Here is a 72089-nt window from a genome sequence, read left to right as displayed (position 1 = left end):
AAGTGAAGACTTGAGCACACACGGATCCTATTTAACATATAATGACACATAAATGTATCTAATTAGTGTTTAGACAACTAATTAAGCAAGTAAGGACACCATAGGCCATGGAAAACACCTTGCTTCAAGTGTTAGAAGCACATAGGGTTGCACCTAAGGGTTGTTGGGCCTCTTATTGGAGTTTACGGCCCATGGGTTTACGGCCCATGGTGTTTACGGCCCATGGGTTTACGGCCCATGGTGTTTACGGCTGTAAACTCATGTCTTCATGCTTCATTTTTGTGTGTTTAAGGTCCTACAATTTTCCAGGAAGGATTCTAGACTAAATACCAAGCCTTAGGGAGGAGTTACGGACCATATGCACACAACATTAGGGTTTACGGCCAAGCGAGATTGCCTTGGCCGTAAACTCTCTTCTGGGCACGATTTCTTGGTGTTCAAAGAGTGTTTCTAGTATATAACAAGCTAGGGGTAGTGTACTTACGTAGTAGAAGCTTGAATGAGTTGTTAGCCCAAAAACACTAGTGTGTGTTCTTGGTGTTCTTGGTGAAATGAAGAACACTTGAAGATCTACCCAACAGAAGAGATTTCATGGATGAAATCAATGGTGAATCAAGAAGAAAAGATGTATTAACTCGTTTATGGAAGGATTCACTTACCGGTTTGAAGATTTGGAGCAAAAACTTCAAGATCCTTGAGAGAGAATTCGAGTTCTAGGCTTGGAGAAGTGAAGAATGGCTGAAAATGACTAAGGGTCGAATATATATGAGGGAGTTTACGGCCAGCCTGAGTTTACGGCCGTAAACCCATGACCTTGGCCGTAAACTCCTCTTTTGAGGGTTTATGGCAAGGTTGATGTTTTACAACCCCTATTGGCACTTCCATTCACTTATTCCCTTAATGTACTAAGCTTGGAATGCTCAAACAGACTCTAATTAGTGCTAAAAGTTGGTAGAAACGAGTCTAACTTTTGATGGATTGAATGGTGTGTACAAGATTGAAATTTCGGGTTGTCACATAATCCACTAAGTTAAGCCACTAAGAGGGAATTTCGTCCCGAAATTAGAGTTTAAGCCACTAAGTTATTACAAATAACTAAGTAAAAAGATGAGGATATTTCAGCTTAAACTGATCCTCGCGCTCCCAAGTGAATTCCGGTCCTCGCTTGGCGTTCCAGGGAACCTTCACTATCGGGATACGGCTTTGCTTGGTTCGTTTGACCTCTCGGTCCATGATCTCGACTGGTTCTTCCACGAAGTTGAGGCTCTCGTTGATCTCAATCTTGTCGAGTGGGATTACAAGAGTCTCGTCGGATAGGCACTTTTTCAAGTTAGAGACGTGGAAGGTAGGATGTACGTTACTTAGCTCGTGGGGAAGGTTGAGTTTGTAAGCTACAGGGGCCGATTCTGGCGAGAATCTCGAAAGGCCCTATGTATCTTGGGTTTAGCTTTCCACGCTTACCGAAGCGTATCAAGCCCTTCCAGGGTGAGACTTTCAAAAGGACTCGGTCTCCTACCTGGAAGTCCAAAGGTTTCCTTCGTTTGTCAGCGTAGCTTTTCTGTCGGTCTCTAGAGGCTTTCAATCGTTCACGAATCTGAACGATCTTCTCTGTCGTTTCCCGAATGATCTCCGGACATGTGAGAGTGCTGTCAGGAACTTGTCCTTTAGCTAACTGTGTGTCATCCACCTCAGCCCAGCACAGAGGGGATCTGCACTTTCGGCCATAGAGGGCTTCAAATGGAGCAGCCTTTATGCTCGTGTGATAACTGTTGTTGTAGGAAAATTCGACAAGGGGTAAATGAGTATCCCATGCCTTTCCAAAGTCGATCACACAGGCTCGCAACATATCTTCTAAGGTTTGGATAGTTCTCTCACTTTGTCCGTCGGTCTGTGGATTGTAGGTTGTACTCATGTCCAGCCTCGTTCCTAAGGAGCTTTGTAGTGACTGCCAGAACCTCGAAGTGAATCTACTATCTCTGTCAGAGATAATGGATATAGGAACACCATGCAGTCGTACTATCTCCCAAATGTATGTTCTTGTGAGTTTTTCCATCTTGTCAGTTTCCTTGATGGGCAGGAAGTGTGCGGATTTGGTCAATCTGTCGATGATGACCCAAATGGTATCAAGTCCACCCGTTGTCTTGGGGAACTTGGTTATGAAGTCCATAGTGATCCGCTCCCACTTCCATTCAGGTATCTCCGGTTGCTGGAGTAGACCTGATGGTTTCTGGTATTCGACCTTGACCTTGGCACAAGTAAGGCATTTACTTACGAAAGTAGCGATCTCTGCTTTCATGTTAGGCCACCAGTATAACTTTTTAAGATCCAGATACATCTTATATAAACCTGGGTGGACGGAATATCGAGTGTTGTGCGCTTCCTTCATGACCAAGTCTCTGAAGCCACCGTGTCTCGGTGTCCAGATCTGGTCCATGAGATATAAGGCTCCGTCACCCTTGACTTCCAAGTTCTTATCCATTCCACGCAGGGATTCTCCCACCACATTTTCAGGTTTTAAGGCTTCGAACTGAGCCTCCTTAATCTGTGCGGATAGATGCGAATGGATAGTCATTGTCAATGACTTGAGCCTTCGACCAGAATATTCTTTCCGACTTAGGGCGTCTGCTACCACGTTGGCTTTACCCGGGTGATAACGAATTTCGCATTCGTAGTCATTGAGTAGCTCTACCCACCGTCGTTGTCTCATATTGAGCTCCTTCTGGTTGAATATGTGTTGTAGGCTTTTGTGGTCTATGAAGATAGTGCTCTTTGTACCATACAGGTAGTGCCTCCAGATCTTCAGAGCAAATACAACTGCTCCTAATTAGAGGTCGTGAGTGGTGTAGTTGACCTCGTGTGTCTTCAGCTGTCTTGAGGCATAGGCGATGACCTTTCCCCGTTGCATCAGAACACAACCGATCCCTTGATTTGACGCATCGCAATAGACCACGAAGTCTTCTGTTCCTTCGGGGAGGGACAGTATCGGTGCGGTGCACAAGGCTCGTTTTAGCGTTTGGAACGCTTTCTCCTGCTTCTCTTCCCAGTCAAAGGCCACGCCTTTCTGGGTCAATGTTGTAAGGGGTTTCCAAATTCGAGAGAAGTTCTGTATGAATCTGCGATAGTAGCCAGCGAGGCCTAGAAATTGACGATTTTCTGTAGGTGTCTTTGGTGCTGACCAGTTCTCAATAGCCTTAATTTTGGACGGGTCCATGTGGATTCCTTCTTCGCTAACCACGTGTCCTAAGAATTCGACTCTTCAGATCCAAAATTCGCATTTAGAGAACTTCGGATAGAGCTTCTCCGATCATAGGGTTCCTAGGACTTGTCGCAGATGATCACTATGCTCCTCCTCACTTCGAGAGTAGATAAGTATATCATCGATGAAGACGATGACAAACTGATCCAGGTAAGGACGGCATACCCTATTCATCAAGTCCATGAATACTACGGGGGCATTGGTTAACCCGAATGGCATCACCACAAACTCGTAGTGTCCGTAACGAGTTCTGAAGGCTGTCTCCGGAACATCCTCCTCAAGCACTCGTAACTAGTGATACCCAGATCTCAGGTCAATCTTGGAGAAGTAGCTCGCCCCTTGCAGCTGGTCGAATAAATCGTCTATGCGAGGTAGAGGGTAACGATTCTTGACTGTAAGCTTGTTGAGTTCCCTATAGTCGATGCACATACGGAACGATCTGTCTTTCTTCTTGACGAACAAGACCGGAGCTTCCCAGGGTGAGAAACTTGGTCTTATGAAGCCCTTGTTGAGCAATTCGTTAAGTTGACCGGATAGCTCCTGCATCTCGGCTAGTGCTAGACAATAGGGCGCCTTGGCTACGGGGGTAGCTCTTGGCACTAGGTCGATTCGGAACTCGACTTGACGTTGCAGGGGTAATCCTGGGAGTTCTTCTGGAAAGATGTCAGGAAAATCGCGTACTACAGGGAGGTCTGTTAGGTCTTTGGTTTTCTGGTTCGCATCGACTACGTGTGCAAGGAATGCACGATATTCCTTACACAAGTACTTCTGGGCTTGAACACTGGAGATGATACGAAGGCTCATGCTAGGTTTGTCTCCGTAGATCAACTAGGTTTCGTTACCCGGTAGGTTTAGGCGGACTGCCTTCTCGTAACATAGAATATCGGCACAATGGAAACTCAACCAGTCCATGCCCACAATGACATCGAAACTCTTGATTGATACTGGTATGAGGTCGATTGGGAATGAATGACTATCTAGCGTGAGGGTACAACCTATGTAAGTCTCGTTAGAACTCTTAGTCTTTCCGTTGGCCATTTCTACGACGAAGGTTTCTTTTAGTGCTCGCGGTGCTTGATTAAGTAAGTGTTTAAATTTTTGATTTACGAAGCTCCTCTCTGCCCCACTATCAAATAGGATACAAGCATATGAGTTATCGAGAAGGAACGTACCTGTGACTACTGTGGGGTCTGCCACGGCTTCATTGTGGCCCATAGCAAGTAGTCTTCCTGCTCCTCCCACATTCCCAGCTTTCAGACAGTTTCTTTTGAAGTGCCCTGTCTCGCCACACCCGTAACAGGCCTGGCTCGCTCCTGCACCAGGAGCCTGGGTGTTAGATTTGGGTGGTGCTCTGCAAAACCAGGCGGTATGGCCCTTCCGGTCGCAGTTGGTGTAGTGCATTTCCCGGCAGGGGCCGTTATGATGGAAAGTGCACTTAGTGTACTTGGGTAGGGTCCCTGCATATTGTTTGGCTGGTACAGGGGCAACGGGGGTGGTGGCAGCATGGACAGCCACCGTCTGTTGTTTCTTGGAAGAGGGTTGATTTGATTTGCCCTTCTTTCGGTCCCAACGCTTCCTTTTGTTGTCGGCCGCATTGGTTGGTGCTGGGGCAACAGTTGTGGTTGTTGTTGGAGGAGAAGGAACCTCATGATCGTTGAGCCTTTGGGCCAATTCCTTGGCACTATCAAAGGTCGTAGGTTTCGATGCTAGGACGTTCCCACGATACGGGGGCACCAAACCCCAGATGTATCTGTCGACTTTCTTGCTTTCCGTGGGGACCAGGTTAGGACATAGCGTCACCAGGTCGCAGAACCTGGCTGTATAAGCCACTATATCGGAACCTTTCATTTTGAGGTTCCACAGTTCCTCCTCGAGCTTCTGAATTTTGCCCCTCGGGCAATACTCCATTGTCATCAGGTCTTTCAGTGTATCCCAGCCCATGGCGTTAGCTGCTACCAGTGAGAGTAGTTTGACATGGCCATTCCACAACGTCAGGGCCCTTTCGGTGAAGGTGCAAGCAGCGAACTTTATCTTGCTTCCCTCAGGGCATGAGCACATCTCGAAGATTGCTTCTGTTCTTTCGATCCATTGGGAAAGCGCAATGATCCCTCCGGTTCCGTTAAACTACGTCGGTTTGCAGCTGATGAAATCTTTATAGGTACACTCCCGTGTACGCGGTTGGATTTCACCATGGCTAGAGTTTGTGCATGTTCCAGCTCCATTCGCACCACCAGAGGTTACTTGGGCCATGGCTGTGGTCACAGCTGCGGTCACCGCTGCCTGGAACATCACTGCATCGAACTGCGGAGGGGGTGGTGGTGGTGGAGTTTGATTTGCAGGTCTGCCCTTGGTCGGACGCGGACGAGGCGGCATCTTTCACTAAAAGTTGATAGGGATGGTAACAACAGTGAGAATCAATTGTAAGTATCATGGGAGTGTTTCATGGACTAAATCGTCATAGTCCAACTATCAGATAGAGATATAACAACAGAGTAGGGAAACATAAGGTAAGCACTTTCCCATAGATTAGATAACTGCCGATAGTACTGGTACTAATGATGTAAATGAGTCTGAGAGAATGACCTAACAGTAGGTCTTACATCAAACCATAAGGGAAAACGTTGGCAGCTTAGAAGTCTTGTTAGAGTACTTTAAAAGCTGGAAATGTTTTACAGACAAGTGTTCCATAGAGCACAGAAAAGAAAGGCTATTCCTTAACCAAAAGAGAAAGGTGATTCGACATCTTCTAACGGCGGCGAGTATCCCTCGGGCGAACCCTCAGATCTGCCAGCTGACGTAGAACTTCTTGAAGATGTCGCTCATGTGCCCTCTGGCATACTCGGAGTTCCATGACTTCGGTTCGGGATGCAGCTACCTGTGGCTGCAGAGTGTCGTTGGTCCTCCTAGTCCTTTCCATAGCCTCTTCAAGTTGGCGAATGCGGACCGTATTAACGCCAGAGTTGGCGTCCACTTCCATCACTCGGTCGATGGCTGCACAACCTTGCTCGTCATTCCGGGCGATCCTTCGGACCATAATGGGTAGGACTCGGTCAGCTGATCCTCCCTCGCTTAGATTGTAAAAGCTTCGGTCCCCATTGTAAGGCATGGGTTGACCATGTTCCTGACTCGATCGGTTCAAGTTTGTTGCCCACAGAGGTGTGAGTCCTTGAAATACTGGCCGTGGGTTGAGGTTTGGGATTGGAGCCTCTTGAGGTAGGTTGTTGACTTCTGGTTCGGAGTCAGAGCCATCCGAAAAGCCTTCTATGCGGTGATCATCCAAAGGAATTGGGTGATCCTCTTCTGGCTCATCATCGAGCCACCCACCATTGCCTTGGTTGGGATAGTACGGATCGCCGGGGAGATGGAAGCCAGCCATGTTATCTACGCGAGAATAGGGGAAAAGAATAGTTACTAGACGTACTAATACGGACCCTTCTTAGATTGCACATAAGAAATTATAGTAACACAAAATACTCCTATAGTATTTTAGGTTTATGTTCTGTTCTAACGATCTCATTGTAGTAGTGTTGGTAAGTTTTTAGACTTGTTGCAACGCCACAATCATTCTTAGGCACATGCTAGTCACTCCTCGGAAAATATAGTTGATCAGGCTATATCCCCCTAGATTTGACTATATGTCGCTAAGCCTAATTGCGTTGTTCAACAATCATAATACTTTTGTTCTGATCTAGTATGATTCTGACCTTGGTATGGATAGGTGTATATATACTTAGCTAAATATTTTATTATTTAAAAGTATACATTCTTGGTCAGAGTGTTTTAATCCCGATACGTTTATAGTTTGTATATCTATTATGGGTTGATATACTTAATTCACTATAAACAATGCTCTGATACCAATCTGTCACACCCCAAAACCGGAACGGCAGAACGTTCTGGGGTGGAGGACGTCATGTACAGTATCATAACAAAGCATAATAGTAAACAAGCAACAACATCCATTGCATTAATAGAATAATTTTAATACAAACGTGTTATGTATATTATGTAAGACTCCAAAAATGTATAATCAAAATAAAGATGAGTCTTGTATGTGCCCCATCTTCTCAAAAGCTTCATATGTACCTGCCTACTAATGACCTGAGAATACAAGTTATTTTGAAAGAGTTTATCAGCATAACGCTGGTGAGTTCATAAGTATTTAGTGTCATTGCTTGTATGAAAAATGTTTGTATCAGCGTAGTGTAAATGTTTGTAACTGTTTGAAATGTTTGTAAATAGTTGAACTCTCTATAAAATCCTATATTTTCTACTAAAATGTAGTCTTCTACCAAGACCCGGCTGTTCGTATGTTTTGTTCTTTTGTAATGTAAGAGTTTTCCCCAGTGAAACTATCATTGCGAAAATATAGTTTACTTTAATGCGTATGTGACAAGGTCACAAGTAAATGTAATAGGAAAATAGTGTTTTACCTCAGTAGTGACACTGCTGGTTATAAAGTAATGTAACACGGACTCCAGGTAGTACTAAATGTACAGTACACCTCGGGGAGTCTAAAGTAATAAAAATGTAGACTCCAGGTGGTATCAAATGAACGATACGCCTCGAAAAGTCTAGAGAAATGAAATGCAGACTCCAGGTGGTATTTAATGAACAATACGCCTCGGAGAGTCTGTTTTGCCTTTAATTCTTACTTGGTTAATTAAAGGTTTGAATGTGAACTTGTATGTAACCATGCTGATCGAAGGCTGAATAACTGATGACCTTCCGGTGTCATATGTAGTATGGTAACATTCTGTCACCCCTTGGCGTTATCGGCTGGGACTGTAGCTAGCAGTCGGGGTGTGGGAGTGTCTGTCCCGTATAGATCTATACACACAATGCCCGCTCTCCCTCCAGGAGACTCTGGTTACAAGGTGATACCACAATGAAGTGTCGTATCGAGAAGTAGTATGTCACATTCTATTTATAGTATTCAAATGTTTGTGTAGTATGTCATAGTGTAGTGATGTTTTCTCTGTACTAGTATGTAGTATATTCTCTTGTATAGTGTATAGTGTGTTCTCTTGTATAGTGTATAGTGTGTTCTCTTGTATAGTGTATAGCGTGTTCTCTTATATAGTGTATACTGTGTTCTCTTGTATAGTGTATAGTGTGAAATGACTCATAACTGTACTGACCCTTGTATGTGTCGTTGAAATAGTAGTAGTAAGTAGTAAACCCTTAACTATACCTCTTATAGTCAAATAGTAATGTTGGTTGTATGCTCTGCTACTCAAAGGTACTGAAATGAAGTGAAAGCTTTTATATACATGCATATATACGATATATAACTAAGGTTTCAATGACATTCGGACAAATAACAGGATACCCTAAGTCCACAACCAAACAAGGAACAGGAAATAAGGTGAGCTATTAGTCCTAAGTCCTTCAAATCTTACTTATATAAATATATTAGTATAGATATGAGTTTGAGAATAATGTAAGTTTCAAAGAGTTTGAAAACAGTTTTAGCTTCTAAAAGAGTTTAGTAAAAGGTTTTGAAGTGCTTGAAATCCATAAGTTTGATAGCAATCTTGAAAGTAATAGTAAATCTTTCTGTTTGTTCTAGTCATTAATCACATGTGATTAAAACTATGACTAGAATGTTTCAACTTGTATTCCCCCCCCCCCCCCCATAAAAGCATTTAAAATCGTTTCAAAGGTTGATTAAGGGGTATGAACTCACCTGCAGTGAGTGGTTTGAATCGAAGTGTTGGATGGGATGCTGAGTGTCAAGTGAAGACTTGAGCACACACGGGTCCTATTTAACATATAATGACACATATATGTATCTATTTATTGTTTAGACAACTAATTAAGCAAGTAAGGACACCCTAGGACATGGAAAACACCTTGCTTCAAGTGTTAGAAGCACATAGGTTGCACCTAAGGGTTGTTGGACCTCTTATTGGAGTTTACGGCCCAAATGGTAAAGCCCATGAGTTTACGACCCATGGGTTTACGGCCCATGGTGTTTACGGCTGTAAACTCATGTCTTCATGCTTCATTTTTGTGTGTTTAAGGTCCTACAAGTTTCCAGGAAGGGTTCTAGACTAAAGACCAAGCCTTAGGAAGGAGTTAGGGACCATATGCACACAACATTAGGGTTTACGGCCAAGGGAGATTTCCTTGGCCGTAAACTCTCTTCTGCGCACGATTTCTTGGTGTTCAAAGAGTTTTTCTAGTATATAACAAGCTAGGGGTAGTGTACTTACGTAGTAGAAGCTTGAATGAGTGGTTAGCCCAAAAACACTAGTGTCTGTTCTTGGTGTTCTTGGTGAAATGAAGAACACCTGAAGATCTACCCAAAAGAAGAGATTTCATGGATGAAATCAAGGGTGAATCAAGAAGAAAAGATGTATTAACTCGTTTATGGAAGGATTCACTTACCGGTTTGAAGATTTGGAGCAAAAACTTCAAGATCCTTGAGAGAGAATTCGAGTTCTAGGCTTGGAGAAGTGAAGAATGGCTGAAAATGACTAAGGGTCGAATATATATGAGGGAGTTTACGGCCAGCCTGAGTTTACGGCCGTAAACCCACGCCTTGGCCGTAAACTCCTCTTTTGAGGGTTTATGGCAAGGTTGATGGTTTACAACCCCTATTGGCACTTCCATTCACTTATTCCCTTAATGTACTAAGCCCGGAATGCTCAAACAGACTCTAATTAGTGCTAAAAGTTGGTAGAAACGAGTCTAACTTTTGATTGGATTGAATGGTGTGTACAAGATTGAAATTTCGGGTTGTCACATAGTGAGTCGTTATAACCATACTAATATGACGGAAGCCTGTTTTGGCGTTTCTCAGGCGCCCTCGTTTTGGAAAAAGACATTTGTCACCCCAGACTGGCCTGTCTAGCTGTAGCGAACAACGAAGGTGCGGGGTGTCAACCCCGTATAGATCTATACACAAATTCCCGCTCTTCCTCCAGGAGACTCTGGCTATAACTCCTTACAGGACTTTAGACGTACACAAATATTTTTATATTTAGGTACTTTTGAGATTTGTCTGACTAGAATATTAACAACCTTTTGAGCAATCGATTGAGATCCATTATTTGTTAGATAAATAATGAAGTTCGTACTCATTGAATAGAAATATCGTTCTCGTTCCATATCGTTTATTGTGCTTGTTAACTGGGTGCTCATGTTCGTTCCGTTTCGTTTATTGAGAAATAAGCCACTTTAAACGTTTATCAAAATGACCGAAGATTATCGGAATTGGCAAAAACGGTCTTTCCTTTCTATAAATTGTCGGCTCGGGCCCATATTAGTCAAGAGAAAAAGTGTCAAGTTATAATTTGTGTAAATTTATAACTGCAGGTTATGACACGCATTTTATGTTTTATGACATGTAGAACATTACTTATGTTCCTGAAGGTTTTACGACAGCAGTTTATGACATGGAAATTATTTTGTCGTGAAAACTCTATTTTCGTATACTTTTCTTGATAAAATTATTTATATTAAATATTTATAAATAATCACAAACATTTTGGTTGATCTGGTAAAAAGTCATGAGTATGACGTATTGTTCCAAGATAATCCTTGTATTTATGCTTAGCTAAAAGTGATCCAAAATATTATTATTTCCATAATTTAATCACTTTCAAAATATTTTGTCCCACAACTTGTTTAAGCAAATCTTGAAGCAAATCCTTATAGTTGTTGTTATAAAAATTCGTGACTTATACTTGGTAACATACTAGTTCTTGATTCCAAACGTGATTTGTGAGATATAATCCAAACTCTTGAGATATAACCAAAATCTCGAGTTTTTGGACTATTTATAAGGGTTTTCATACCTAAGCACATGTAAGATCGCATGCATACACAAAAAGCAAATAGATCATGATTTACACAAGACTTTGACTTATATTCTCCCCCAAAAACAATAGAAATCTCGAAAAAGTAAGGGTATGAAGCTCACCTTGAGTTGGTTGATGAGTTGTTTGGAGTGATGGAGTGAAGATTTCAAGCTTAAACTTTTGGGCTGAGATGAGGAACTTCCCTGGGAGGAAATGTTGTCCTAAAGGTGATCATCACATATTATAATGAATAAAATAATATGGATTCATTTTGAAAATTACATAAAATGTTAGATGAGTGGAGAAACTTACTTAAAAACTCTAGAGAGGAGTTGAGAAATTTAACTTTCAACCAGCTCTGGTTCTTGCTTTTGAGATGAGTTTTTGAGAGAATATGAGAGAGAGATAGAAGTGGGGAAATCTAAAACTCCTCCATAGACGTTGCTTTAAGAGGATAAAAGAAAACGTGGGAGACTTAGGTGCATGGAAATCTGATGGTTCATGCTTTGTTATCTGGTGGGTAATGCCTTGGTTACTGTGATTTGCATGGGGAATAGGAATTATATCAAATCACAAAGTCAAACCTCCTTGTCCTTATCCTATTCTTATCTTGATGGAAAATAATCCATTTATAAATCTGAAATATTATTTTATGTAAATATGATTTAAATAATCAAATTTGGCATAAAATAAAGGTTTAAGGTGTTTAAGATATGAAAAATACGAGTTTGGAGGAATTCCCAACGTCAAATTGCCTCAAAATGAAGAAATGGCCCGAAATAGTCCAAAATCCGGAGCCAAAAGGTGAATTCCGGAGTCATATTTTGAATTCCGAAGATATATCTCAAATTCCGAAAGGGAGGGTTAATTCTGTGAGGGTCCGAAGTGGGTACAAGGGAGTTCCGGAGGTGTTGGGCGAGTTCCGAAGCTCTTTTCCTACATCCGGAGTCAATTCACAAGTTACGGAGCAAGGGAAGACCGGAACAAGGAGGATCCGAAGCGAGATTGTCCGGAGCATGCTGAAATCCGAAGTGAGAACCTTCTTTGTTCCCTAAAGGTATTCGGACCAAGAGAGTTCCGGACCAAGAGGGTCCTTTTGGGTTTTCTCCTTCGGTTTTGAGCTGTTTTCGACTGAGGAAAGTACATAGAGAGATTTGGGAGATATTTCACATACTTGGAGAGAATTGGGAGAGATTTCACATGCTTGGAGAGATTTGGGAGAGATTTTACATACTTGGAGAGATTTGAGAGAGATTTGAGATACATTGAGAGATTTGCACTCTATCTTTCCATCGTTCATTAGGAACCATAAAGTACACTTTTAATGTGTTAGCACAAGTCTCAGAATAGTTATTGCTTTCATGAGGACGGAATTTCCTAGCCAAAATGCTAGTTGTGACAGACGTTCTCTATATTTTTGGAATCGTATGGACGTATACTTCAATTTATACTTTAAAGTATGTATGAAAGTTCATATTTGTATTAGAATTTATCATGAACTACATAGTAAGTTTATCACATTACTTGTTTTAACAAAATCACATTACATGATTGGTATAATCACATATGATTGTTATTGACCTAATTTTGACGGGTGTTACATAATCATTCTATTACATATGGACCAATTTAGTAGCCTAATCAAATCCAATCATATTTATGATAAATATATAGTTTCAATGTTCAATAACCGTTTTTAATAGCTATATTTGGGTAAAATGAGGTAATATGTATTTCTCTTAAATAGGATCAGTATAATGTTCTATATAGAATAATATGTATTAAATCATGTATCTTAGAAAAAGAAATGTATTAGTTTTGTAATTTTAACAATCTTATATGTAAACTTATATTTATTATAATTGTTATATATAAATTTAATATATTATTATTTAAAAATAGTTCAAATATCATATTGTTTGAGTTTTGTGGTTGGTTGTAATGATTCTATGTAGAACATATTAAATTTTAATGTTATCATTACTTAATAAGTAATGAATGAATATTATAAAATAAGAATCTAATATTTTTTAATTATTTAACCTTTTTCATTTATTCAATTTTATTTTTAATTATATATTGAAGTAGATATCTTAAAATTAAACTTAAATATAGTTCCGAACTTTAGAACATAATATCAAACTCCAAAAAAAAGTCATAACGATAAGGTAGATATAATATTTTAAGAAACCAACCATAACATGAAAATATGAAATATGGCCACTGAATACGTTTATTTTCCTCTCAACCCTTATTATTCTCTGGTTTCTCATATTGTCCAAAAATATTCAGCATCTATAAAGAATTCATGTTTCTCCCATTGAAGTCTAACACCAACAGTTTTGTAAGAAACTTATGACTTAATCCATTGATCAAAACATTTTGTTGTCTCACATTTCCATCTAAGTCACATGACCATCCTTTTGTATTATCACCCATGTAAGCTTCCATGAATCTCACTAGCATTACCCTAAAATTTTGTGTGTACTCCTTTGATTGGCAATTTAGTGATACAACTTCTGTTTTTTTTTTCTGAATATGTGTCTTCTTGTGATTAATATCATCAATATATTGAAAGAAGAAATCATGCTGCAATGTAATGTTATAATATAAACATAAGTCTCACAACAATTTTTTATTAAAGTATGAAAGTTAACATTAATTATATTGGTCAAATTATTTAACTATATTACCATTATGGATGGGATTTTCCCATATAATAATATTCCAACTTCTTGAGCAACTTTTGTATCAAAGATAAGGAATGAACACATTCTCAAATTGAAATATATCAAATAACTTTTGTTATCATCATAAACTATAAATAATACTATTATTAAGTATTACAATATTATTATACAAATTTGTATGTTGCATACTAAAAACCTTTTTAAAATATTGTTTATAATACACTTACCATATCTATTTTTGATAGATTATTTCCTTCCATGACTCATGCCACACATGATTCCATTGATTCGGCAAAATCATTGTAGTGGAATAGTCGATTTGTTTTGCGTACGAACTGCGAATCTTCCTATTTGATCAATGATAAAAAAATATATCATATCAAATTATAATATATTATTAAAAAAATTATATAATTAAAATTATCAAAAATCACTTACCGACATGTACATAGAGAAGAACATTCTTGAGTAGGATAATTTTTCCTTTTTGACCTCTAGCTTGTTCAATAGCATCGACCAAACATCAACAAATCCGTGATGAACACTCACACATGCTGCAAACATTTGTGCACTTTTTAAGGTCAAGTATGCGTACCCTCCTTCATTTTCCCATATGATTGTACTATTATGCAACACATTATGTTATTAATAATATCAATAAATAATAATATAAAAAATATAAATATTTGTGTGAAATTTACCTGTCATTAGTTTATGTTCCCAAAAAAATATCCCACAATATTATATCTTCCATACTAATTTTCTCTTCACAATATAAACACGATTCACATATGGCGAGCATAACTGTTCTCCAATTTTCAACATCCTCTTATCATCCATATTTACATAACTCTAATATATTGATTCGTAACTTTTGCTATCTCCTTTCCTTTGTCATTTTTTTGGAATTTCAACATTCTTAAAAGAATCACATCCTAGTCGAGTAGATCGATTTTTTTTAAAGTAGTCTCCTCTACAGTGACAATTTTTTATATGAAGGTTGGTGTCCATGGAGACACTCCATCAAGTCTAGCATTTATCAAATTAGTTTTCACTAGATGATTTGGTATTAAATACACATTAGACAATGTATTATCAAGAACTTTTTTTATCATTCAAAACTGATTTTTTTTCATGATACACTAGGCTTTCCTTCTACAACAACCTTTTTATTTTGAGCCATTACTTACAATTTGTTTCTTAGAAGAACAATCTTCATTATTCAACACATAAATCTTTACTTTTGTAGTATTAGTCCCATATTCATCACACACTACTTTGAATTAACATACATTATCAATTCCATCTTCTCCACAATTCAACAAACCTTCATCAAAAAGTCCATCATGTTTTTCTTCTATTTACCTTCTTGCTTTTTTAATCTCAAAACAATGCTCATTTTGCAGATCTCTCAAAATAGATTTAATAATAAAATATTCCATTTCTGTATACTCATATGTATTGGTATCAATTCTCAGGAAACCAATATCAACTTCATTCATAAATCATATATATGTATTTAGGCTAATGTTGGTTCAACATAGAAACAAATTTATCCAAACAATCGTAGAATCACCTTCTTGCCAATTAGATCAATTTAGGACCAAAAGGGTCTCATGATTAAATAATAATTTTATTGAAAAGGAAATAATAATTTGTTAATGATATTCATAAATCATAACATTTATTTGAATCAATCACAATACAATAGAAGAAAAAAAATTCAAACATTAATCATACAAATTTTATAAATAAATGAATTAACAAGAAATCAAGATTTGAAATCAAAGAATTATGTCTGTGATTAATGTTTGTATGTGAACTTGATAATTAATTTTCATAGATGAAAATTGAGAAATATACTAATATTCATTAATGTTTATAACTAAAAATGTATAACCCTTGTGATGTTGTGATCAGATATGAATAAACATTCATAAATTGGCAATGTTGACAAATGATTATTTTTTCTAAAAGCTCATGTTCATACATCTTCATAATTGAACATGTATAAAATTGTGATTATATATGAATAAAAAGACATAAATTTTCAATGGTCATATATGAATAAATGTTCATAAGTGAATATGTATGAAATTTTAATCATATATGAATAAATTTTATTAAATTGGCAAGGTTAATAAATACTTATCTTTTCCAAAAGCTCAAAAATTGGTCATGTTCATATATGTTCATAAGCGAACATGTATGAAATTATTATTAGATATGTATAAAAGGAAATAAATTTGTAATGGTTATATATATATATATATATATATATATATATATATATATATATATATATATATATATATATATATATATATATATATATATATATATATATATATATATTCTGCAAAAATTTGTCTTAGTCATAATTGAAAATATATAAATATCAACCATATGCATTTTATCATGTTATATTCACTCATAAATGTATAGTCATAGATGAACATATGTTAATGGATGAACAGTACATGTTCATAAATGAACATGTATGAATGTAGACCATTGAAACAAAGAAGCAAAACGTAAAACTTGAAAGTACCTATTTTATTAGTGGATACATTAAAACTCTACATATAATTATTGGTGGATACAATTAGTGAAGGATTACACAGACAACATATGTTCATAAATGAAAAACTATTTATAAATGAACATATGTTTGTGACCAACGTAATCAAGTAGAAATCTATATATGGCATTGCAAATGACTAAGAATTCTAATATAATTTACAAAACAATAAGAAATTAAATAAATTAATAATGTACCCTTCTTTTTAGTTTGTTTCTATAGCAAAAGCAACCAACAACTAATTTTTATTCATCATGGTGCGTACACTAACTGTGACAGATCTGACTAGCGTAGACATCCCTAAGTCGGATACATAAATATTATGTTAATGTTCATGATTGAACTATTGATTTAGGAGATTTGAGAAGACATCATCGACTATTCGACTAGTCATACCAATTAAGTCTCTCTCATAAGAAAAATTAAAAGAATAGATATAGGAAAGATATCATGTTGGAAGATAACCTAGGAACCTATGATTAAGGATATTGAGTTTGAATTAATTAATTAGGAAATGGAGAAAAATGGACTAATATCCATTCAAAGGAAGTCATCCTTAGAATAGGGAATGACTAAATACAAATTTAACTACCTTTAGATTATGTTATCTATATAGTTAGCCTATGCATGTTAATTTGATTATTTATTTGTTAGTTTATTTGAGTGATACTTATTAAACTCCATTTATATGTTTTCTGTTAAGATTGATTAATAATTAGATTTACAATGGTAGTACATCTACGTTCCTCATGTGCTCGACACCCCTACATACGTAAGCTATGCATTACACATCAACTTTTTGGTGTCCCTGATGGAGAATAGATTTCAACTACAATTGGTTTATCTAGTTATCGATCAATTGATCCTTTCGGAAAAGAAAGTATTTTTTGAGTAATTTTTAGTTATTGTTTTCCATTGATAACTTGCCACTTGTAGGAAAGGTATTTTTTGTTGTGGTGGGTGCAAGAATTAAAAAAATGAATAAATAAAGTGTGGGGTCATTATCGAATAAATCCAATAGAAAATGTGAAGCAATATTTTTTAGACACAAGTCGCACCACAACTATCATCATCACACTGTGAAGAACCCTTTTCGATTCGCTGATCACGACTCGATTTCACCACCACACCGCAAATTTACAGAAGCAAAGGATTTACCGATTTCAAGAGATTAAGAAATTCTTGGGCTGATTAGTTTACTAATTTGGTGAATCATCCAACTCAATCCATGAAGTGTAGCACAACAAGGCGTGTCACAGTGATTAAGTGGAAGTCCAAACTCCTGCTACTTTTGACTAGTTTAGTTACTCTTGTTCTACTTATCGGTGAATGGAGTCAAGAAATCGGACGAAATACCCTAATTGGTAATAACTATTTTGTTCTCACAAACCACTTCTTGCATGCAAGATATTTATTAACACATCCATCTCCTCCAGAAATAATACCTCAGGAGAACTACAACAATTTAATTTTTTCCCCAAGAATGTTTACCTTTTAAATACTTTTTATTTCCAATTTAGATGACTCTTTTGGTCTTTTATATTTTTACAGAATATGTTGAGCTTTGGAGGAAAGATGACACTAATTCAACAACTTCAACGCATTGAGAAAATTCTTAAAGGCGTAGAGCTTATGGAAAAAAAATGGTGAGGAGTTTTGATCATATAAGTGAGTGGTTATCTCACTAGGAGCATAAAAGAAACCTTAAGAAGAAAGGGATGTAACTAGATGTTTGGTTTCATTTTGTTTTTAATTTTAATTTTAAATTTATTTACATTTTAATTTAGTCCATGCAACTTTAATCTGCTATTTGAAAATTTATCACTAATGATTTCTGAAGTTTTTAAGGGTACTTTTGTTTGGTTTCTATGCATCAATAAACTTTATCTAGGTAGCGGAAACAATCAATGATTTACCTTAGTGTACAAGTACCCTTGGATCTAAGTTTCATACTAATAATGCTACCCTATGAAAACCTTAAAACATAAAGAATGAAGAGTAACCTATCTCTTATGTAGCAATTCATCTCCATGCTTGAGATCATGTCCCCCCTTGAAGTTGCCATGATTAGAGGACCCAAACCAGAATCCCTCTAATGGTGTCACACCTAATGACAACAAAGAGTGGGATAAAAATAACAAGGAGGAGGTTCAATTTCACAAACCCTAAGAGGGTTAGAAATCTTCGCATAGAGGGAGGAAGAAGGGTGGCAAAAAAGCCAAGCAAAATAAGAAAGGAAGAATGAAATCCCTAATGCCATATTTATATCCTTGAATCTCTTCCTAGGTTTTGTAGTCAATCCCATGTGGGATGGGATGCAAATATCAAAATCCTCTCTTATCCAAGAGAGATTTCGTCCAACCCTTACTCCTATTAAGGTTGTGGAACATTCTTGATTAACCAATTATTGATTAATGAATATTCAACCCTTTAATTAATTAAAAATTTTAATTAATTCCCAAAATATTTTCCAACTAGTTTCTAATTAATTATTAAACCATAATAATTAATAAACTAATTTATCCTTTATTTATACTACTCAGTTTGGGTCTTTCGGGCAATCCAAAAGGACCCGGTTATTATTAGAAATATTATCAATAGTTAATGACCTTGGACATTGTTTCCAAAAATTTTAAAAGATAACATTAACAAAGTGAATTAGGAAATCATAAAAAGAAGGATATGCAAGCAAATAACACGACGACAGAGGTGTATCGCGCCAAGATTTAGGGCATACACAGTTTATATATTCTAAAACTTTTCTATTATTTATTCTTTCATCCTCACAAATTTTTTGTCAAAATTCAAAAAAGGTATGATTATAGAAGAATCTCCTTTTAGAATTTTACTTAACTTTATGATTATACAATCTGTCTTGTACATTATTGATCATTGAAAGAAGATACCATAATTTCCTCAAATATTTGGCAAAAATAATATTTTTATGTGTATTTGTTATCATAAAAGTAGATAAAATCTATATAATATATGTTTGAAGTTTAATAGATAAAATCTATACCAGATGTCTGATCGTGATTTTCTAAAGTTTTATAAAGACATTCCATGGCATATGATATATGTTTACAATGTGAATTATAGTAATCTTTGAAGAAGAGAAATTTTAGTTCCAGGGGCTTCGGATTGGGGTACATTGGCTTCACTAGGATGATATAATATATTTTTCGATTGCATGGTTAAATATTTTTAACCTATAGGAAATTAATTACAAGGAGGTGGATGTGTATTTTTAATGCACTAGTTTTTTTATTTATATATCTTAGTCTATAACATCTAAACCACACCTTATAGACAGTGAACCCGATCGAGCATAGTATAGTTTTGCTAAGTAAATGTGTCGAAATCAAGGGGAATGATAGTGAAATAATATTATATTTTTTTAGTATAGGTTATACAAAATAAAACAAAGAAGAAAAAAGGGTTTTTATTATTAAATCTCAAACAAATAAATAACTAACGATCTAGATAAATTGATTGGAAACAGATAAATTTAAGTACTTTGGTTTAGTATGGATTTCTTCTTAAAATCGTGGTTAATTCATTCACAGTGCAATGAATTTATTAGTTGGTTACCGAATTCTAATGTGACTAGTTATCTTAATCATATTTCCTACTACAAGTAATTAATGAACAACTAACACAATGATTATGTAATTTGTGAAACATATAATTTGATCTATATTCGGAATATGAAAGATATGACCTAATGATTTCTCATCAACGGTTCTGATAATCAATAAAACAATAACATGGATATGTAATGTCACTAACACAATCAAAGTCACCAATTAATATTACCTAACCATAGGATTTGTTTAATCTCTAGTCCTAACTGTTTATAGTCATATAACTGATAAGATTAAGTTCAATGTAATCAGATTGTTCATCTAAATCACACATAACTCAACAATAGGCAATAAAAATCATAACTTTAACATGATGTGGTGTGATCAGTCAAACATAATTATTAACCAAACTAATAAAACCCAAATTATTGAATTCAATGCATAATATCAAGGTTCATCTAGTCTAAATGAAAGCGAAAGGTTTAGCACCCTAATTCAAAAAGTATCGAATCCTTTAGATAGTTACTCCATATCAACTGAACGGCCTTTCAGCCGCCTTGTAAACTCCTAAAATCGTAGCTTAGGGGGTTTGTTTTCGAAGAAATCAAAATAGTTTTTAAGATACATCATTGGGGTTAGTTTTCGGCTTAATTTATACATTTCAGTACTGCCACGGCATGGTAAAAGACTTTCCACGTCATGGAAACTGGAATTTTTAACGTACACAATCTTCTTAACCGACTTGGGATTTTTCATGATTTTTTGATCCATCATGTCGTCGAAATGCCTCTACCATGGCGTGGGAACAGGAATCTGAATTTAGCACCAACATAAAACTTGTTTGAAAATTTTCTATTTTTCATAACATCTTGAATCCCCTCAATCAAAGTTATGAGTCATTATATATGGCCAGATTACTGAAGGAGGTCAATCTGTCAAACAACTTCCTTTTGGCGTGTTTTTTAGCTCTGTTCTCCTCCTTTTCCATCATAGCTTCCATTTTAACTATAATTGAACATTTCAAAGCATATTAAGCATCACATATCTTAACATATAGTATTTTTACTTAAATATATTAGGATAATGGCCTAAATTACATAGTTAAATAAGGCCATATTTGATCTAATTTTAGGATTCTACTTAACTATTCAATTTGACTATGAATTTTCTAACAACCATAAATAAGATCCAATTCATTTTAGGATAAGAAAAAAATTACTTAAGGAGCTTTGAAGATCATAATGATGATTATAACATTAGGAAAGATGAAGAAAATCCAATAATGGAAAGAATAAAAAAATATTCTAAAGTTAGTATAAATGTTGAAAAAGCCAAAGGAAATATAGAGAAAATTAAGGTGATTGAGACTATTAAAGCTATGAATCAAAACTAAATGTTGAAAGGAATTATCATAAAGATGGAATATATGAATGGGTAAATAAAAGGATTATCTAAGATGATGAGTTGCATCATATGGTAATCGTTGATGTGAATTACAAAGATGACAAACTATTACCTAAACTCAATGGTGAAGAAAATGCTATCGTGGAAGATTCTAAGAAATCTATGACATATATGATGTTGAAGTTTGAAAGAAAGAGATTGCATGGAAAAAGTTAGTTTAAATTGTTTAGGATTTTGATTTTTGTGTTAATTTCAGTGTGTATACTTTTTTGTATTCCCTTATTAATTAAATTTGGTTTTTAATGTTGCCTATTAATATGTGCATATATATATATATATATATATATATATATATATATATATGGAAAAGGGAATATACATTACAGCCCCACCTAAGCTTAGGTACTAAACCTCTTGAAAATACATTGTTTTACTATATAAAGATTACCGTTAATGGATTCACGATTAATACTTCAAGATGTAAATTCAAGATCGACACAATAGGGTTTAGGGTTTAGGGTTTAGGTTTAGGGTTTAGGGTTTAGGGTTTAGGGTTTAGGTTTAGGGTTTAGGGTTTAGGGTTTAGGTTTAGGGTTTAGTAATGTTCACCTGGGTGAAGTAATAAACGATAATGGAGGAAAGAAAATAGAGATGGTAAAACGATAATGAAAGAAAGAAATGTTATTGAGGATGATATATTTACCAAGTGAAACCAAACCGGGTATATTTAGCAAGTTAAAACGACATATTTTAAAGGTTTAGTACCTAAGCTTAGGTTGGGCTGTAATGTATATTCCCTATCCCCATATATATATATATATATATATATATATATATATATATATATATATATATATATATATATATATATATATATATATATATACTAGTTTATAATACATATATAAAAGGAGTCCAAAAGCTTTTAAGACCAAAGTATTAAAAACGAGGAGGGAAGATATCAACCTTATATTTAATTTGGAGGGTGAGGATGGTAATCCTTGTAAATAAGTTTAAGCCAATCAAAACAAAACAATTACCCTATAAAATACAATTGATCCCTGGATCTTTTATTCAAAATAACACTTTATATTTGTGAACTATTTTCTCTCAAAACCCTAGAAAAGCTTAGCTTCAAACTACAGTCGTCGCCTCGCCTTCACCTCCGTCTCCGACGCCACCTACGCCACCACTTCCGACCACTATAACAACCTCTACCACCGGAAGCATCCTCGCTCCACTGTCGTAGAATCATCACCGCCACGACCACCCACAAATAAGTTGTTCTTTACACAGATAGGTTTCAGGGATAGATCTTTGTATATTTGCGATTGTTTTTTTAAATCTTGCAACCAATATTTATGTAAGCGTGCATATTTAAAGTTTAAGGTTGTGTGATATATCTAAGTGTGTATTTTCTTAATTGTTTTGTGTTTGTTTGGTATGTTGTGCATGTGTGTTTTCGTTTACTTCAATAAACGCATAAAGGTGTTGCTAATGATGTTTGAATGTATGTGTTTCTGATGATTTTTTAATGTTGTAATGTGTTGTTGGTGATGTTTCAATTTTTTTTTTGTTTTTTTTTTTGATAATATGTATAGGAAAAACAGAAGATGAACATATTACTAGGGATGAGATTTAGAACCAGAAGATGAAAAATCGGACCGGAACCGGAACCGTTAGAACTGGAATATATAGAAGCGGTTCCGGTTCCGGGTTTAAAAATTGGCTTTATCAGGGTTTCGGGTAATCCGGGTTTGAGTCCATCGGGTCTGGGTAAACCGGGTCTAAAAACCGGAACCAGTGTTAGGAACCGGAACCACTTTTAGGGCTGGAACCGGTTTTTGTGAAAAGTTTAAAAGATGCATATCTCATTCGTTTCAACTCCGATTGACATGCGGTTTTTTCTAACATGTATTTTAGAGTTTGTACATGATTTTAGACTATAAATTTGACATTTTTAGTTTTATATTCATGGAGTTATAGTCCCCCAAAGTCGAGATATCAAAGCTAAAAGTTTTTAGTTTTTTAGTTTTTTTGTATTCTATGAAAGTTTTAAAACATGCATATCTAATTCGTTTGAAATCGGATTGACATGTTGTTTTTTCCAACTTGTAGTTTAGAGTTTGTACATGAGTTTAGACTATAATTTTGTCATTTTCGGTTTAATATTCAATGATTTACAGTCCCCCGAAGTCGGGATATCAAAACTAAAAATTTTCAACTTTTCAGCTATTTGTTTTTGTACTTTATATTCTGTGAAAATGTTAACACATGCATATCTCATTTGTTTAAAGTCGGATTGACATGAGGTTTTTTTCCAGAGTGTAGATTAGAGTTTGTACATGATTTTAGACTATAATTTTGTCAATTTAGGTTTCATATTCAATGAGTTACATTCCCCCAAAGTCGGGATATCAATATGAAAAATTTTAAAGTTCAACCCACTAAGTAGTAAGTAATTATCAAAAAATTCTGGTTTTCCGGTTTTAAACCCACTTTATCCGGTTCCAACCTACCCACTTTGATGTTTCTGGTTTTTCCGGTTCTAGACCCACTTTACCCGGTACCGTACCCGGAACCGAACCGGAACCGGTTCCTATATACCGGTCTGGTTTTCAGTTCTATAAAATCCCGTTAACCGGTTCCGGGTTTTACGGGTCCGGGTCCATCCGGTTCGGGTTTGGACCCACTTTCATCCCTACATCTTACTTGCTTTTAAATAGAAGAAAAAAAGGATTATTCTAAATAGAAAAAAAAAAGTCGAGACTTATTTTAGAAAATTTAAAAGAAATATTAAAGCACATAAAGTACATCAGACATACGGTATTTGTTTTTTCTTAGTATCTTTAAATGAAATTCATTCTCTTTTAAATTAATTTCATATTAAGTTCATATTTGATTAAACCGAGCCGATATTTTATTCTCCATTTCTTCCTCAGTTAATGCAATCAAAATACCTTTTTAGTATATTATGATTTAATTGAACAATTTTACTTTTATAATTTTTTATAGATATAGTTTGGAAAAAATAACAAAGTTGACAAGACATTAAAATAACGTTAAATATATTTTGGAAGATAACACTAAAAATGATATCGGTTATAGATTTAGTTATAGTTTTGGACCATTAACGAACTCAAAATCATGAAGTTTTCCATAAAATATCAAATGAAATAGGGAACGTCAAATCCCCATTCAACTATTTAACCTAAATAAGTAACGTACATTCAGTAAAAAAACCTATTATTTCATAACTCAAAATTCCATAAAATTTGAAAACCTCATTCCATCCATCTAAATTGTGAATTAAAATAACTGATAGGAAGCTTCACGGTTGTCTATATAAATATTAATAATAAAATATTATGTAATTATGGCCAAAGTAGCTAATAAATATTTAACAAATTCGAAAATAGTGGTATTTTTCTTGAAAGTTGGAGCTAACCGGTCATAAAAACTATTATATGATGCAGTCCTATTTTTTTGAAAGTTGAAATGTTTAGAGATAAGGTATCAATATTAAATTATGAAAAGAAAAAAAACTATTATATGATGCAGTCCTATTTTTTTTCTAATAAAAATATATTGCTAAGATTAACAATATATTATCGAATTTTTATTTTTCTTCCTTCACAAAGAAAACTTTAATTTAACATTTTTAAAATTTTAAAATATAGTTACATGTTAATGTTGTTCTAGATAAAGCAAAAATATTTTGAAAATAGATTTTCCGTTTAGTATGAATCTTTTATTTAAACAAGGTTAATATTTATAAATTGTTACTTACATATGAAATTATATAACTAACAAAGAAACAAGATTTTAAAAAAGGATTGTATATATTGTAATATATAATATTGACACAATTTAATTTAATTTAAAACTAATATGATATTTATTTTAGATTATTAAACAAGCTAAAAAAGAAGATAAGGAGGATGTCAACTAAATTGTTATTTGTCTCTATTAAAATACAAGATGTTTGAACCATCTGTATGTAAATATCTAAAAAAAATATGTTAACTGTTTAATTTATTTTGATTTTATTTATTATTGTTCTTAATTTCTATTTTAGAAGACCGATTACTTAAAAAAGCTCGGATTAGTTTTTATTTAAAAATGAATTATGAAAAAAAAAGGTTTATATAATGACACGAGATTAATATGCAAAGGTTGTGAAACGAACTTCATCGATACAGAAATGCCTATTGAAAAACAGAACTATAGACCGAAAGGAAACAATTTGGACAACACCAAAATGAAAGTAATTTTTGGACGGAAAATAATCGTCTGAATAAAACAAATTGGCGTCGCTGCATCGCGCGTGTATCCCACTAGTATATATATATATATATATATATATATATATATATATATATATTATCATATCTTAATATTTTAGCCTTAATTGTGCTCATTATCAGGACAAAAAGATACTTAATTTGCTATGTTTTGTGTATGAGTAGGAAAAGACATGCTTGGATCGAAAAGGAAGCTAATTGGAAGTTGGAAGCTAGGAACTTAGACTAAGGCACAAAGAAGATGAAAAATTAAAGGAATACGACGTGTTGAACCTCTCCATGCCGTGCTGAAGTGAAGATTCTCGATAATTCTATGATTTGTCGTGTATACAATTTTTGCACCAACCACGGCGTGGTGGCCATTAACCGTGCCATGTTGTACCTATTTTTGGAAAATTATAAATAGATTTACTTATCTCGCAAACCTATCTTACGCTGGAAGCTATTATTGACTTCTAGACCTCAGAGACGAACCTGGAAGGCTTTAAAGTTCAGAATTTGATTGCTATCTTGATTTTGAGATATCTAGGGCAACATTACTCCCTTTTACTTGATTACTTTTATTTGATCATGTGTCACTACAAGAAAAACACCCTTTTACGACCCGCAAACCACGACACTCATTGATTTATGTTACGCAAAAGAGAGTGACATTAAAAAAGTGTCATCTCTTCAAAAAAATTGAAGGATTTAGGTCACGCATTATTGCGTGCCCTTAAATTAGTGTCTCACGTAAAAAAAATAAAAAAACACGGATGGAACTTTATCTAAAATGTGCGTCCTCTGTGAATGTCGTTTTATATATATATATATATATATATATATATATATATATATATATATATATATATATATATATATATATATATATATATATATATATATATATATATATATATATATATAAAACGACATTCACAGAGGACGCACATTTTAGATAAAGTTTCATCCGTGTTTTTTTATTTTTTTTACGTGAGGGGTGGAGACGAGAGAAGAAGGCGGGGGTTTAAAAAATTTGGGGATTTCATTTTCCCTCTAAGGAGACGTGCGTTTCTTAATATATATATATATATATATATATATATATATATATATATATATATATATATATATATATATTAAGAAACGCACGTCTCCTTAGAGGGAAAATGAAATCCCCAAATTTTTTAAACCCCCGCCTTCTTCTCTCTCGTCTCCACCCCTCATCCACATCCACCGCCTCCGATCCTCGTTGCCTCTTCTAGCCTCAGACTGCGGCGATGCACCTTCCTTCTCGAAGAACGCTTCATTTACCACCATCGTTCAATTATGTGAGCCCAAGGAATTGACAGAGACGAAGAAGATTATGGATCAATCGCTTCACATCATGTTTAAGCTTAAGGGTTTGAGATTACTTCCAAATCGATACTCACACTAAATGGTTCCGCGACTGCAATTCCTTTTGATTGTAGCGCTGATTAACAACTACAACTCATCAACCGTCAATCGAAGCTACCAGTTGAACAACCTCTAATAGACACATCCATCTTCCCGTCTCTCCTTCTCCACCAGGTTTTCTCTCATGTCTATCATCCACCATATGAAGATTTACGAAGATGTGAAGGGGGTAACTGAAGGAAACCCTAAATCCCTCTCGCAGTCAACCACTACAACCCTAAATCTCTCTTCTTTACAGTAGAAAATCTTTTTGATGGATTGTCCAGATGATTGGCAATAACTTAGTCGCTCTCTTTATGATAATAACTTTTTAGAATTGGCAAATGATTTTTTTTCATGCTTCCACTTGTTTATGGCAATAACTTTAGGATTCGATGTCCTGAATAACAGTGGTAAAACTCTTTCTTTGAACAGGTGGTTTAGATCAACGGACGACCATTTGTTTTGCGCGAGGTTGAGATACCCTTCTCCAATCTTGAATACACGGTGTGTGGTTATTTTTTCTGCTCAAATCCCAACTTCCACTTCAGATTTACAGTATTTTGATATATTTTTTTTGTTGATAAACATGCTGATTTATACCATTTTATATCTAAAATTTGATGTTATGAACAGGGTATCAATAGGGCTAGGGTGGAGCAAATGGAAGACCTGTTGAAGGAAGACATATTGCTAGAAGCTGCAAGGTATTCTTTTTAACATGTTTCTGTTTTGATACCCATTTTTCTTATCATCTCAATACCCATCTCGATAATAGATATGGAAATAAGATCCTAGTAACTGATGAACTACCAGATGGTCAAATGGCGGATCAATGGAGCCCGTCACACCCGACTCTGTCAAAACACCACTACAGGTTCACCATACTATGAAATTAAATGTTCATTTTGAATATCTATTTCATAATTCCTTTCACTATTGTAGGTCTATTTAGAACTCCAAACAAGAAAATTCCTTGTTGACGCATTCCAGTAACAGATGAAAAATCACTAAGGAACATGATTTTGATACGTTGGTGAGTGCTATTTTCATTTAACAAAATGAAAATATTTAACCTAGATTATAGTTTATATATAATTTGTGTTTTATGATCTTTATAGGTTGATATAATTTCAAGAGCTGATCTCAAGACATAAATAATCTTTAATTGCCAAATGGGGCGTGGGCGTACGACCACAGGGATGGTCATTGCCACATTGATCTATTTCAACCGAATATGAGCTTCTGGTACTTTTTTTTCTCTGTGAAGTTTATGTTATATGATTGCATGCTTTTACAATATCTTATTATTAGGTATCTCAAGAACAAATTCAATTGGAACAATTTCTGTCTGTGGCTCAAATGCTACTGACAACATGCTAAACACAAAAGAGGCTCTTCTTAGAGGGGAATATACTGTCATAAGAAGCTTAATCAGTGTCTTAGAGGTATGCATATGAACCTTTTTTCTTACAAATTTCCCATTACAACAACATTCTTGAGTAACTTCTTTTTGATTGACATGGTTTTAGGGCGGTGTTGAAGGCAAACGACAGGTGGACAAAGTGATTGACAAGTGTGCCTCCATGCAGAATTTACATGAGGCAATTGCAACATATACAAATAGTATTTTGAGACAACCTGATGAGATGAAGCGGGAGGTGTTGCTTTCATTTTTTGTTGAGTACCTTGAAAGATATTACTACCTTATATGCTTTGTTGTATATCTCCATAGAAAAAGAGCAGTTCATATTTCTAAATCCCCTCCCAATCACAATCTCAATTTCTATGATTGGATGAAAGCAAGACCTGAACTCTATAACATTATTCGCAGGTATACATAACAGTAACACACTTTCATGAAGTTTCATGTTCTAAAATCGTGCTATTATAGGTTGTTGAGAAAGGATCCAGTGGGTGCACTTGGTTATGCAAATATAAAACCATTAAACAAAATAAGCAAACCTAATAATGATGGTCACCCTTGTGAGATGGGAATAGTTGCAGTGTCAAGAACTGGCGAGGTCTTAGGAAGTCAAACTGTTTTAAAAAGTGATCATTGTCCAGGCTGTCAACAACCGAATTTGCCCGAGAGAGTAGAGGGTGCGCCTAATTTTATAGAAATCCCTGGGTTCCCAGTCTATGGTGTTGCAAATCCAAATGTGGAAGGAATTAAATCTGTTATGCAAAGAATAGGTAGCTCTAAAGGTGGCGTGGGTAGACCCGTCTTTTGGCACAACATGAGACAAGAATCTGTTATTTACATTAATGGAAAGCCCTTTGTGCTTCGTGAGGTTGAAAGACCCTAAAAAACATGCTCGAGTATACGGTATATATGGTAATTCATGAAACTGAAGATGGAAAGATAATTGATGCTTAGGAGCATGTAAGTTGTGACGTGCTTCAGAACCCACTGGAGGTATTCAAAACTTTAGAGGCAGATGGGTTTCCTGTAAAGTATGCTCGTGTACCCATTACGGATGGAAAAGCTCCAAAAAGTTCAGATTTTGACACATTGGCTCTCAATATCTCATCAGAATCAAAATATACATTCTTTGTATTCAACTGTCAAATGGGCAGAGGGAGGACAACTACCAGGACTGTAATCGCATGTCTGGTCAACTCTGAATTGACCACGGACGGCCCATTAGGATTCTACTCGATGACATGGCATGTGGCGACTCAGACAACTGTACGTCAAGTGATGATGAATGGAAACCGAGCGTGCATTCGAATCATTCTTTTGGTATAAATGACATCCTTCTGCTGTGGAAAATAACAAGGTTTTTTGATAATGGGGTGGAATGTTGAGAAGCTTTAGATGCGGTGATTGATAGATGTTTAGCATTGCAAAATATACGCAAGGCTGTACAGCAGTATAGAAAATTATTTTAGTCATAAATTGGAACGTTATTTTCGGTAAATTGCTTTTGCAGCATAAATTGGAAGTGAAGCATTTGATGAACAAGGGCAAGGGCAGAAATGTAAAATCACCTTTAAAAGTTGGTTGCATCAAAGAACGGAAGTCCAAGCTATGAGATGGTCGATAAGATTGAGACCCGTACGCTTCTTTAGTGTTCCTGTAAGTAAGGCTGTAAATATTTCATTTTCATAAAATATTTATTTTTCTCACTCTCACATGTATGTGTTTTGTTTTGTAGGAAGAGTTGAGAGCTCCACAAGAATCTCAACATGGTGATGCGGTAATGGAGGCGATTGTTAAAAAACGTAACGGCTCTATGTTAAGGAAGGGTCAATTCAACACTGCAGTTGTGTGTATGTAAATTGTAATTAATGTCTGTATATAAAAGGGTATTTTAGTCATTTACTAAAAAAGGTATGTTATGTTTTGTTTTAAAACAAACAGCTGAGGCGTTGGCGGAACAGGCTACACAGTAGCATTTTGACAATGGACTGATATACCCTCCGTTCACCAACATCCGTAAGATTTCCGCTCATATTGCTTCCAGGGTGGCAGCAAAAGCATATGAACTTGGGGAGAGACCTTTTATTGTTTGTGATATATATATATATATATATATATATATATATATATATATATATATACATTGTTAAAGTTAAACAAAGCACATGAAAGTAAGTAAACTAACTGGGAATCGTGAGTGGGTTTTGTTTTTACGTCTGGCTAGTCGTCTTCCTCAACCAGAAGATCTTGTGGCATATGCATGCAGTAGTCATGGGATGCCTAATTTCTTTTAAAATGGAAACAGAGGTAACAGGTTAAATCCGTTGGGTTTTGAGCACTATAAGACTCCTATGGTGCACATGCAACCCTAAATGTTTTGGATATATGTTTTTCTCTAATTATACATGCATTTTGTTTTTCCAAAGCATAAACCCTAGCTAGCATACAATTGAAGCTATATAATAAAAACTTAGTTTGGATGCTTACCTTTTGAGTAGGGTAGAGTTCTTGACCTTTGAAAGCTTGAGCACCTCAATTGTGATGCCTCTAATGGTTCACAAACACCAATATGCAAGAGGAAGCTTAAGAGAATAAGTTACTTGTCTCAAAGAGATGGTGTAACTGATTTTGGCTCATGAGGGTTCTATTTATAGTGTGGCAAATGCTAGGGTTACACTTTGTAAACCCTAATTCTCCATGACTTTCCACATTCTTATGCTCCATGGGTTTAATCTCCATGGACTATCCATGGTTTAACTTATTGGTTTAGCCCATAACCATGGATCATTGGCCCATACTACAAGAATCGTTGATTTACATAATCAATCCCCATATATTTAGTTAGTCTCTTTTGATCACAAAATTAATTCCAAATTAATTGTTGATCAATACTAATTAAATAATATGATTCCATATATTAATATATTATACTTGTAATATATTAATAAATCATAAATAACCTTATTCTCAAAAGTCCATCCTATCAAATTGCACTGGCGAAGGAAACCCAAAAGGACCATGCTACTATTGGGTCAAGTACATTCCAGTTATAGTTATGGACTTAGATACAAAATCCAACAGTCTCCCACTTGGATAAGTCTAATAACTATAGTTGCCAATGTAACTTCAGGATTGACTTAACAATCGTAAGCTTTCAAAAGCCGATGTCAACTCTGACCCAATCAGTGATGCATCCTTTAGATAAGTGATCATATAATCCTCTGTTCTCAAGATATTAGCTGGAAAAATACATGGAACAATGTCATACTTATTGTCCAGCAATTTGTTTCCCGATTTCCAGTTCGTCTGACATACAACATAACTGAGCACATCAATTTAGTTCTGACCGGGCCCGACACATAAGTCAAAACAGAATCATCGAGGGGCCTAAGATATCACTTTTAATCCTCTTAGGATAAAAGGAACAGATAAACTTCGACATTATATGCTTGTACTAACTACTCATTCAATCATGCACAACGACACGTTTTATAACATCAAGTTACTCATGTGTTTTCGTGCCATCAATGCATAACCAACTTGTAGTCAACAACTCATATATCTTGGTTTGAAGACTTATATGATATTATCGTCTCACAATCACTCTTGATAAATTCCATGAAGTGATTCAAGTGAGCGCAGGTTGATCCAATACTCAAATCGTATTCAGAAGTACTCATGAATGGTGTAGCAAACTGTTGCTATGCCTAACGCCTTAGACAATCTACAAGCCAACTCGTGATAGTCTTCTTTCATACTTACTTCCAACGTATGATCGACTGTGGATAGTTTGAATAACCTAGTTATTCGGGAAGTCAAAACATGAAAAGTGAAACACAAGGATAACAGTAATCCTATATGGCCCCAAAACTTTAACTTTTATTTAATCACCATATTGATTACACATTATTCATTGTATATTGTTTCGATTTATCAACTAATACTTGAATTAAAACAATAGCATTTCAATGTTGAAGCTATAATATTTCCATACATAGAATTAACATATATAGAATTAAAACACCAGTATTTTGCTATAATATTTCCATATATATAATTTACAATGTTGAAGCAGTTCAACATGGTATTCATATAAATCCTTGACTAAATTTGATTAAAATTTCAATCTAAACTTTTAGAACTGAAATGAAGTATAAGTTCCTCTCCCTTAATTATAGCAAAACAACTTACCAACCCTAAACTTTGCGAATTAAAAACTTTGTTTTCTATAATTAACATTGCTAACTTGCAACACTTACCATAATAATTATGCTCCCACTAGCATAACAATTATTTTGTTATTTGCATAACATTTATGCTCCCACTAGCTGTGACATAAATCCAGAAATCAGTTGGACTTCTAGAAATCAATACTTTATTGACTTTCTTACCAAAGTTCAGATTTCTGACACGAGATGCTTCGATAAGCCTTTATCTAAGCTCACACACCTTTTATTAGAAAACTCATATGTGTGTCTAAACAATTTTAGAACTTACAGCAATAATTCTCAAATGTTTAGACCTTTTGCCATTTCTCACAATTCGAACTACGAAGAGGGATGTCGTAGTCACAATCGAATTTGAGAATGCAAATATCACAATTGCTAACTCTTTAAAATCTACTTAGGGAAAGCGTTTCCTCACAATCATTTTCATGAATTGGAGAGAAACCTTATGAAACTTAGATTTTTATATGGTGTATATGTTCTTATCCATGTGAATTTGTCATAACCAAAATCTTGAGACAAGGTTAGTGACAAATCCAAACTCATATGGACTGAACCTATCTAATCTTAATTCCTTGCCACTTGGTAGCACAAGGGCCTATCATGTCTTCCAAGTTGTTATGTAAACAATTTAGAACTCATAAAACTCACATGCATAGTCAACTTTAACCGGAATGGCCACAGAAACACGAATATGTCAACACGATAAGTTACAAACCTCAAGTCGTGTGCTAGTGATTAACAATAAGTTTACTCTTGATTAGTTCTTGAAACTTTTCAAGATCTTTTAAGACTCCCACTAACCTCTTGACATATAGGATTCTCTTTGTCAAGAAACATTACTTGAAAAACAAACATTCAAGAGTTAGTGCGGTTTCTTATCAATACAAACACTTCTCACAATTGGTCTTAGTTGGTCTTTGTTTTATCCGAAACATTACAACTTACCAATTTCAAATGTACAAGAATAGAAAACATTTTACTCTACATTTGCTGATATGTCACTCAATATACAATCTTGGAGCATGACACTCAGATTTGATTTTGGAACGAATTATGATTCATCGTAATTGATTTAACCATTTCAACAATTCTTGATTCCTCTTATTAGCCAAACAAATGCACTAAGGCGTCCTTAGAGGATCAAATTCCGATATGGTTTTCATAATCATTAAGATGATCATAAAACTCGATACTCAAGTACTCTCCCATCTTTTCAGATTGGAGAAAGTTTTATCTTTCTGCCGACTTTGATTCGTCTTATTCGTTCTACTATACAGTGAGACTTTTCAATGACTCAGAATTATACTTAATCTTGTAAGCATAACCATATATACTAACTTTAGCAAACCATAACGAATAGTATTATCGTTCTTTGTGGTGGACCTGATCAGCGCACAATCAAGTGTACCCGATCCCCTTGTCCTTCACTTGACTCATATATAAATGTGAACAATGAATTAGTCTTAATTTCCTAAAGTGAAGGTTCTCATTCATCGTACAATACAAGTTGCATGATCACAAGTTTCTGTCCAATTGAAACTTGGGTGATGAGAATATTTCCTTATTTGGTAAATTTAGACACTACCACAAACGAAAGAATCAAATCCATATTGCCAAAACATACAAACATCAATATTCACAAATTCCATTACAAGGAAATATAAGGTAAGATAAAATCAAAAATTTTATTTATTTATAAAATGCGGAAAACTTTTCCTTACAATGCAATTACATAAGAAAACTATGTTATTACAAATTTCTAAGCAATCTATCATAACTCTTAAGTAGCTCAAAAATCCGATCATCGAACCATGTGATCGAAATCCATCTCTTCGCGACCATATTTTGTCACACCCACAAACCGGAACAGCGGAAACGTTCGGGGCGGAGGACGTCATGTACAATATCATAACAATTGCATAATAGTAAAACAAGAAACAACATCCATTGCATTAAAATAGTTAATACATGTGTGTTATGTGTATTGTTTACAAGACACCAAAAATGTATAGCAAAATAAAAGCAGAGTCTTGAATATGCTCCGTCTTCTGAAAAACCTGGGTGAGTTTACCTGTCTACTGGTTCCCTGAGAATACAAGGTATTTTGAAAAGAGAGTATCAACATTTAAGTTGGTGAGTTCATAAGTATTTAGTAATTGAGTTTGTATTTGTTTCTTGAAAAATGATAGTATGTTCACCAGAAAATCCCATATTTTCTCTATTAAATGAAAAGTAGTCTTATTACTTAACGTAAAACCACTGAAGAAATGTTTGTTTTGTAAACCTAAAATGTTTAGTTAATGCTTAATGTGAATGAGATTATAACCATGCTAAATTGACTATTTTTCTACACGACGTTCTTCAGACGTCGTAAAAGTTATGACATTTGTCACCTGTAGACCTGCCGGTCCCAACTGTAGCTATCAGCCAAGGTGCGAGATTGTCAGTCCCGTATAGATCTATACACAAACTCACGCTCTCCCTCCAGGAGACTCTGGTTACAAAACAAGACTTTAGCAAGAACGTTACTAAGTATTCTGAAGTAGTATCTGTGACAACCTGAAATTTTTTTCTTTATAAGTCAAGCCAGTCAACCTTAAGTCAAACTCACTCCTACTATCATTTAGCACTGTTTGGAGTCTGTTTGAGTGTTTTAAGCCCAATACATTCAAGGAATGAGTGTTAGGAAGTATCTGCTAGATTCACTGTACAAAGGTCAAGCCATAAACTCATTCAAGAGGAGTTTACGGCCAAGACACCAAGAGTTTAGGACCGTAAACTCAAGGTGGCCGTAAACTCACCCCTATATAAGAAACACTTAGCCATTTTTCTCATTCTTTCCTTTCCTTGGCCGAAATCTCTTCAAACTCTCTCAAGTATCATCGATTTCTTCATCTAGATCTTCACATATGTAAATGATTCCTTCCATCTATGTGTTATTGCATCTCTTATTCTTGAATCTCCTTTGAATTCACGCATGAATTCCATCTTTTAAGTCTAGATCTTCAAGATCCTCAAGAACACCAAGAACACTTAGGTGTTTTTGGCCGAAAACACCCTCCTTTGCCTTCTAAATCGTAAGTACCCTTTCCTATACTTACTATCTAGTTAAGACTCTTAATTCTAGCCTTGAAATCAAGCCTTTCCCAAGAACATGAGGTGTTTACGGCCAAGACCATCTCCCTTGGCCGTAAACCCTAGTTTGTAGTGCATTTGGACCTTAAACACTTCCTAAGGCATGGACAAGAACCTAGAACCCTTCCTCAATGCTTGAAAGCCCTTCAAAACACCCTTATGCACAAAGTAGCATGAGTTTACGGCCGTAAACTCTTGAGGCCGTGAACTCATTGGCTGTAAACTCATAGGGCCATGAACACAAGACCGTGAACTCCTCTTTGTGGTCGTACACTCCCCTTTGGTCAATCACATGTGATTCAACACTTCTTTCAAAGTGTTTCCTAGTCCCGGAAGGTGTTTTCTTTCATATAGTTGCTTATAAACACTATATTCATTCCAATATATGTCATTTAGGACTTGTTGTATCTCGGGACTTCATTCGTGGAACTTCTCATCCTTACGTGCATATTCGTTTGAATCACCCACATAAGGTGAGTTCATACCCCGTAATCAATCTTTTAAATTGTTTTAAATGCTTTTAAGGGGGGGAATACAAGTTGAACACAATGATAATTGTGTAATTGTTTGTTATAAACATTTTCAAAAGATTGCTTATGTCATTTATAAGTTGTCAAAACATTTCAAAAACTCTTTTAAAGTTATGTTACTTTATAGTTTAACAAAACTCCGTTTTTAAAGTACCAGCATAACTTAGTAGAAAAATGAGTCTTTTCAGTAACAGTTCAAGTAAAACACTAGTAAACTATAATGGGTATAGTTTAGGGGTTCAGTACATACTAAATACTAGAGCATACTATAAAGAGAAACAGGGAGGTAGAAACAATACACGATAACATAAAGAGAAACAAGGAGGTAGAAACAATATATCAAAGAGACATACTATACACTATACACTAGAACAGAACGAACATACTAAGATGCTATAGCATGAGAACATACTAGATCTAATTATACCAATGAATCACTAACTCATTGTTTTAAACAAAAGGTGATAGTTATATTGGGTATACATGATCACATAACTTTAATGTGAATTCTACACGACCTAGCAATTTGTTTGCGTAAGTCGCGTTTGGTCCCCAGAATCTCTTGCAGGGAGAGCGTATAGCATGGGTACTATTCCTCACATTATGACCTTAATAAAACAAACATGTTTTAAGGTAATTAGTACTACAGTTTGTAAATTCAAAAGACAACTGTGTACTTATAAATTCCCATTACTTTCAATAAGTGACAGTTCCACTTGAAAGCTAATACAAACTATTTTCGAGTCAAGATAGCTATAAACTAGAGAAAACTTACATTTTACAAACGACACACAGAACAGTCGGGTCTAGTACATTCAGTAGAAAGGGACCTATAATGCTAATTTATGATTCCTTAGTGTATGCATTCAGGGATATATATTAATCGGGTTCGACAGGTAGTAAGATGTGTGCTTTCTGCTTCATTTCCTGTTCCTTGTTTGGTTGTGGGCTTAGAGCAGATACACCCAGCCTACTATCTATCCGATATTAGCTATATATATGTTCCGTATACACTAATTAATCATAAGGGGTACCATGTATGCGTCAGGTCATAGGACACTATTCAATGCACAGTTTTCTAGTACAAAATATAGTTTTCAAATGAAGAACTTTTGGAATACAAAACTAGAAACTTAACCAGTAAAGCGGTTTAATCCATTTTATTAAACCAGTAAAACTTAAAGGACCTTAGGTGGTTAATTTGATAATACCTTAGTTTATACACCAGAGTTATATATAATTAATATTCGATAGGTAGTTGGATGTGTGCTTTCCGCCTCATTTCCTGTTCCTTTTTTGGTTGTGGGCTTAGGGCAGATTCACACAATTAACTATCTGTTCGCTATTAGATTATATATAACTAGTATAAACTAAGTGATTATAAAAGGAACTACTGTGGTTATCATTTTATAATAAGAAATAAGGGTTTTCTTAAAGGATCTTTTCATCAAATATAAAGGAACTATTACGGTTAACTCCGTGAGTACCGAGTGAATACGCAGGGGTTATATACAACAAGGATCTAACAAACAATGGGATGTGTGCCTTCCGCCTCATTTCCTATTCCTTGTTTGGTTGTGGGCTTAGGGCAAATACACACAACCGATTGTTTGTTTACTCTGAGTTTTATATAACTTGTATCCATTTAATACGCATAGAAAGGATTGTTGAGTCATTTTTACTTATCTTTCATCAAAGCAGGAAATATAGGATTTTCTGGAGGAACAGGAAAACTTTTCTAAACAGAACTTACTACAACTTACTACAACATTCTACAAACTTTCTTACTACTCACTTACTACATCACTAAAATCTTATGAACTCACCAGCTTAAATGTTGATCTACGCTTTCAAAATAACTTGTATTCTCAGGAGACCAGTAGACATGTATGCAGTCTAGGATTCAGAAGATGGAGCAGTTCAGCTTCATGTCTTTTTGTTATTTGCTATGTATTCTATATTATGTGAATCACATACTTTGTAAACACTTTGTTTCTAATGAAATGGTTGTTTATTACTTCGCTTACTATGATGCATGACTTGTGATACTAAACTTGAGGTCCTCCGCCCCAGAACGTTTCCGCCGTTCCGGTTTTGGGGTGTGACAGTATCTCACATTCTAGTATTAACTCGTTTTCGTATAACTTTCATATGTTTTCTTGTTCTTGTAAATGAATAATGTACTTATAATTAAAAATTAATTTGTACTTATGTATAGATTCATGTAATGTGTTATTGAACTAGATAATAGTGTGAATGACTCTCAAAACTATACCTATTATAGTTTCCAAATGTTATATTTGTACTGAAAATGATTGACCAGGTTATTGAAATAAGTTTAATACTCATATGTATACTAGGCATGTATAATTAGAGTTTAACTGACAATCGAACCGGTGATCCTACCCTAAGCCCACAACAAAACAAGGAACATGAGTGAAGGAAAGAGCAATAGTCCTAAGTCTGTTAAATCCTAATTATACATAAAGATATATATAAATATGGTTTAATAAAAACAACAATTTATGAGTTTGAAAACAGAATGAAATAGTTTAAAAAGTTTATAAAAAATTAATACTTTTAATGTTGGTTTGAAATCGCATGTGAGTGTTAGCACAATATTTTGTGTTCTAGTTGTATTCCCCACTGAAAGCATTTAAGGATGTTAAAACATAGGGGTATGAACTCACCTTATGTGAGTATTATAGTGAAGATCTGAGATGGTAGTTTTAATTCCACAAGTAAGATCCCGTAACAAAAAACCGAGTCCTAATAGCATTTCCCGCAATATATGTGTATATAATTAGTGAATATAATGACAAGTATGTTAAGGAAATAGCCTAATATGTAAGATTCACTTACAAAATATGAGTGTTAGAAGGAATTCGTGAGGCTGATAAGACTTTTCGGTCAGCCTTGTGTTTTCGGCCACTTGATGATTCAAGTGGTGTCCTTGGCGAAAAGAAGAGGATCATGGTGTTTTCGGTTGGGTTTTAAGGAGTTGGATGATGATTGCTCGATGGTATGATGAACACTTGAATAACTCGTATGATCCTATGAAGATTCAAGTGATCTTCGGATGATAGTTGAGAGAGAATGATGGGTTTTCGGTTGTGACTTTGAGAGAAAAAAAGAGTTTTCGGCTGGAAGGTGAAGAAGTGAGGATATGATTTCAGTCTCATGCATAAATAAACCCGAAATCATGATGGGACACCTTGGTTGGGATGTATGAAAATGCCTCGAATCTCGTGAAGTGGATAGAACTTGACCAGGTTTTGGCCGAGAAGGAGTGTCATGCGAGGTTTGCGGTCTGATGTGTTTACAGCCGAACATAAGTTTGCTGCCTTCGGGCGTTTGCGGTCAGAGATGGGTTTACGGTCCGAAGGGTCTGACCGAAAATGGTTTTCGGTCCGAAGACTTGAAGGTTTGCGAGAGTTTTCGGCTTGAGTGATTTTACTTCTAATTTTCACAACACTTTTAATGCAAGGTTTATACACTTAGAGATTACTAATCTAACCTTTATAAGTTAAACCAAAACAACAAGTTGGACTTTTATTTGACATGTTTTACTTTCGTTAACTTTTACAAGATTGAAAATTAACGGGTTTCCTTCAGCTTCCTTTCTTTTCTCCGATCCTACAAAACATCAAAATGTAATCTTATCACATCATCTATTAACAATCTACAAATAGAAACTTTAATAGAGTTAGATAGTGGATTTACCTGAAGTAGAGTCAAACCTTTTTTTACTTTACCTTCTCTTAGATCTTTCAGGTATTCAGAACAACTTCGCTTCCAATGTCCTTTCAAATGGAAGTAGAAACAAATGGGATCTTTGGCATTTGCACATGGAACTATCTCAGAACTAGCTTCTCTCTTATGGTTAAATCTTTTGACCATAGCCAATTCCCTTCCCATAGGAGAATGAATCTTTTCTGGACAATCTATGTCATTGCCTATGTCCATGGCAGCTTGGGAAGTAGATCTTCCAATCAAATTTGCTTGACCATTGCGCCAAATCATTGCTGACTCAGCAACAATAAGCAAATAGGTAAGATCAATAAGGGTCATGTCGCAGGTTGTCATATAGTAATCTTTAACAAACTGACTATACGACTCGAGAAATGAATGAAGAACCAAGTCAACAGCCAACTTCCTTGGGAAAATGACACCCAACATTCCCAGCTTGTCAATGTGTGACATCATATCCAAGACATGTGCACACACAGACCTTCTATCTTGGTGTTTACTAGCCAATAGGGGTTGAGTGACCTTGAACTTATCAAGTCTTCGAACTTGTGGGTCAGGGAGAATAATTGGAGGAGGTGGAGGAAATGAAGTATGATATTGTGGAATATCATCTTCATTTGGAAAGCTTTTTCCAAAAGATTCGGGAAGACCATAGTTGTCTGAACTAGACATCTACAAGGGAGAAATTCAAGTTAGTTGATTTAAGTCCTTAATATAACACCCAAAACTAAATATTAAGGCTAGGACCCAACACAATATTCTATAATTGCGAAGTGGGATGCCGTAATCCAATTGTAAAATATTTGAAGGTAGGTAAATGACGATTTACCAATTTTCACCATGAAAAACGAAATAGATTATTAAGTTTTAATTGGATTGAAATTCCTAGATCCTTTGAGATTCATTGAACTTTTCAATGGCATGTTTAAATCTCGATTGTGCCCTTCAATTTTATGACTGGGATGCCGGGGATCATAAACAAGGTGTAAATAACCATGCAAATTAGTTTGGTACACTCAATATTACAAATCACCTAATCAATGTGTCGGTTAAGCACACACGCTCCATTGATCTATGATTAACATCAAGCTACCCTTTGCCACACATTGTCAGACCCAAATTACTGTGCCGGTTAACCACACACTGTAACGCCCGCAGATTCGGGCTAGTCAATTTAGAGACAATGAGCATCAAAAATGAGTTTTTGATGGAAGATTATTTAGAAGGAATAATCTTAACCAAGTATTAGTATATGTTACAAGGGTTCCTTACATATAAAGACCGCCGAAATATGAGTTATAACGAAGAAGTTATGGCTCGTCGAAGTTTTACGGCAAAACCGGCACGGCACCGGGAGACGTAAATAGTTAATTTACGATAGAGGAGTTTTTAGCCTTAGTAATCTAAACAAAAGTTGTAGTATACGTTAAACCGAGAACATACAAAAAAAAAAAGAACGCCCAAATCAGACTTCGTATGTGGAAGTTATGAATTTTCTAAGATTTGGCATAGCAGTGCACGACCCGAAACTCGAATTTTATTTCGAGCGGTTTTTGGCCTACGCGACCTAAATGAGAGTTGAAGATCTCATTAATAGGAACACAATGATAAAAATATAGACGAAAACGGAGTCTGTATGAAGGAGTTACGAATTTTTCGCGGTCATTTAACAATATAATCTCCTTCTAAAGTTAAATTTAAGATCGGTCGAGAATTAGCCGACCGAGTCTAAATGAAAGTTGTAGATATTGTTTTTACTTACGCGTGGATATAAAGAACGTCAATAATAGAGCTCGTATGCGAAATATATGGACGAAACTTAGTCCCTACTCTTCGAGCGCGATAAATTCGATACAGTTTTGCAAATCGGAGATAGAATGAGAATTAGCCGACGAGGTCTAAATGAAAGTTGTAGTACTCGTAAATACCAACGCGTGGATATAAAGAACGTAGAAAATGGAGCTCGTACGCGGAGGATACGGACGAAACTTAGGGCCTACTCTACGAGAAAACCCCTATAAATAAGAGATGAACTCTTCATATTTTCTTCACACCATAAGCCTTTCTTTCTCTCTCTAACTTCTCTCTAGACTCCCTAAACCCCCCTAAAGCCTAGGAAACTTCCCTAGCGCTAGAAGAAAGCCCCGGAGCACTCGACAGCTCCGAGAAGAAGAGCTTTTCGGCTCGGAAATGCTGCTCCAGCGAAGCCCGGTTTTTAATAAAAACCCGCTGTAAGTGAGATACGCCTACCATACTTTAAATATAGCTTTTATTTATATATAATATCGTTATTTTGAACCTATAAAACAGAATTTATCAGTGATTCAAAGTCGTTATACTGCTTGAACTACTTACGCGAGAGGTGTCTAGAATGGTCACGTTGGGTTTGGTTGTTGGATTTTAGAAAAGCTATATGCCGAAATCGTCGTGCCTCCCAACTGTTCTGCCTGGCTGATCCTTACTTGATAGATCATGAAAGTAGACTTTGAGTTAATGACTAATCTAGACTAATAATTAGTCATAATAAAGATTAGACTAAAACTTAGCGATAATAATGCTAGGTTTCGTCGAAGGAAAATAGAATCGTTAAAAGTGAAGCGCTGCCCGATTTTGGAATCATCACTTTAACAAGTGAGTGCATAGTTATTTTCATCTTACACATAGATATGAAGGATTTTATATAAATTACGTGCTATGTGTGCATATTATTTCAATGCTTGCTTTCTATGCAGGATGAACGATTTTATACATGTTTTAAATGATTTAAATTGTATATGTATTTTATATCTACGGATATGTTGGGTAAAACATGGGTAGATGAACGATGAGAGATGAAAGATGGTATGAGTAAACATTGGCAGCTATAGACTTAGTGCCTAATAAATAACATCGGCAACTATGGACTTAGTGCCTATTAGATAAACACTGGTAGCTATGGACTTAGTACCTGTTAGAGAAACGTTGGTAGCTATGGACTTAGTACCTGTTAGATAAACATTGGTAGCTATGGACTTAGTACCTGTTAAATAAACGTTGATAGCTATGGATTTAGTACCTATTAGCTGAACAATGTAGTTATGGATTTAGTACCCGATGAATGAACTTTAGCAACTATGGAATTAGTGCTTTACGAACAAGCATTGGTAGCTATGGACTTAGTGCCTATCATATAAACCCTGGAAGCAATGGGCTTCGAAATGAACGAATGCAGGATAGATGATTCTTAGGGTAGATCCTTAAGAGTAAGGAAGATAATGGGGATGGGTAATTGGGTTGATTGTTTGATGTTTAAACATAATAATTAAATTATTGTGGGTTGAAAACCCTATGTACTCACCAGGTTTCCCAACCTGACCCACTCAAGCTTATTTGTATCACAGGTGTCGATATGAAGCTACTTTGAGGGATTTAAAAGAGATGTAGATCACTAGTGTAAATGAATGTAAGATCTGTTTATGCTTATGTTTCTGTATTGACGATGACATCCCAAATGTTTTAAAATGGATAAAAATACATTTCTTCGGAAATTCTTTGACAACGTATTTATTATGTTTTTCTGGGAATAAATTCCGCAACGTTTTTATTAAAAGAGGTACTCTGATTTTTATAAAGCATAAACAAAATCGGTCTTTTCTGGCCGTGAAAATGGGGATGTCACATACACGCTCCGCTAACGACTTAACAAGGTGCAAAGTATAATTTCATGGATTAGCACCATTTTCACATTTTCCTAAAGTAACTAAGATTGGGATTTTAGTAAAACTTTAGTTACTTTATATTTATCATTATAGTTTTAACGAAAATTAATGTCTTATCCTACCCGTTCGGCTAACGACCCTCCACCAGTCAAGGAAGCGATGGGTGAGAGTGGACACCCATTAAACTGCCATTTTATAGGCACTAACCTTATACCCCCTTATAGACCCGTTTCATGAATGAGACCTACTAACGGTAAGACTGACTTGTCTTATATATATATATATATATATATATATATATATATATATATATATATATATATTATTAAACTTATAATAATATAAAGTATAAGTGTTGAATTTTAACTTTTAAAACTCCAGGATTTGGAATTAAAGTTTCATTAGTGAGACTTTACAAATTCGAAAACTTAAAGGCAAGTTTTGAAACTTGTCAAAACTCTTCATATCCATAACTTATGAGTTAATGTTGGGTTTTATGAAAAAACTCTTGATTTTCCATAACTTGAGTACAAGTTATGGAGTTCATTAAAAACATTTATGAAAAGACTTTTCATGTTCCATAACTTGAGGACAAGTTATGGAACTCATTAAAGAATATTTAGATCAATTCTAACAAGAAAAAAATTATCATATAATATTCTATTGATCTAATCTAACTCATGTAGCAAGGTAATTCATATCAAATAATACAAATAATTAATCTATTATCTTAATATTTGACAATTGTCCTTTCATTTTCATAACATATGAGTTTAATGCCATTTTAATGTATGAGACTTTTCATTTTCCATAACTCGAGGACAAGTTATGGAGGTCACTAAAATTCATTTAGATCAATTTTCTAACAACTAAAATTATCACATAATTCAAGATTGATCTAGCTAAACTCATAAACAAGATAATATCAAGACAACAATTTGCAAGCAACTTTGTTTATCATATAAAACAACAATTATCTTAAAACTTTTACAATTTTTTTGTAATTGGATGAGAATGATCACTACCATATCAGAAAAAATAGATTTTATGATTCCAAACAGTTTGTGGTAATGATCATAATCCAATTCTGGCAAAAAACCTTGAATTTCTGCAACCAGAGCCTGCACTCATCGAGTGCATGAACTGACTCATCGAGTTGCTCTGTTTCTGAGTGGACTCGGTGATTCAGCTAGTAGACTCATCGAGTCCATCAGTCAGATGCAAAAAATTCGATTTTTTTTAACTTGGAAAACTAACAAGCATCAAGTATAATAGAAAAACAACCCTAGTCTATGATACCACTATTGGGTTTTGAGCACTATAACACTCTGATGGTGCACATGCAACCCTAAATGCTTTAGATCTATGTTTTTCTTTAATTATACATGCATTTTGTTTTTCCAAAACATTCACCCTAGATATCTTACAATTTAAGGTATATAATAAAAACTTAGTTTGGATGCTTACCTCTTGAGTAGGGTAGAGTTCTTGACCTTTGGAAGCTTGAGCATCTCAAGTGTGATGCCTCTAATGGTTCACAAACACCAATATGCAAGAGGAAGCTTAAGAGAATAAGTTACTTGTCTCAAAGAGATGGTGTAACCGATTTTGGCTCATGAGGGTTCTATTTATAGTGTGGCAAATGTTAGGGTTACACTTTGTAAACCCTAATGCTCCATGACTTTCCACATTCTTATGCTCCATGGGTTTAACCTCCATGGACTATCCATGGATTAACTTATTGGTTTAGCCCATAACCATGGATCATTGGCCCACACTACAAGAATCATTGATTTACAAAATCAATCTCCATATATTTAATTAGTCTCTTTTGAGTACAAAATTGATTCCAAATTAATTCTTGATCAATACTAATTAAATAATATGATTCCATATATTAATATATTATACTTGTAATATATTAATAAATCGGAAATAACCTTATTCTCAAACGTCCATCCTATCAAATTGCACTGGTGAATGCAACCCAAAAGGACCATGCTACTATCGGGTCAAGTACATCCCAGTTATAGTTATGGGCTTAAACACCAAATCCAACAAAATCTATCTTTTTTTTCTCTATAACTATGGAATCTTAACGCTTTGTTTTTTTTTCTATGAAAATGTCACAACCAGCAAGTTAGGGCTAAGATTTCTATCTTGTACAAGATAATTTCTTTGTGCAACCTTGTAACACTACGTTTAGTATAAATCAAACTGCAATACTATTTAAGTTATGCATCTAAAAATTGTGATTAAAGTCGAAACCCCCTTGTATAAGCCCAAAACCAAATCCGATAAACTAAGACTACACAGGTTTGGGCTTTAGCCCAAGCTTTCTCGGCCCAAACCCCTATTTGGACCAAGACTCTCTGATTGGGCCCTAATGGGTCGATAACCGTCAAATTGGCCCTATTGGACCGAAAACTCTCTTTTGGGCTCTAATGGGCCTAAAACCGCAATTATACTTTATTATGGGCCGCAATTCATTATTGGACTTCCTATTGGGCCGAAAGCTCTTCCACTTAATCTCATAGCGCCAAAGACCCATATATGGGCCCTAATGGGTCAAAAATCTCTATTGGGCTCTCTCCTTAAAATAAAAACCTTTATTGGGCCAATTTCACACCTTTTAGGCCTATTATTGGACCGAAATCATTCTTGGGCGGAGCCAAGCCCAAAAACTCATACAAACCAAAAACATTAATGGGCCTAGGGTGTTCTTACTTACCCTTGAAAACCGAAACCTATTTCCCCTTCTTCCCTCCTTGGTTCAGTTATATTTAAAAAAAAAAAGAAAAGAGTTCAAAAATGTTGCCACCTCAATAGTATACAACATATAACAAAGTTGTTACATTTCATACATCCATGCAAGCAATCTTTATCCAACATGTATCAAGGTCACTCTTGATAGGTCATAGATTTGTGGTTTGGGCTAGGCAATCATCTGTATAAGTCTTGGTAGGGTCTTGGTCATGTTGGAAGTGTTTGTAACTTGTTGATGTGTGTTTACGGCTGGGTTGGTGTTTACGGCCGTAAACAGGTGTTCGGCCGTAAACAAGTGTTCGTCCGTGAACCCCGTTCACAGCCAGTCTGTCCCTATAAATAGTATGTGTCAGAGTCTGTCAGAAAAGTGACGTATCCATAGTGTTTGCGGTCAAATGTGTGTAACTCAAGGTGTACTAGGCGTTTTGTGAATGAACGTGTGCATTGCTTGATCATCTTCTTGTTCTACTCATTTCTTGTTTGCATTTGTTTTGATCACTGGTTTGGATCTTAGAATTGGGACCTTACAATTGGTATCAAAGCAAATCTGGTGTCAAAACAACTTCTGTTGTGTTTATAGTTGAAAGGATCTTCAGTTTCTTCATTGTTCAAGCTTGGTTCTGCATCTGTTTGAATTTTCACAGCTAAGGAAATCAACATATACACGAAAAACACTTGTTCTCATTATTTCTGGGGGTTTACGGTTAGTAGTGTTGAAGGGAGTACGACCGTAAACACTTGATACATCCATAATCCGTTGATCTTCAAAAGTCGTAAATAGTTGATCTTCAAAAGCCGTAAACAGTTGATCTTCAAAGGCCGCAAACTCTTGTTTGATCGTAAACAGTTGACCGTGAATTAAGTGTACGGCCGTAAATAGTTTCCGGCCGTAAACACTTATTTTGCTCAAACTTTTTGATTTCAAGTTCATTTTCATTTAATCAAGAAAATAAAAAAAAATACAAAAAAAATGGATTCACAAACTTTGACTGCTCATCAAGAATTAGACACTATCATGGGAACCACTACTCGAATTTCTCGCCTACTATCTACTGAAGGATTTCCAGAATGGAAATATCAAATGGAAAAGTACATTAAGATGAAAAACTTCAAAATCTGGAGAAGCATCTTAAAAGGACCAGTCCAGATCACAACAACACTCGAAAATGGAGATGTCATTGACAAGGATATTGACAATTACACTGAAGTAGATTTTGAAAAGGTTGAACAACAAGAAAAGGCACTGGCTACACTCACTATGGCTCTTTCACCAGAGATTGCTCAGGGTTTCCGAGAGTATACTTCTGCAAAAGCTCTATGGGAAGCATTAATCGAGGTTTATGAAGGCAATGAGGACATGAAACAAGGTCACCAGGATATGCTAAGACAAAAGTTCAATATGTTTAACCATGTTCTTGGAGAAACCCTGGAAGCTCAACTTCAACGATTCATCACATTGACCACTGAAATGAGTTTGGCTGGGATCTCAGTTCCAAAATCTGAAATCAACAAGAAACTGTTGAATTCTCTTCCAAAGACATGGGATATTAATGTTACTGTCATCAAGAAAACAAAAGATCTTAACCGACTTAGTTTGGTCGAAACCATGGCTATCATCAAAGCATGTGATCTTGATGAAAAACAGAGATAGATTAATCACGTTAATTCATACTCCACTGCTAATCTCGGAATTCAATCCAACAATGCTTTCTCATCCTTCACCACTCCTCAAATGTGATAATCCGAAATTTCTATCTTTTACATTCAAACAATTCAATCAAAGACAAACTTGTTTCTGCTATCTTTTAGCATTGTTTAGAGTCTGTTTGGGTGTTCTAAGCCTAGTATATTCAAGAATCGGGTATTAGGAAGTATCTGCTTGAGTCCATTGTGCCTTAATCAAGCTTTAAACCCATTAAGAGGAGTTTACGGCCAAACCTTCATGTTTGGGCCGTAAACTCATGTGTTGGCCGTGAACTCATGTTAAATACATGATTTTACATCATTTTCCTCATTTCTCTTCCATTTCAAGACTAGTAACCCGATTTCTCTCTCAAGTATCATAAGATCTTCATCCCGATCTTCCAAAAATGTAAGAATTCTTTCCTTTGAATTGTTGTTACATCTCATTAACTAGTACAACCCTTTGATTTCATCCATGAAATCATTCCATTTTGATAGATCTTCAAGTGTTCTTCATTTCACCAAGAACACACACTAGTGTTTTTGGACTTTAATCACCCTATCAAGCTTCTATATCATAAGTACTCTCTCCTAAGCTTGTTATATACAAGAAATACTTGAAGAACACTTAGAAAACATCCATTTGATAAGAACAAAGGGAGTTTACGGCCAAGGCAATCTCCTTTGGACGTAAACCCATTAAATGGTGCATTTGTTGGCCTTAGACCCCCTAAAGGCTTCTAAACCCTTGAGTATCTTCCTTTGTGTGGTACTTACTAGTTATGCTACTTGAAATCATCTAATATCCAAGATCAAAGAGAGTTTATGGCCAAGGCAATCTCCTTTGGCCGTAAACCCTAATTAGTGGTGCAATATTGCCACAACTCCTTCCTAAGCCTTGGAACTAAGTCTAGAACACCTCAAGGAAGAACATAGGACCTTAAAACAAAAAATGGTAAAAATTACCATGATTTTACGGCCGTAAACTCATTGGGACATAAACCCATGGGCCGTAAACTCACATGGTGTTACCATTTGGGCCGTAAACTCCTATATGAGGCCCTACAACACTTAGATGCAACCCTTTGTACTCTAGCACTTGAATCAAAGTGTTTTCCATGTCCTAGGGTGTCTTTAGTTACATAATTAGTTGTTTAAAAAGTAATTATAAACATATATGTGTCATTATATGCTCAATAGGATCAGTGTGTGCTCAAGTCTTCACTTGACACTTAGCATCCTACACCAATCTTACATTTGAATAACTTACAACAGGTGAGTTCATACCCCCACATTTTCATAGTTTTTACTGTTTTAAGGGGGGGGGGAATACAAGTCTAACACAAAGATATTGTGTTACAACAAATGATTTCAAATGGAATACAGTTATCAAAACAAATGGTTTCAAACATCTTATCAAATCAAGTGGTTTTAAGTGATTATTTCAAAAATAAATCAACTCGCTAAAATGGATTTCAAAATATGAAACTTCTTTTAAATGTTTTATAAACTTATATTTTTCCCCAAAAATCATACTAGTATACATATATTTATATAAATAAGATTTAAAAGATTTAGGACTGACACCCCACTTTGGTTCCTTTTCCTTGTTTGGATGTGGGATTACAAGTATTCGTTGTTTGTCCAAGTGTCATTTAAATTTTAGTTATATATATTTGTATATGTATACAAGTATAAAAGTTTATTCAATTAGATTCAAGTATCCTTTGTAACATGTTGAGCAAAAGATCCCATACATGAATACTCCTTATCAAATCAGAAAGTACATATAAATTATAATAGGTATAATTTATGATACACAGAACATTAATTTACAATACCAGTATACTAGAGTACATAGTTTTACAAAAACAAAGGTTTAATTCAAAACTATTCAAGAGTATACATTCTTTCAAATACATGTTAAGAGTACTAATTCAAGGATAAACTATCAATCATTTACTTCAGAATGATTGGTTTTCATAACTGTTATACATGTAACGTTATATGCTTTTATGAGACAAGCAGTACAGTTTGTTTAATTCATTTTAAACAATACAGTCAAGTCCTGATATTATAACCAGAGTCTCCAGCAGGGGATCGAAACAATGTGTGTATAGATCTATATTGGGATTGACAATCCCGTACTCGGACTGCTAGCTACAGTCAGGCATACACGCCTGTGAGTGACAATTGTTACCATCAACTTTCAGCGCATACATAGCGTTGGGTCAGGCCATCTAGTTAGTATGGTTATAATAACTCATTAAAAGATATTAACAATACGTTAGTGTATAATTAACTAAACTTAAGTACATTTTCCAAGTACTAGTTTACAAGATATAATTTACAAGATATAGTTTACAAGATACATTTTACTAGATACAGTTTACAAGATACAGTTTATAAGATTCAGTTTACAAGATACAGTTTACAAGATACAGTTAACAAGATACAATTTTACATAAAGATTACAAACACAAAACATTGGTTTACAAATCGAACAGTTTTATACAAATACAACTACTTTTCTTATACAACAGAAAATATAGGATTTTCTGGAAACAGTTTACATATTCAAGAAACAGAAAACATTCTTACAAAACATAAACACTTATGCACTCACTCAACTTTATGTTGATACTCTCTTTACAAATTACTTGTATTCTCAGGGAACCAGTAGACAGGTACACCCCAAGCTTTTGAGAAGATGGAGCTGTTTATGTTTTGTCTTTGTCTTTTGTACAACTTTATAGTTTCAGTATACAATGTGAAACACCTGTAAATATTTATACTTTTTAATACAGTGGTTGTTTGTACTTTGATTACTATTATACATGTGTTGTGATACTACAAATGAAGTCCTCCACACCCAGACGTTTCCGCCGTCTGGTTTGGGGGTGTGACATCAAACTCATCCGTTTGTTGCTCCTCAACCATCATCATATGCCACTCCATTTATGTCAAGTGTTCAACCTCAAATATCTTATCCAAAAGTTGCTTCTTATTCAAAAGCACCTGCTCCAGCTCCTGCTCCCAAGGAAAATGATGAAAATTTGGCTCTTGCTACTGGTCTTGTCAACTGCTACAATGTTTTCGTGGCTGGCGAGCTAGCTCTTTAACTATATTTTACTGATTTGGATCAAATTCATCCCGAAGATGTTGAGGAGATGGACATTACATGGCAAATTGCTATGGCGGTGTTCAGGGCCAAACAGTTCTCAAATAAGGCAGGAAAAAATAATCGGGGAATGAATGCTGAAAAGAAGGTGGGATTCAACAAAGGCAAACTCCGATGCTTCAACTGCCATGAACCTGGCCATTTTTCCAGAGACTGCCCGAAGCCTGACAGGAGGGAGAACAACGAACGAACGATGGTGCCAGTGGGTAGCAGCAGGGGAGCTACCACCAACAATCAGACCGTGAATCTTGTAGTGGTGGCTCAGTCGTTTGATTGGGACGACCAAATTCAGGCCCTGAGCATCTCAGGACCTGAAAATGCACATCTTGCCCAGATCAACGACACCGCGGAAGAGAAGCTGAGATAGACCCAGAGGCGGAGGTGATGTAACTACAATTTTCATTCATGGTTCAAAGTACCCCAGAGCCTACAAAGCCGGAGATCAGTGAAAACTCTTGTTCTCAATCTTGTATTAAAACTGTCAAATTTTTACGTGATCAAATCGAGTTAATAAAGAGAGAGAACGAGGACTTGAAATATGAGAAATATGAACTTAAGAGAGACCAGAGGTCATTAAAAGAGAAATTAGAGGCCAAGAATAGTGATTTTAGAAAGTTGCAGGAAGATTACAGCAACAAATGTGAAAATTACAATTACATAAAGAAACAACTTGCTATTGTCACTGCTGAACTTGACACATTGAAAACCCATTTTGCAAATGCCGATTTTAACTTTAAAAAATTCGGTGTGTCAAGTGAGAGAGTTGCAACAATAATTGAACATCAAATGAAATGGAAGGATCAGAAGCAAGTAGGAATAGGTTATGAGAGTGTCCCTCCCCCATTCAATCACACTTACACAATCACTCCATTGTCTCAAGCTGAGATAGACCGAGAACCATTTATGGTATACGGTAAACCAGCTGCTGAACAGTAAACAACATGTAGTGCTAGGAAATTGGATACTAACGTTTCTACTTCCGATGCAGATTCATCAGTAAGCCAAGAAAAGCAGGAGGATGGAAAGATTGAGTCTGATAATAAGCTTGAGTTAAAATTTGGTGTTCCTATTTCAAAAGTTGATGAGTCTGTTTTTGATGTTAAGATTGATGATTTAATTTGTGATGATTTTGTGTCGAACTCTAATGTTTTTGATAATGGTGGTGTTGGTTTTGTGAAATCTACAGAATCTGAAACTAGCACATCCACATCTTCTATACATGTCACACAATCTGACTCATGCACATGCACGTGTGGAAAAGTTAGAAAAGTCAATAAGAGTACAAAATCTGATAAAGGCGGTACCAGGTTTAATAATAATAAGCAAATATGTTTCAACTGTGGTACTGCCGGCCACATTGCTAGAAATTGTCCCAACAGGGCATTTGTGGATTTTTCAACACCGAGGAAAGAAAACGAGTCTCGAGGAACATCTCTAACGAGAAAGTCCTCAAGATCTCGTCTTCATGATGATGATCGGAAAATTCATAATGATAGGAAAAGGGATGATCTTAAAACGAACAAAGAGGTTTTCACTAAACCAACCACAGGTGCTTTGCTGAAATCGAATGCGGCTAAACCAAGGTCGATTTCATCAATGGGTGCGTCTGGATCTTCGACTAATCCTAGCCGAAAATCTAAACGCTCAAAGCAAAAGAAAAATATTTCTAAATCACCTGTAATTTCTTCAAAACCTAACTATCAGTGGGTGCCCAAATCTACAACTGTCCCATCATCATCATCATCCTCTGAAAGTGTTTCTGATAATAATGGAAAATTGAAAAATCAAAAGGATAAATCTTCCAATGTCAAGGGTAAACCCAGGGATGTAATGACCTGGGTCCCGAAATCTAAAGAATCCCGCTCATTGTGCAGGAACAGATGCGGAGGAATGTCGCCAGACCGTGGTATGTCGACAGCGGTTGTTCCAGGCACATGACAGGAGACATTTCCCAGTTACACAACATTCAAAATTTCAATGGGGGATATGTTTCCTTTGCTGGAGGGGATGGCGGAAAGATCACTCAAAGGGGAACAATTTCAAAGGGAGTGATGAGCATCGAGAATGTTAACTACGCTATCGAGTTAAAGCACAGTTTGTTGAGCATCTCTCAAATTTGTGACAAGGGCTTCTCAACACATTTCACCGATAAAGAATGTCTAATTATGAAGCCAGACATTGTTATACTAGATGAATGGATTCTTGTAAAATCAAAACGGGATGGCACTGCATATATCATTGACATGAACAACAGTCTTCCTGAACAAGTCACTTGCCTCTTCTCAAAAGTTTTCGAGCACAATGCTATGTTGTGGCATCGAAGACTCGGACATGCTAACGCAAAGAACTTGAATCGACTTGCAAAGAATGACATAGTGCGTGGATTTCCTGTCAAGGATTTCATCACATTTGAAAAGTGTGTGGCATGCGCCCAAGGAAAGCATCACAGAAAGCCACACTTGCCTAAACAGGCCAATTCAATCAACCAGGTGCTCCAATTGTTGCATATGGACTTATTTGGTCCGGTCAACGTCCTCAGCGTCAACATAAATTTATATTGTATGGTCGTGATCGATGATTTCTCACAGTTCACGTGGGTCTTCTTCTTGTCCAACAAGGCTGGGGTTGCTGACCTGATTAAGAAGTTTATTGTGATGATAGAGAACCAGACCAATCACCGGCTGAAGGCGCTCAAAACTAACAACGGGACGGAATTCAAAAATGCTGTTCTCGATCATTTTTGTGTCTAAAAAGGGATAGTGCGTCAATACAGTGCCGCTCGCACTCCTCAACAAAATGGTGTTGCTGAGCGGCGGAACCGAACATTACAAGACGCTGCAAGGACGATGTTATGTGACTCCAAACTTCCGGTTTTCTTTTGGGCCGAGGCGATCAACACAGCGTGTTATGTTCAAAATTGTGTCCTGATCAACAAAGCTCAGATGAAAACCCCGTACGAGATTCTCTATGGTTGCAAGCCATCTGTTACTCACTTCCATATTTTTGGTTGTCCTTAGACCCTCCTCCATCCGGAATCCAACCCTAAGTTCAACACCAAAGCCGATGATTGTTACTTTGTGGGGTATGTTGCTCGCACGGCGTACAGGGTCTACAACAAGAAGACAAAGCAAATCATAGAATACTTCGACGTGCGCTGGTTGGAGGAGAGCGAAACGGATGCCAGAGTTGGTCCAGATTGGTTGTTTGATTATACATCTTTATTCAAGTCGTTCAATGTGTTTTTAGATGATTTGTCTGGTTCCAGTTCTGGTTCGAAGGCTGAAATTGAAGATGAAGACGAAGAAGTTGTCTACAGACCGCATGTGGTGTCTTCTACGACTCCTACAGTGGATGCATCTGTTCCAAGGAATTTTTCTGATTCTCCAAGTCAATAAAACAAACCAGATGCTGATTTCACTCCTCTTACTCCTAATGAAAGAGAGTTCATGTCCAAAGATGCTTCCGCTGTTACTCCTAATGAAAGAGAGTTCATGAAACTTCTCTTTCCCGAACCAATTGCTAAGGAGTTCATGGCAAGCCCCTCTCATGATTCCAGACCGTATGAGGTGGATCATTGAGTAGATGATGGATTTTTCAATATTCACAACCTTCCTGTAACACTCAATGACATCAGCCAGGAGCTACCTTCCAGAATTCAACGCGATCACCTGATCGAAAACATCATTGGTCAGCTGGGCGACGGTGTTCAAACGCGAAGTCAGAGTGGAGATGTAAATACATGTCTCTATTCTTGCTTCATATCTAAAATAGAGCCAAAGAATGTTGAAATGTGTCGCACCCCCAAACCAGAACGACGGAAACGTTCGGGGGCGGAGGACTTTAGGTAAGTATCACAACACATGCATTAATCAAAGTACAAACAACCATTGCATTAATAAGTATAAGTTTTACATAAGTGTTCAAACATTACATATTCAAACACTAAAGTAGGTACAGTAGAAGACGAGAGTCGAGGTACGGTACTAGGTAGTCTTCTCAAAAGCTTCGGGAGTGTACCTGTCTACTGGATTCCTGAGAATACAAGTTATTTGGAAAGAGTATATCAGCATTTAAGCTGGTGAGTTCATAAGAATTTTAGTTCTGTTAAGTATACCCTAAGTTCTATGGATAAGTTCACTGGTTTCTCCAGGAAATCCTATATTTCCTCAGGTGATTAACTGATAACCTCAATAGTTTCCCTTTGTAATTACTTAGTTTATAATGATTATATATAACCCAATATCGAATGGACAGTCAAATGGGTGTATCTGTCCTAAGCCCACAACCCAACAAGGAACAAGAAGTAAGGCGGAAGTCACACATTTCACTGTCAATCGGATATTACTTATGTACAGCTCTGATGTAATAACTAAGGAATTATAGAATTTGTTGGATTAGGTGTCTAAGCCCATAACTATAATTGGTATGTACTTGAATTGATAGCAGCACAGTCCTTTTGGGTTGCCCTCAACCTAGCAACTGGACAAGGAAATTATGAAAGGAGAGATATTAATTTATAAGATTAATAAATTAATATATATAAATGATTTATTAATATGTTAATGGATTAATATATTAATTAGAAATCATTATGTTTAATTAATTGTTAGCCAGAAATTAATCAGAATTGATTTTGGGGTTAAAAGAATTAATTATAAGGTGCAGGGACTAGTTTGCAATTATCTAATAGTTGAGTGGAAGGCTCTAGAACCCCCTTGGAAGAGGGTGGACGAAATCTTTAGGGGAAACCCTAATAATTTCGTCCATAGGGGCTTGGATAAGGCCTTTGGGTTTGCTTAGGCCCTAAGCAAAGGATAACTAGGGTTTCCCTTAAACCCTAAATCCCTCAGCTATATAAGGAGCCTCCTGGTTCATGTTTTTGGTCACTCTTTCTTTTGAAGAAACCCTAAGGCCGAGATTTTGCATACTCCCTCTCCCCTCTCTCTTCTACTTTCCTTCTTGCTAGTCATTGGGTGTGATTCCATTAGAGGCATTACACTTGTGGTGCTAAAGCTTCCAAGAAGATCAAGATCAAGATCAAGGGAATATCAATTGTTTGCTATAACAATTGAAAGGTATGTAAACCCTAAACCCTAGTTTGTTAATTTCGAAATTAGCCTCTCTCCTCTAGGGTTCTAGTTTTGCAATTCAAAGTTGTATGTTCAATAGTTAAAACATAGATCCAAAGTAGGTTGCATGTGAACTTAGGAATTGTTTTCTAGTTTATTTGTTGTACCTAAAACCCATCAGTGGTATCAGAGCCATTATTGTTTTAAATTGAATTGCTACAATTGTTGAATTGCAAATTAGGGTTTATAGCTATTAAACCCTAAAGGCCAAATTTTCGATTTCTAGGGTTTTGGATCAAAGGGTTTTTTCGAAAACCCTAGCCTCCAAAGAACCCTAATCGAAATTAGGGTTAGGGTTTTGAAAACCCTAGCCTCCTCCCTTGTAAATTTCGAAATTTGCTTAGAAGTTTTAGGGTTTCTTGTTTTGGATAATTGTTGCTTAATTAGATTAATTGGATAATTATCCTTACCCTATTTTTCGAAATTTAGAGGGATAAGGATTATGATTAAATTAATGGATTAATTTAATTAGATAATCCTTACAAGATTTAATAATTTGATTAATAGTTAATTAAAAGATAAATATTAAATCTAGTTAATTGGTTTATTTAAATTTAAATTTAATAGCTTAAATTTCGAAATTCATAAACCCTTGAAGTTTTAAAATGTTTTAAAACACACCTTATGTATATTATAATTAAAAGTTTAATATTATATATGTATAAGAACATGGTCAGTCAAATCGCTAGTATGCCTCATTCACGAAGCTAATCTATAAGGGGGGTATAAGGAAACTGCCTATAAAATGGTAGTTGAATGGGTGTCCACTCTCACCCACCGCTTCCTTGATTAGTGGAGGGTCGTTAGCAGAACGGATTTGATAGGACAACTACTTCTCATTAAAAGTATAATGATATTAAAGAAAGTACTAGAACATTATTTTCAAAATCCCAACTCTAGTTACTTTAGGAAAAATGTGAAAAGTATGCTAATCCATGAAATTGCACATTATGCTTTATTGGTCGTTAGTGGAGCGTGTGTGGTTAACCAGCACACTAAAAGGCACTAATAAAGAGTAGTAATGGGTATCTCATAATTGTCATTTTGATGGAGCGTGTGTGGTTTACCAGCACATCAATAGTTAATGATAAAGACAATGAGGTTACCAAGCACATTTGCATGGTTATTCACATCTTGTTTGTGATCCTCGGCATCCCAGTCACAAATAGAAGAGCATAATCTGAGATTAAAACATGCCATTGAATAGTTTCAATGTATCTCAAAAGAATTAGGAATTTCACTTCGTTTGTTTCGTCTAATGGTGGAATTGGTGAATCGTCATTCACCTACCTTTATGAAATTTGCACTTGGATCTCGGCATCCCATTTCTAAGTTGTGAATCTTCATAGTTGGATCCTAACCTTGATATTATATCTTTGGGTTATTCTATTAAGGTATCTTGAAATCTAACTAAAACTTTCTTTCTTTTCAGATGTCTACTCCTGGAAACACTTCTGCTTCATCCTCCTCCAACCAGAACTTCTCTTTGCTCAATATCTGCTCCAAAGTCGTTATGGATGGCTCAAACTATAACGATTGGATGCGCAACATCAAGATGGCTCTTCGTTTCGAGAACAAAGAATATGTTCTTGAAAAAGAGCTCAAAGAGCTTGATGAGAATGAAGCTACTCCTGAAGATCTTGCTGCCTACAAGAAACATTACGATGATGCTACCAAAGTGGCATGCATCATGGTGGCAACTATGTCCCCAGAACTGCAGAGGTACTATGAGGACTACTGGCCTTTCGAGATGAACAAGGACCTTATGGAAAAGTACCATAAGCGAGCTCGTCAAGAAAAGTTCGAAGTAGTCAAGTCACTCATGGCTTGCAAGATGAAGGATGGAGAGTCGGTAGTGTCACATGTGCAAAGAATGCAACGCTACATAGAGCGTTTGGTCAAGCTCAATATTCACTTTGATGAGGAATTGGCCATTGACATGGTCTTGAACTCACTTCCTGAATGTTATGGTCAGTTTATTCTAACTTACCATTTGAACAATACTGAGCAGACCTTGGCCCAATTGCACAACTTGTTGCAGACAGCTGAGGCAGGGATGAAGGGTAAAAGTATACCCTCCACACCTACGAGTGCCCCTGTTTTGGCTATTGGACAGGGAAAGGGGAAAAAGAGGAAAGGTCCTCCCAAGCAAAACTGGAAGAGCAAGGCTCAAGCTGGGTCATCTAGTAATGGCCCAAAGGCTAAGCCCAATGGTTCCACTCCCAATGTTTCTGATCCAAAAGAGGCAGTTTGCTTTTACTGCAACCAAAAGGGGCATTGGAAGAGATCTTGCCCACAGTATCTGCAAGATATCAAGGATGGCAAAGTGAAGCCATCTTCGGCAGGTATTTACACTATTTCTGCTAATAACTCATTATCTTCTCGTTCATGGGTCCTTGATACAGGATGTGGTTTTCATATCTGTTCTGATTTGCAGGGTCTAAAGGAAAGTGAGGAGATAGAGCGAGGAAGGATAAACCTGATCATGGGAAACAGAAAGTCTTCACCAGTAACCAAGATCGGAGTTTATCAGCTTCTGCTTAGTAATGATGTTAGATTAGATCTAATAAATTGTTGCTATTCGTCTGAGATGACGAGAAACATTATTTCATTTCATGCATTGTTCAGACAAGGTTTTACATATTCTTTTAATGATTTGAATGGTTCAATTTCTGTTTATAAGAATGGTGTTTTTATGTTTGAAGCTTTGCCTTGTAATGGTGTGTATGAAACAGTGACTTGTGTTGATAGCCTAGGAAATAGTGTACTTAATATTGACTTGTCTAATAGTGTAGACAAGGCATGCTTGTGGCATTGTCGTCTTGGACACATTAACAAGAAACGCATAGCCCAACTCCAAAAGGATGGAGTGTTGGAATCATTTGACCTAAAGTCAGATGATATGTGTGAGTCTTGTCTTTTGGGAAAGATGACAAAATCACCATTCACAGGGTCTTGTGAAAGAGGTGAAGGACTGTTGGATCTCATACACACGGATGTGTGTGGACCCTTCAGATCAACTACAAGAGATGCTAATCGATTCTATGTGACTTTCACTGATGATTATAGCAGATATGGATATATCTACTTGATCAAGCATAAGTCAGAAACTTTTGAAAAGTTCAAAGAGTTTAAGCATGAAGTCGAAAATCAATTGGGCAGAAAGATAAAGATACTTAGATCCGATAGAGGCGGGGAGTATCTTAGTATCGAGTTTAACGACTATCTGAAACAATGTGGGATAGTCTCACAATTGACTCCTCCTAGGACACCACAGTTAAATGGTGTAGCTGAGAGGCGTAATCGAACCTTGTTAGACATGGTTCGTTCTATGATGAGTCGGGCTTCACTTCCCATTCACTTCTGGGGGTATGCCTTAGAGACAGCCGCCCACATCCTCAATCTTGTCCCTACAAAGAAGGTTGCCAAAACACCTCACGAAATGTGGACAGGGAAAGTTCCCTCGTTAGCACATGTTAAAGTCTGGGGTTGTGAAGCTTTCGTAAGACGAGAGACTCACGACAAGCTAGCAGCTAGAAGTGAGAAATGTGTTTTCATTGGTTACCCAAAGCAGTCTTTTGGATATTTGTTCTACAGGCCTAGTGAAAACGTGGTCTTTGTAGCACGAAGAGGAGTCTTTCTTGAAAGAGAGCTCATATTCAAAGAGGACAGTGGGAGCACTATTGACCTTGAAGAAATACAAGAGTCAGCCAATGAAGGAACCTTAGATGACACTAGCACTCAAACAGAGGAAACAGTTCCTGTTGAACCAATTGATAACTCATTACCTCTTAGAAGATCCACTAGGGTGAGTGTGCCACCTGAGTTGTATGGTTTTCATATTACTTCAGATGGTGACACATTCATAAGTGATAGAACACTGGTAAACTTGGATGAACCAGTCACTTATAAGGAAGCAATGGCAGGCCCAGAGGCTTCCAAGTGGAAAGAGGCAATGGACAGCGAGATTAAGTCCATGTATGACAACCAAGTTTGGAATTTGGTTGATAGTGCACCAGGTCGCAAGACAGTTGGGTGCAAATGGATCTTCAAGAAGAAGACAGACATGGATGGGAATGTGCACACATTCAAAGCTCGACTGGTTGCAAAAGGTTTCACTCAAACCCCAGGGGTTGACTATGATGAGACCTTCTCACCAGTAGCTAAGATTAAATCTATTAGGATATTGCTCGCCATAGCTGCCTTTCATGATTATGAAATCTGGCAGATGGATGTCAAAACTGCTTTCCTTAATGGGAAGTTGGCTGAAGATGTTTACATGAGTCAGCCAGAGGGTTTTGTTGATGCAAAGTTCCCCAATAGAGTGTGCAAGCTTGAGAAATCCATTTATGGATTGAAACAAGCATCTCGCAGTTGGAATCTTTGCTTCCATGAGAAAGTCAAAGAGTTTGGTTTCTCTAGAAGTGAAGATGAGTTTTGTGTGTATATCAAGGCTAGTGGGAGTATAGTAACTTTTCTGGTGTTGTATGTCGATGACATATTACTCATTGGTAACGACGTTCCAACCTTGAAAGAGGTTAAGTCTTGGCTTGGAAAGTGTTTTGCCATGAAAGACCTTGGAGAAGCTGCCTATATTCTTGGGATTAGAATATTGAGAGATAGAAAGAAGAGACTAATTGGACTTAGTCAGAGCACATACTTGGATAAGGTACTAAAGAGGTTTAGTATGGAAAATTCCAAGAAGGGAGAGCTACCTATCCAGAGCAATACCAAATTGAGTAAGACTCAATGTCCGAGTACAGATGTTGAAATAGATGACATGAATCGTGTACCTTATGCTTCCGCTGTCGGATCGATCATGTACGCTATGACATGTACTCGCCCTGATGTGGCATTTGCTTTGAGCATGGTCAGTCGCTATCAGGGAAACCCAGGTAGAGCTTATTGGATAGTAGTTAAGAATATACTCAAGTATTTGCGAAGGACAAAGGACTGGGTCCTTGTGCTTGGTGGCAGTGATACTTTGAGAGTAGATGGTTACAGTGATGCCAGCTTTCAGACGGATAGAGATAACTTCCGTTCTCAGTCAGGCTGGGTGTTTTTACTGAATGGAGGAGCAGTTACTTGGAAGAGTTCCAAGCAAAATACGGTGGCTGATTCTACTTGTGAATCAGAGTACATAGCAGCAAGTGAAGCGTCGAAAGAAGCAGCTTGGTTGAGGAACTTCATCGGGGATCTCGGAGTTGTTCCAACCATCCAGGAGCCTATGGAACTGTTCTGCGATAATGAAGGAGCGGTTGCCTTGACAAAGGAACCGAGAGATCATGGTAAGACCAGATATATCGACAGAAAGTACCATTTCATCAGACATAGAGTTGAAGAAGGCCATCTTATAGTAAAGAGGGTGTCATCTGAAGATAACCCAGCAGATCCCCTCACAAAGGGTCTGAGTAGGGCTAAGCATATTCAGCATGCTCGGAGCATAGGACTGAAAGATGATATTAGTTTTAGTAGTTAGATTAGTTTTTGAAACTTGTAACAAAGTAAATGTAATTGACCTTTGGTGATTAAATAATAAAGTATTATTTATAAGTTTGGCTACTACCTTTTGTCGATTGTTTATTATTGTGTTTCATTTTTGCATGTTTTACTTCCTGAATAATGAGATTATTCAAACTCCACAGTCGCTCGTACTCTTGGAAGTAAGTAGTGAATTAAGACTGTCATGAATTGGATTGCAGATTGTCTAAGGATAGACATGGCAATAGAATTGCTGCAACGTTCATGAGTACTCAGAAATTGAGATTTGAGTATTGGATAAACCCTCGCTCAGAGTATTACTTCATGGAATTCATCACGAGTAATACTGAGACGATAATATCTTATAATCTTGAAACGAAGATATATGAGTTGTAATTTACAAGTCGGTTGTGCATTGGTGATACGAAAACGCATCAGTAACTTGGTGTTATAAAACGTATTGTCATGCATAATTTGATGAGTAAAAGATACAAGCATATGAGTCAACGTTTATTCGTTCCTTTTGCCCTAACAGGAAAAGCGATATCTGTGGGCCCCTCGATGATTTGGTGTTGACTTATGTGCTGGGCCCAGCCAAGACTGAATTGATGTGTTCGATTAGAAGTCTTTCATCATCACAAATCAGGAATCGGGAAACATAGATTCTGGACAAAGAGATTGATTACATTCCATGTCTTTTGTCTGGGGATATCATGCAGAACGAAGGGTTATATGATCACTTATCTTAGGACACATAACTGACTGGGTCAGAGTTCGGCAGCAGCTTTTTGGAAGCTACAATTTGCTGGTCAAATTTAGAAGGCATACTAGCAATTATAGTTACAGACTTATCCAAGTGGGAGACTGTTGGATTAGGTGTCTAAGCCCATAACTATAATTGGTATGTACTTGAATTGATAGCAGCACAGTCCTTTTGGGTTGCCCTCAACCTAGCAACTGGACAAGGAAATTATGAAAGGAGAGATATTAATTTATAAGATTAATAAATTAATATATATATAAATGATTTATTAATATGTTAATGGATTAATATATTAATTAGAAATCATTATGTTTAATTAATTGTTAGCCAGAAATTAATCAGAATTGATTTTGGGGTTAAAAGAATTAATTATAAGGTGCAGGGACTAGTTTGCAATTATCTAATAGTTGAGTGGAAGGCTCTAGAACCCCCTTGGAAGAGGGTGGACGAAATCTTTAGGGGAAACCCTAATAATTTCGTCCATAGGGGCTTGGATAAGGCCTTTGGGTTTGCTTAGGCCCTAAGCAAAGGATAACTAGGGTTTCCCTTAAACCCTAAATCCCTCAGCTATATAAGGAGCCTCCTGGTTCATGTTTTTGGTCACTCTTTCTTTTGAAGAAACCCTAAGGCCGAGATTTTGCATACTCCCTCTCCCCTCTCTCTTCTACTTTCCTTCTTGCTAGTCATTGGGTGTGATTCCATTAGAGGCATTACACTTGTGGTGCTAAAGCTTCCAAGAAGATCAAGATCAAGATCAAGGGAATATCAATTGTTTGCTATAACAATTGAAAGGTATGTAAACCCTAAACCCTAGTTTGTTAATTTCGAAATTAGCCTCTCTCCTCTAGGGTTCTAGTTTTGCAATTCAAAGTTGTATGTTCAATAGTTAAAACATAGATCCAAAGTAGGTTGCATGTGAACTTAGGAATTGTTTTCTAGTTTATTTGTTGTACCTAAAACCCATCAGAATTAACCACTAAAGGTCTTTTATGTTATAATAGTTTACAATGATTGAATGACTAAGTTTCATTTGATAAGTGGTTTAATCCCATAAACTGTTTCTTTTGTATAAGTGGTTTAATCCCATAAACCGTTTCATTTGTACAAGTGATTTAATCCCATAAACCGTTTCATTTGTAAAAGTGTTCTTAGTTATATTTGTTCTATAGTAAAAACCTTAGTATTAATCCTGGAGAGTATTGTATTATCCATAATACTGCCTTGTGATTTTAAATGTTCAAAACCAGAAGTACAATACTTGATTTCGTGATACGTAGCTCTTACTGTAAGTAAGAGCTACTGAAGGTATAATTGGTCGGGATGTAATTAACTTTTCTTACTATTATAAGAGAAGTATATTACTTTGTAATTCACTCGTTGTTTTATCCATGTGAGTTCTATTAACCATACTAATATGACTGATATGCCTGCGGCGACGTTCTTCAGGCGTCAGAATGGAATGATATTTGACACCCTAGGCCTGCCGGCCAAACTGTAGCGAACAGTAGAGGTGCGGGATTGTCAGTCCCATATAGATCTATACACAAATTCACGCTCTCCCTACAAGAGATTCTGGCTAATAGTTCAGGATTTAAAAGGTCGTACTTAGATAAGTACACCGTGAAGGGTCTCAAAAATTTATTGTTTCAACGAGATTTACGATGTATTATTATTACCCTGTGAATGCTAACTCTGGTACTTTGTATCGTACTCTTGGTTAATGCAAACCCGGTATGATGTATTATTACCTCGTGTTTGCTAACTCTAGTACTCTGTATAGTACCATTGCTAATGCAAACCCGATATTATGTATTATTACGTCGTGTTTGCTAACTCTGGTACTTTGTATAGTACCATTGCTACTGCAAACTCGGTATTATGTATTATTATGTCATGTTTGCTAACTTTGGTACTCTGTATAGTACCATTGCTAATGCAAACCTGGAATGATATATTATTACCTCGTGTTTGCTAACTCTGGTACTCTGTATAGTACCATGGCTAATGCAAACCCGGAATGATGTATCTTTACTTCTTTAATATGTTGTTCATATATTAAAGGTATTATACATATATTGGCATAGTTGAATGAATTTTTGTAATTTCCTTGGAAAGTATACAGTCGTGAATCATACTTGTATATTTAGTTTTGAATCATAAAGTATACCTATTATAATTTATATGTTCTATTTGATTAGCATGATATCTTATGGATGAACACCTTTGCTCAGCCTGATATAAAGCTAATGATACTAAAAGGAGTAACCTTTTAGACTCATATATATATATATATATATATATATATATATATATATATATATATATATATATATATATATAATTAAGAAGGAAACGACCTTCGGACAAATAATACAACCTTAATTCCACATCCAAATAATACATATATAAACATGATTTTGGCATATATACTTTGAAATAGCTTATAAAACATTTTTCAAAGAATTTAACGGAGTTTACATGACTTTAAAGATTTAAGATGGCTTCAAGTCATTTTGGAAGTATTTGGTAATTCTTAAAAGCATACGGAAAATGTTTGTGTGGTTATTATCACATACAGTTATTAACACAATTTATTAACTTGTATTCCCCCCTAAAAAGCATTTAAAAACCATTGAAAAGGTAAATTATAGGGGTAAGCACTCACCTAGATAAACGGTGATTCGGGCGGCGTTTCGTTTCCCGGAAAGAGTTTATTTGACGAGAAACTGGCTCAAATCGGGCAGAGTTTCGACAGGAGAGAGGATAACTTCTCGAGAATTCCGGGGCTCCGGGGCTTGCTTCGGGCTTCAGACACGATACCCCGGCCTTGGGGGGCCGTGAGAAAGTTTACGAGGTGGAAATGTGAAAAAGGGGAAATTTTGGGGTGAAAAACTCTTCTTATGCGAGAAGGCTCCCACCCTTTATATAGGGGTGCGAGGGTGCGGTCCGAAGGTGACAGCTGGCGATGGTGTGGATGAGTCAGCAGCTACGTGGCAGTCAGTAGCGAGGCCACGTGCGAAGTCTAAGGCGGTGGAGATTTCGGACCCGGTGCGAGGCATGTGCTTCGGACAGGTGGGGTCTTCTAAGTGGACCAGACTTCGGTCTAATAGGGAAAGAGGGTGACGACTTCGGACCAATCAGGAGACGACAGGCGAGGTTGCGGTCCAGTGAGAAGCGAACACGTGGAGGCCTCGCATGCGAGGTGACGTGTCCGAAGCTGACTCATGCGAATTTGCCCGGTTTTCAATATTTTCTTAATTTTTGTGCCAAGAACTTGAGAAAATCATAACTTTCGCATACGAGCTCTGTTTTTGGCATTCTTTATATGCACGCATAGTTAAAATCATACTTTACGACTTTCGTTTATACTTCGTTGGCTGATTTTGAGTTTATTTTTAATATTATTATTTTTAACAGACCGAGACAGGAAATCCGTTAAAAATTCATAACTTCTTCATCCGACGTCCATTTTTGTCTGTCTTTTTACCGTTGTGCTCGTTTGACGAGACCTTCGATTCTCATCTAAGTTGCGTCGGCTAAATATCGATCGATTTAAATTTTGAATTTTTAGTTGTCTACTGCTAAACCGAAACTTCGAAAAATCATAACTTCCTCATACGAAGTCAGATTTTTACGTTCTTTTTATGAACGTTCTCGGTTTAACATATTCTACAACTTTCATTTAGATTGTTAAGGATAAAATCCTTTTTATCGAAAATTCACTTTTTACACTGAATAGTGTTTTGCCGGTTTTATCGCGGATTTTCGATTGGTCATAACTTCTTCGTTATAACTCGGATTTCAGTGTTCTTTATGTTTTTGGAAACCTTGTTACAAACTCTACCACTTGGTTCATCCCAATTATGATTATTGATCAATTTATTTTTGAACAAAATTTGACTGGTGTCACATTATCCCCCCGTTAGAGGGAATTTCGTCTCGAAATTAAGTCTAAAGTGATACTCATGGACTAGGTCTAATGTTTGCTTTCCCAAGTGAATTCAGGTCCCCGGTTTGTAATCCAGCGAACCTTCACTAACGGGATGAGACTTAGCGTGGTTCTTTAGATTTCCCTATCCATGGTTTTTATTGGTTGTTCTACAGAGTGTAGACTTTTATTTAACTTGATTTCATTAAGTGAAATAACAAGTGTTTTATTGGATAGACACCTGTTTAGATTAGATATGTGAAAGATGGGATGAATGTTATTAAGTTTTTGTGGTGGTTTAAGTTTAAAAGTACAAGACCGATTCTGGTAAGAATCTCAAATGGTCCTATGTACCTTGAAATTTGTATTCCATGCTTTCTCAAGCGTATCTTGTCCTTCCAGGGTGAGACCTTCGTATGATAAGGTCATCAATCCTGGAATTCCAAGGGTTTTCTTCTATCGAAGCCGTAGCTTCTCTGATTAACTCTGGAATCTTTATGTCGCTTCCTGATTCGTATTTTGTAGTTTCTCGGATAAATTCCAGATCAGCGAAGGTGCTGTGTGGAAAATGGATCTCTAGCTAGTTGCGTATTACCTAATTTAGTCCAGTGCAGATAGAATCTGCACTTGTGACCACATAAGTTTTTGAATGGAGCAAATTAAATTCTAGCGTGATAAAGGTCTCGACTAATTGGTAAATGGGTATCCCATTCTTTACCATTGTCGATCACATAGAATCATGACTACTCTGGTTCCTAGAGATTTTTGAGTGACTGCCTGAACTGGGAGATGATTCTATTATCTCAGTAGAGATAACAGATATTGGAATACCGCGCACTCACACGTTCTAGTCATTTTCTCTACTTGCCACATTTTCAGGTTTCAAGGCTTCCTGTTGAGCCTCCTTACTTTGTGTGGAGAGATTTGAATGGGTTATCATAGTCAATGATTAGCACTATGACCTGGGTACTCTTTCCGACTTAAGGTGTCAACTACTATATTGGCTTTGTCGAGATGATAACGAATTTCGAATTCGTAGTCATTTAGTAGCTCGACCCATCGTCGTGGTCTCATGTTGAATTCCACCTGGTAGAATACATGATGCAGGCTTTTGCTTCGAAGTTCATGATCAGACTCATACTTGGCTCATCCACCATTACCTCGTCTATACAAGTCGTATATAATTTAGATTTCACAAAACGTTCGGATGGGTGACTCTGCCCCAGGTCCACAACTAAACAAGGAACAGGAGATAGGGCGGAATCACACATCCTTAATATTGTTAAGTCTAACTTATATACCACTCTCGTGTATACACTTAGCAGCAATAGATTAACTTGATGAGTTCTTAGTCTCTATTCCTGAACTTGACCTGCGGTACAATGATTTTCCTACGAGATCTATTGAGGTACTTCGGTAGTTACTGACTTCTAAGACTACTTCGGTGCTTTTCGTTTGAAGTTTTCTGTCTATTGAGTAGGCTAGAATGGCGTGGTTCTCTTCGCATGGGTACTCCTGAAGATTTGAAATGAGAGACAACCTAAGGGTTTTGCGTTATGGATTGGAAGAATTTCATCTTACAGCTGATTAAGGAAAAAGTTCTCTTACATAGCATAAGAATTTTCACATGGTAAGGGCCAAGCCAAACCATGTCGAATGAGGATGTCGGAATTTTCTCGATGAAATAGATATTATGTCGTTCTGGGATGAATTATTACTAGAATGATATCCTATGTACCTAAGTTTTCAGCGCTTCTGGTTTTATTCTGTTATTATCACTACGAACCTCTTTTTGATTCGAAATTAGTGGGTACTACCAATACGAGGGTTCTGATAATTTGAAATTATGAACTTTCATGAAACGATCCTTACTAGGTCTCTCTATAATCGCTTGGTGTATACAAGTTATGTATAATTAAGATTGGTAAGACCTTTGACTGAGCAACCCTGCCCTAAATCCACAACCAAACAAGGAACAGGAAATGAGGTGGGATTACTCACTCTAAGTCTACAAATCTTAATTATAAATGACCCTTATGTATAGACTAAGTCATCATAGCTTACCTGTTAGGGTTTCAAATTTTATATAATTGTTGTGATTTAATTTGAACGAGAGAGTAATCATAATTATAGATAATTATCAGGGTTTGGAAGCGTACCAAAATATAGCAGGGTTCTTTGATGCTTTCCCATGTATTGGGATCAAAATTTTCCTGCTCCCCCGTCGTTCTTCTCTGTTGGACAATCCCTCTTGTAATGTCCTATTTCACCACAAAGGTGACATGTGGGAATGGTTCCAACATCGGTGGTTGAAGTGATGAACTCAACCGGAGTTCTACAGATGCGGGCGGTATGCCCCTTCATGTTGCATCTATTGCAATGCAGCTCTCGGCAAACTCCATGATGATGGTAATTGCACTTGCTGCAGTGTGGGAGGTTTCCTAAGTACAGCTTGGTTGGTGCTAGAATAACAGGGCTGATGGGGTTATTGATTGCCCCTGTTCGTTGCCCTCTGTTAAGTTCTTGAGTTGAACAACTCCCTTCCATGCTCTCGAACTTTCATTTCAAGATATTAGGCTTAAGGTTCAAGGTGTCCTTACAAGTAGGTGCTCGTTGCTGTACTTGGCCATCACCACGATCGGTGTTACAGATAGCATTACTACTAACATTTGCATTGTTAGCATTAAGGTGTGCCATGACAGCTGTTACAGCTGCTATGACTGCAGCTTGAAACGTAGCCGCATCTATATGAAGGATTGATGTTTCGCTGGTGGGTTGGTTACATTTCTTTGGAGGCATGATTCTGTTACATGATAAGAAAATGAGCTCGTGAGCGACTATCGTGTCTCTAGATGTATTCTAACCATTTGTATCCATGTATTAATCTTTCGTTTTGTTATATTGTTCTTAATGATTCGACCTGCATCCCTATGATGCAGTCCTGGTAAGGAACAGAAATAAGTTTCTAGAATGGTTATGAACCGAGTATCATCCGAACTAAGTTACCTTCGTTTGGTGGATATCGTTTCCCAATTTTCGAAAATATTCGAAAATAATTCATAACAGTGTCTACATAAAATAGACTTATGAATGTGAGAAGTAATCACTATCAATTAAGATTTCGTGATCTGATTTATTGTTATTAGCTGTGACCGGAAAAGAGGATAAACTCAAAACCTAATGTGAGTAATGAAATCACTAACTCACTAGGTTGAATCGATTTACTAGTTATTACTTAGATGAAAAGGTGCTCAAACACTTCTCATGAATCACACGTGATTTTCTTTTGTTCTCTGTTATATTCTGGGTGGTAATGATTTGTTCTCTCCTGGTATCTATAGGGTATCTTTCTCCTCTGTAGGTATATTGAATTCCCGGGCTGTCTTACTTCCGATTCTAACACTGATCCCCATTACTTCGTAATGAAGATTTTGAATCTCGGAAGTTCATGCGAATCTCTCATTGGTGTCCTTAATAGGGTAAGGGCACTAAATGATTTCTATAGTTTATTTACTTCTCATATGTTTCTTTCTTGGGATTCTCCTAATGAAATTCTGTTGGATCCTCCTTGACTTTTCTATTGATTGTTGGAGTAACTATGTTTATCTAACGGGTTTATACGAGAATGGGAATGTCTAAAGAATCTATGAGAAAATTTGAATTTTTACGAAGGTGATTCTTTCTAGTCCTTCTATAATCACATGGTGTGTACCGATTATATATAATCCAGATCAAATAGACCTTTGAATATGTAATCCTACTTTAAAACCACATCCAAACAAGGAAAAGGAAGTAGAGTGAAAATCACCTATTCTAAGTCTATAAAATCTCGGCTATATATAACCTTAACGTATCCACTTAGTAATTATAGACTTATCAGAAAAGTTCTTTTTAACATTTCCCCAAAGGTATGTAACATACCTCCATGTTATTTTAGTTATGAGTTTGATTCTTGGACTTCTAGATACAAGAACTTAACAAGTTTTCAGTTTTCTTGTTATAGCATCCTAAATACTCCCATAGTATTTTAGTCTTTATGTTTGGTTCTAGAATTCTTCTGGTACTTAGGTAAGTTTTAGACCAGTTGCAACACTACAATCACTCCCCAAACACATGTTGGTCATATCTCGGATGAATATAGTTGATCAGGCTATATTGATCCCATATATGATTACGTCACTGTCTAGGTTTCACTGCAATGTCGAACATCCAAATACTTTTGTTTTGTTCTTCTTGTGATACTTATTCTAGTATATATACTCTGAATGTACTTATACTTTTATAAAATATTATTATATTTTTAAAGTATAACTCTTGGTCAGAGTGTTTTTATCCCAATGGGTTTATAGTTGTATATCTTTTATGACTGATATACTGAGTTTACTATAAACACTGCTCTGATACCAATCTGTCGCACCCCCAAACCAGAACGGCAGAAACGTTCGGCGGCGGAGGAATTTAGGTAAGTATCACAAAACATGCAATATAGTAATCAAAGTACAAACAACCATTGCATTAATAAGTATAAGTTTTACATAAATGTTCAAACATTACATATTCAAACACTAAAGTAGGTACAGTAGAAGAGGAGAGTCGCGGTACGGTACTAGGTAGTCTTCTCAAAAGCTTCGGGAGTGTACCTGTCTACTGGATTCCTGAGAATACAAGTTATTTGGAAAGAGTAGATCAGCATTTAAGCTGGTGAGTTCATAAGAATTTTAGTTCTGTTAAGTATACCGTAAGTTCTTTAGATAAGTTCACTGGTTTCTCCAGGAAATCCTATATTTCCTGAGGTGATTAACTGATAACCTCAATAGTTTCCCTCTATAATTACTTAGTTTATAATGATTATATATAACCCAATATCGAATGGACAGTCAAATGGGTGTATCTGCCCTAAGCCCACAACCAAACAAGGAACAAGAAGTAAGGCGGAAGTCATACATTTCACTGTCAATCGGATATTACTTATGTACAGCTCTGATGTAATAACTAAGGAATTATAGAATTAACCACTAAAGGTCTTTTATGTTATACTAGTTTACAAAGATTGAATGACTAAGTTTCATTTGATAAGTGGTTTAATCCCATAAACCGTTTCTTTTGTATAAGTGGTTTAATCCCATAAACCGTTTCATTTGTAAAAGTGGTTTAATCCCATAAACCGTTTCATTTGTAAAAGTGTTGTTAGTTATATCTGTTCTATAGTAAAAACCTTAGTATTAATCCTGGAGAGTATTGTATTATCCATAATACTGCCTTGTGGTTTTAAATGTTCAAAACCAGTAGTACAGTACTTGATTTCATGATACGTAGCTCTTACTGTAAGTAAAATCTACTGAAGGTA

General features: G+C 36.0%; 1 pseudogene across 1 annotated transcript; it reads left to right on the top strand.

Annotated features, from left to right (window-relative positions):
- Positions 1 to 25527: 25527 nt before the first annotated feature.
- On the top strand, positions 25528 to 30538 carry LOC145122064 (uncharacterized; annotated as a pseudogene). The gene is made up of 11 exons (XR_013714617.1): positions 25528 to 25590; positions 27479 to 27550; positions 27680 to 27750; positions 27822 to 27920; positions 27989 to 28079; positions 28165 to 28291; positions 28358 to 28491; positions 28576 to 28877; positions 28938 to 30125; positions 30205 to 30319; positions 30411 to 30538. The product of XR_013714617.1 is annotated as an uncharacterized LOC145122064 (transcript).
- The last annotated feature ends 41551 nt before the right edge of the window (positions 30539 to 72089 follow it).

The sequence above is a fragment of the Lactuca virosa genome, chromosome 6, assembly GCF_052849685.1.
Source record: "Lactuca virosa cultivar CGN04683 chromosome 6, Lactuca_virosa_CGN04683_v6, whole genome shotgun sequence".
Taxonomy (NCBI): Eukaryota; Viridiplantae; Streptophyta; class Magnoliopsida; order Asterales; family Asteraceae; genus Lactuca; species Lactuca virosa.
Note: the sequence above shows the minus strand (reverse complement) of the source record. Positions and strands in the feature narration are given on the sequence as shown.